Source organism: Mytilus californianus, unplaced genomic scaffold (genome assembly GCF_021869535.1).
Source record: "Mytilus californianus isolate M0D057914Y unplaced genomic scaffold, xbMytCali1.0.p SCAF_9, whole genome shotgun sequence".
NCBI lineage: Eukaryota > Metazoa > Mollusca > Bivalvia > Mytilida > Mytilidae > Mytilus > Mytilus californianus.
This window is the reverse complement of record NW_026262745.1, coordinates 93,424,599-93,485,546: the sequence shown is the minus strand read 5'-3', so window position 1 is coordinate 93,485,546 and position 60,948 is coordinate 93,424,599. Positions and strand designations below refer to the sequence as shown.

Below are 60,948 nucleotides of genomic sequence, written 5' to 3'. Positions count from 1 at the left end.
GTCTGGTATTAAATTAGAAAAGTATAATTGATGAGTTTTTCATTACGAACATACCCATCCCTTTTCGTCCAATGGAACACCATTTTTTTCCTTCTATTTGGCTTTGCATGCACTTTAAAATGCTGTACATAAATGATTTGTAGATTAATTATGATAGCGTACTCTTAATAACTGCCTTAACGAAGAGTACAATCCCCTAGGAAAACAGCAAAGGAAAAACAATCATGGGTACACGAGTTTGTCTAATCATTATAAATGACAACAAGAGAATAGAATTACTAAAGCATTTAAAAATTTAGTTTTGAATATTGCAAACGTTATATATGTTACATATATGGTACATTTACGGAAAGGAATAAATAAAAAGGTGAAAAGGTGAAGGTAAAATAATGCTTAATCATTGGATTATACCAGATAATATAATTGTTAATATATACAGCAAAGGAAAAAACAATACAGTTATTTTATACATTAATTATTAAAAAAGAACGAAAACATCTGATGTTTGAACGATTTTAATTTTAATATTCATATTGAAAAAAAAATGATTTATGTAGGTTTTCTTAGTAAAGGAATTTGAGATATAATAGTATTAAATTTCATCGAAGAAGACAAATAATCTTCAGCTGTAAACAATGTATCATTTTTTTGCTTACAAAACTATCTCCATTCTATTTTATTCGATCATTACATATGGTTTACATCCCTATTATTAACCATGTTTATACTTTAAAGTGAACTCATACTAGGGTTTGATTTATTCCAAGGGAAAAGGATGAATGTCTAGACAATACTTGGTGATGTTTTATGAACATTTAAAACCATCAGCTACATCTTGGGCTTGACATATTCATATAACATGACCAAGTATTGTATAACCTTTAAATAAATCTTTTTTTCTATGAAACAAAAAAAAAAGGGAACATGAACAATTAACCAAAAAACGCAACTTGGCAAACAAAATGATTTCTTTACAATCAGGCGACTTTTTTCATGAGGATTTTAAAAGGATACATAAAAGCTTAAATTACCTTATATTAAATTTTTTACCCTTTTCATTTATTTATGTCCATTTGATTTGTTTTAAGAAATAACTGAAAAGAACTTTTAAAATATGATAAATACCTTTGGATTATAAGTTATAAATGTGATTTCTTTCTATACTCGTATTATCATATACAACACACAAACCTTATTGTCTAACATATTGTGTAATTTCGGCTGAAAGTGTATGCTAATATCTAAATGATTTTTTAATTCTTATTTTAATCGTTGCGGTCTTGTCTCATTGACGTCAATCAAACATATTTTGTACAACCTATTAATTTTGTTAAACAAATAAAACTACAATTTTAAGTTAAAATTGTTTTACTTAAGAATGAATCTAATCTTGTTCGCATGCTACCTTGCATGATCTATCATTGAACTTTAATTTGAGTTACACAAAGGGAGTGACAAGTTGAGCAAGTGAAAATTTTCTGATTTAACTGCAAAACAGTATCAAAAAACTATTATGATAGAAAGCAACTAATGAAACCTCCTGAAATAAAGGCTCCTAGCTTGGAACAGCCATATAATTGTAACATGTTGACTGATTGTGGAGTAGCATGGTAGGTGATGCATGCAAAGACATTTACCCTGTCGACGGACCCGGTCTCTCTTCTTTTTTTGCTTTTTGAGTTCATACGATTCCCTATTTATTTGTTCAGAAGGGTCCTTAAGTTGATATATGTTAATGCTATGATTGTGTACTGTTTGACTCTCTGTGGCGCGAACAGTCATAGATGAAGACTTTATAATTTCATTTTTAATTTGTGCAATACCATAACACATTTTTGTGGCTGCTTTATACTTTTTCTCTTGATGCCTCTTACTTTTCGATCATGGAAGACATTCTCAATTCTATTTAATTTTTTGTTGTTGTATATTGTTATGCTCGATCTTTACGCATATTAAGTCTTGATATTTGTTTGTTATACCTTCTGAAATGAAACCATTGAAGATTCACTGTGTTTTCTTAACCCACAAAACATTTTTTTTTTGCTCATGAATTAATTTAGTGTTAACAAAAAACCGCTTTTTTCAAACGTATTATTTTTAACATTAAAACATGTAATCATTTTTACATATAAATAAAACTTATATAGGGAATTTCTTTAAAATCAAAATAAATTATTCGAGCCCTGGAGATAATGCTACTAGTTTTATCGGTACATATTCATAAAATGAACAATTAAGAATGCATTTATAATCAGTTATATCTGAATACTTAACCATCACAGGGGCTTTTCTGGCTCCAAATAAGAAGGCGCCATAAAAATCGCCAGCTGGTATACTTTGTTGCCAGTTTTGAAAACTTGGAGCCAACTAGCTTCTTGATTTCCTCTACCTAAATTGAAATCATTTTCAATTTCAATTTAACTTTCTTTCTTATGCACTGTACATCATTTAACATGATAGACTAAGGAAGTTATAGCATAGGGTTTATATACATGAAAAAAGGTGTACTTTTCTATTCTTTGTCAGTATTTCATAAGGATACGTATACAATAAAACTATAACAATAAAGATTAAAACAAAGCAGCTGTTGTTCCACAAAACAGCGTATTGCATGTTTTTATTTGAATGTTTATGTCTCCAAACAGTGACTAATGGGACTTATATAATGACTATTGATCAATGTTCCAGTCCTTATACTTAGCTTATGGTATGTATATGCTACATAATTATGATAATAGAGAAAATGTTTTTAAATCAAAAAATAAAGAATAGAAAAAAAATCGGCAATTAAATGACGACAAGAGAATAATGTGTGTTTAGATATACAGAACTGTGAAAATTTGTATAAACAATAAAGAATACAGAAAATTATGACCTAATGACCCTACCCATCCTGCTATCAAGAGCCTCTTTAATTTGCTCATAACTCAAAAGACATCCTAAACCTATAAATTAAGTCAGAAGTATGTAAACATATCTTGAGTACGTATCTCAATACTAAGCAAAATTAAAATTGAGTTATCTTTCTTTATTCCGGTGTTCTCCTTCTTCAGAGGATTATACACAGTGTGCAATAGAAGTTAATACGATCACCAATAGCGGCCGGTTTTGTTGTTTTTGTATCAAAAATGAAGGGCAGGCAAAGACAAATTACGTATGAATTTACACTTTTTTACGGAATACAAGTAATACAATGTTTTTAAACAAGTTTATTATAGATTTCGTCTTTCTGTCAATTACGTTTTCTTCATGAATCTATGGTAAACGTTGCAAATTGTGTTGACGTCTTCGAATGTAATGAAAAATGCCGACTGACCGATCTATTCGAATGAATTAATGTTGGTGATCATAAATGGCCCATCCGATAAACAGATTACCTGTAACAACAGATAATGACACATGTTGTAGGTGTTGATTAGTTTCGGTTCGTAAACAGTCATAAACTTGTCGCCAGGTGAAATTTTCTACAATTTATTTTTTGGCTTTTACTATTGATTTAAATCAAGATCGATAATATTCCGTTACAGTCAAAAAATGAAAATTTTAGCATAGGAAAATGTTGGCTCCAAAAATATCGCCAGCAGCCGTATTTTGTCGCAAGATGAAAAAAAAATCGCAATTTGCGACATTGGCGACGCCTAGCGCGGTCCCTGCATCATAAGTTGAGCAGTTGTCATATCTACTAATATCTCAATTTGAAATATTTATCAGGAAATTAAAAAAAAAAACATGTCTTTAAAATGATCCCACCATCTGTTGGTTTCGCAACATACTGCAATCATAAAGTAATTTGTAAATACTAATTAGGAAAATCAGGATATCCTTATTTCAAACAACTTTGATTTTAATGTAAAGTTTTATCGACATAACTCATGGTTTAAATAGATAGATGTTAAATCCTTACCTAGTTTGTTTCATCAACAAACTGTTATCCTGAATTTTAATATGACGACGTATATATCGTGAACCAATATAATCACAGTATATCTACTTTTAGCGCAAGCGTATAAATACACAAAACTGGCTGTTCCGAGTTACGCCCAACTTATTTTTACTACACTGTATCCTCAATTTGCGACATCAAAACCAACAGTTTACGTAGGCCAAGATTCAGATACAATATAGTTATCTCTATTCTAATGCAATATAAACAAATCAGTCCATTTCAATTTATTTTTCGGTGTAAACTTTCATAAAACGAAAATTCCGCGAAATGATGTTATCGTCTTTGCATGGCAACTAAACAAGGTGTCATAGGTATGCTTCTCGCATCAAATGTAAACACCGGGCGTTCACAATATAAGATTTAATTCGATAGACTTAATGAATTAAAAATAAAATAGTGTGCATTCTAAATCTTTGCAAATAACAACTTTGAATTGTGTTGTTGAATTGTTATTGTGGCACATCTAGCATTTGATTTTTTTATTGATAAAAAAATCCTTGTCAATGAAAGCATCAACAATCTCCATTTCATTACCAGCCCAACCAACTAATGCAATCCAGCAATGCATTCTGATTGTTCATGTTGTGGATGCCTTCTAATTCATTTAAGTATATATGTTTTTATCTGTACCATCACTGATGAATATCTATGTTGCTTATGTTTTGAGTAAGAACGCTTATCATAAATAAAACTGATATCAATATTATCCAGATTGATTATAACAATTATCAATTTAATATGGCACATTGTATTGGCTTACACAGTATACAATGTTGTTTTAAAACATAAGCATGCATGTTTCTATGTTGTGATGTTACACTATTGTTTCAGATAAGGGTGAAGGTTGGTTACCATTAAAACTTTCAACCCGCTGCAATTGTTTGCACCTGTCCTAAGTCAGGAATCTGATGTTCAGTAGTTGTCGTTTGTTGATGTGGTTCATAAGTGTATCTCGTTTCTCGTTTTTTATATAGATTAGACCGTTGGTTTTCCGTTTTAATGGTTTAACACTAGTAATTTTTGGAACCTTTATAGCTTGCTGTTCGGTGTGAGCCAAGGCTCCGTGTTGAAGACCGTACTTTGACCTATAATGGTTTACTTTTATAATTTTGACTTGGATAGAGAGTCGTCTCATTGGCACTCATACCACATCTTCTTATATCTATGTGTTTTGGTTGCTAATTTCAGATATTAGACTCCTTTCAACCTTTTAAATGACTATTTGTAATTAAACACCTTTATGTAAATACGACAAATATAATCTCTATACCTAAACAAGTTGTCTTATTGTTATGATTATAAATAATTGTATATATATACCTTCTATATAAATATAAAAAAAAGTAGATGTAATTGAGATAAATATCCACCAGTGAAAAAGTAAAATAACGAAAATATCGAAATCCAAATGAAATTCAAAACGGAAAAAGTCCTTTATAATATCGCAAATCAAAATCTCAAACACATCAAACGAAAGGAAAACAACTGTCATATCCATGACTTGGTACAGACATTTCATATTGTAGAAAACGGTGAATTAAACCGTGGAAAAAAGGCTGACAAATTTCAAATCGAGCATTAAATTAAAACAAGAAAATTGACTAATAAACGAAATGGACGCCATTCTTACATGTATTTCGGAAACATACAAATCAACCAAAATGATTAAAAAAAAAAAACAACAAAAGACTAACAAAGGCTAGAGATTCCAGGACTTACAGAAAAATGCAGCGGAGTTGAACATATTTTTTGAGATCCTAATTCTTACCCTATACTTCTAGACAATGTGCAGTAAACACACACACAGCAACACGCACAGTTAAACTCAGTTTAGAAGAAGTCTGAGTCAGATGTTAGAATAGGTAACAGAAAAAAATAAGCAAAATGGCAATGATCAATATATATTTACAAAGGTCTACTAGCAGTTATTCACATGCCAGCTCTTGACTTCAATTAAACGATTCAAAAGATTATTTATTCATCTTATGTAAAATCAACTCCAATCCCTCCTGTTAGTTGTAAAGTATCATGCTGTTATAAATAACATGTACAGAAAATCTTCTCAACCTAATATTTGTATCGATGAAAGAATTTGGTAAAGTTTTTAAGTGCTTTGTTTAACGAAATCCTTGACGTAATTATAACATACCAGTGATACAAACATTACTTTCATTGAAATCTATAACGTCATTACAGACACGTGCGTGGCGAAGAATAAAGACGTACAATCATCGTTAGATAAGGCCAAAGGAAGATCACCGTCAAAAAAGTATAAACAATAAATGGAAATGTAAAACTGTCCCTTCCGTCGTTAATATTTATATAAAGTTTCCTGTGTGCAACTGAAATATCTAAATCTAAGAAAGGACGGTTATTTAACGCACAAAATAGCATAAAGGTAACACAAAATGTAGCTGACTTTATCAATTATTTGGAATTTGGGCGGATCTTTACTAAATGTGGTTAATGATGGGACAGTTAACAAGGTTTTGGCTACTGGATCAAAATTATTGTCGCATTAACTTGTTACGTCTAATTTGGTTGTTCATTAATATTTGTCAATATAACGGAACTATAAACAACTATCATACACGTGGGAGGTTTAGCTTGCAATATAACCAAGGGTAATCCACCATTTTTTTAAATGCATGTTCAATGTCAGGAATATGACAGTTGTTTTCCATTCATTCCGTTGGTTGATAAAGTCAAATGTTTGATTTTGTCAGTTTTTATGGACTTCACCTTTTTGGGTTTGCCTTGGAGTTCGTGTTTCTTTTATTATACTTTTTCAATGTTCTACTCTCTGTGGAGAGCATGGTTTTGAATGTAAAATTAATAATAATTTTATTCTTAAGAACTGAAATGATGCGTCAACGTCAATGTTACATTTTGTTTTTCGGTTGTTACAAACAAAAACGATTTTCGAGTTTTTGAATTTTTTCCTAATTCTAGAAATGGGCGTATGACATGTATGAGGTAACACTTAATTAATTTCTAAATTATTTTCAAAATGTGATATTCGAATATCCTCAATATTGATTCGTGAAGACCGAGTTAAATTATTGTATGTAGTTTAATATAAGACAATTCGCAGTTTCAAGGGGAATCATTTCATTTTTAATTTTGTTGTCTTTGATAATTTTGAACGGTTTGATTGGTTGAAATTTCTGAATCTAATATTGTGTTTGTGCTTTCTTAGGTTGTTGGTAGATGTTAAGACGTTCGCTTAAAAATGCCCATCCCGTTTGTCCTTCATATTAAAAACTACACGTTGATTGGTTAAATTTACTAGATAAATGAGGTTTTGGGTTTTCAAGTTATGTCACAGGGAATGAGCGAAAAGGCTCTTTTATTCACTGATTGCCATACAGTAGTATTCGAAAATAATCCAGAGTAGATTTGCCATTTGCTGGTATTGCACGGGAATATTTGTTGATACCCACTTGCTTTTTGTTAAATAATCGTTGTGGAGAGACATTGCCTACTTTGTCATAATTTAGAAAACCGCTGACTTGAGAAGGCGAATTTCGATTGACTGTAGTTGCATTTATGTTTGGAATACGGTTTCTTAAGCCTGCGGATATTCGTGAAGCTGTGGTATATCTTTTTCATTTATTTGTATTGTCACTTCTTTTTATTTTCGTCGTTAGTTGCTTTAAGTCTTTAATATAAGAATGTCTCAAAATGATTTGATAAGTCACATTTCAGGTCATTGTTGACTTATACATTTATATTCGTTAGTTGAAACGTTTATTGATCAACGTCTATTAGCTGTGGTTGTATCGAAAATATCAAAATCAACCTGTTATTGGTTCACAGGTATATAAGGATATGCTCCATGTTTCGAATTAAAAAATAATAACAAAACAGAATGGCCCTTATCAAACCTCACATAGATCACTACTCCACTTCTTTTATTTGATTCAATCAAAACATAATGTACTGGCTTCTCCGTATATCAAGATGAATATTGATTCGTGATATTATAAGTATATCAATTCAATAACATTAACGATACCTGCATAACATCGATGTGCATCCTGTTACACTCAAATTAACTACACGAACCTTTGTAGATATGAGGCTTATCAACATAGCTTCTTAACAAAGCAAGAATTGTAACATTACAGACCCAAAGTACTACACTCATTAAATTACAACTACTTCATAGTTTAAACCAATTATATATTTTAAATTAAGTGTTATCGTGTTCAAAAATGAGCATGTTAAGGATTTTTATGTAACTATTTGAACGGAAATTCATCAAGTGTAATTTTTCTGGTTTCGTTGTACCTTTGCGTAAACATACCATATGTTTGTATTAAAGACAACATGATCCATTAACTGACAACCATTTATAAAGAGTAATTTTTAGACTTAAAACTCAAATTTGACATCAGCGGTCTTCTCGGTACCAGAATCTATGACAAACGAGACGATTTTAATTTTGAAATTATCAATTTCCTCCACCTTAGTAGCAATATACCAACTGCACCTGCATATGGGATAGACCTTTCCCAACTCATTCAGTATTCAAGATATTGCAGCTGCAACTCAGACTTTGTAAAACGTCATCAGTGTCTAAGCAAAAAAGTTGATGTACCATGTCAGGAATATGACAGTTGTTTTCCATTCGTTTGATGTGTTTCAGCTTTTGATTTTGCCAATTGTAAAGGGCTTTCCGTTCGATATTTTTGTTGTTTGATTTTTTATTTAGGTCAAGTGTTCTTAAACATATTAAATGAGTATCCTTATCAAACGTTTTCCTTGAAGCGTGCGAGGAAATGTTTTTGAAGTTAGTATTTCAAATATAATTTTACGGTCTTTATATTTTTTATGTATTGTTTTTTTTTCTTCAGAAATAACATTAAATGTCCCTTCCTTGGTATTTTACTGTATTTGTATTATCTTATACATTTTACTTGATTGATTACGACAGTTACTGTTTAATAAATTAAATTTGAATGTTTTTCTATTTATTGTAGCTTTGGTGGGTAAGTATAGATTTTTCATTTTTCTTTCTTTAGATATTCGTTGTAAAGTTATATCAGTGTTAATATGGTATCCGATTGTAACAAGGTCTTAACAAACATTATTTTGACATGATTATTTGGACCATAATGTTGAAACTCAGAACGAGTTACAGTGTCATCTCTTAATACTGTTCGTTCAATCGATACATGTACTACTATCAAACATAAAAATAGATGATCAAAATATAATCGTGTAACACAAAGACAACTATAATGGTCTATGTTTAAAATGAATTTAACAATTTGTTTTCAAATTTATTAGAATTACTAACAAAGGTCTACTAGTCATTGTACATGCTGTACATGGTCAGATATGAATGATTTGAAGATATGAAGTCTTCGGGAGACAAAACGCGCGTCTGGTATTAAATTAGAATATTATAATTGGTGAGTTTTTCATTACGAACATAACCACCCCTTTTCGTCCAATGGAACACCATTTTTTTTTGGCTTTGCATGCACTTTAAAATGCTGTACATAAATGATTTGTAGTTTAATTTTGATAGCGTACTCTTAATAACTGCCTTAACGAAGAGTACAATCCCCTAGGAAAACAGCAAAGGAAAATCAATCATGGGTACACGAGTTTGTCTAATCATTATAAATGACAACAAGAGCATAGAATTACTAAAGCATTTAAAAATTTAGTTTTGAATATTGCAAACGTTATATATGGTACATTTACGGAAGGGAATCAATGAAAAGGTGAAAAGGTGAAGGTAAAATAATGCTTAATCATTGGATTATACCAGACCCTAGAGTCAATGCTATTTTGTTTTAAGATACAATAACTGTTAATATATACAGCAAAGGAAAAAACAATACATTTATTTTATACATTAATTATTAAAAAAAAAACGCAAACATCTGATGTTTGAACTTATGTCCATTTGATTTGTTTTAAGAAATAACTGAAAAGAACTTTTAAAATATGATAAATACCTTTGGATTAAAAGTTATAAATGTGATTTCTTTCTATACTCGCATTATCATATACAACACACAAACCTTATTGTCTAACATTTGTGTAGGGTTTCTTAGTAAAGGAATTTGAGATATAATAGTATTAAATTTCATCGAAGAAGACAAATAATCTTCAGCTGTAAACAATGTATCATTTTTTTGCTTACAAAACTATCTCCGTTCTATTTTATTCGATCATTACATATGGTTTACATCCCTATTATTAACCATGTTTATACTTTAAAGTGAACTCATACTAGGATTTGATTTATTCCAAGGGAAAAGGATGAATGTCTAATGCCACTCAAATGCACGAATATGTCATAAATTGGCCAGACAATACTTGGTGATGTTTTATGAACATTTAAAACCATCAGCTACATCTTGGGCTTGACATATTCATATAACATGACCAAGTATTGTATAACCTTTAAATAAATCTTTTTTTCTATGAAACAAAAAAAAAGGGGGAACATGAACAATCAACCAAAAAAACGCAACTTGGCAAACAAAATGATTTCTTTACAATCAGGCGACTTTTTTCATGAGGATTTTGAAAGGATACATAAAAGCTTACCTTTATAAATAATGGATATTGATTGGTATCTATTCATTTACTATAAGGATACAACGATAAATGTGTAGAAGAAACTATAAAATTCCCTTTTATTCAATTTATTACCTGTTCATTTACTTATGTCCATTTGATTTGTTTTAAGAAATAACTGAAAAGAACTTTTAAAATATGATAAATACCTTTGGATTAAAAGTTTTAAATGTGATTTCTTTCTATACTCGCATTATCATACACAACACACAAACCTTATTGTCTAACATATTGTGTAATTTCGGCTGAAAGTGTATATTAATATCTAAATGATTTTTTAATTCTTATTTTAATCGTTGCGGTCTTGTCTCATTGACGTCAATCAAACATATTTTGTACAACCTATTAATTTTGTTAAACAAATAAAACTACAATTTTAAGTTAAAATTGTTTTACTTAAGAATGAATATAATCTTGTTCGCATGCTACCTTGCATGATCTATCATTGGACTTTAATTTGAGTTACACAACGGGAGTGACAAGTTGAGCAAGTGAAAATTTTCTGATTTAACTGCAAAACAGTATCGAAAAACTATTATGATAGAAAGCAACTAATGAAACCTCCTGAAATAAAGGGTCCTAGCTTGGAACAGCCATATAATTGTAACATGTTGACTGATTGTGGAGTAGCATGGTAGGTGATGCATGCATAGACATTTACCCTGTCGACGGACCCGGACTCTCTTCTTTTTTTGCTTTTTGAGTTCATACGATTCCCTATTTATTTGTTCAGAAGGGTCCTTAGGTTGATATATGTTAATGCTATGATTGTGTACTGTTTGACTCTCTGTGGCGCGAACAATCATAGATGAAGACTTTATATTTCATTTTTAATTTGTGTAATACCATAACACATTTTTGTGCCTGCTTTATACTTTTTCTCTTGATGCCTCTTACTTTTCGATCATGGAAGACATTCTCAATTCTATTTAATTTTTTGTTGTTGTATATTGTTATGCTCGATCTTCACGCATATTAAGTCTTGATATTTGTTTGTTATACCTTCTGAAATGAAACCATTGAAGATTCACTGTATTTTCTTTACCCACAAAAGATTTTTTTTTTGGCTCATGAATTAATTTAGTGTTAACAAAAAACCGTTTTTTTCAAACGTTTTATTTTTAATACTAAAACATGTAATAATTTTTACATATAAATAAAACTTATATAGGGAATTTCTATAAAATCAAAATAAATTATTCGAGCCCTGGAGATAATGCTACTAGTTTTATCGGTACATATTCATAAAATGAACAATTAAGAATGCATTTATAATCAGTTATATCTGCATACTTAACCATCACAGGGGATTTTCTGGCTCCAAATAAGATGGCGCCATAAAAATCGCCAGCTGGTATACTTTGTTGCCAGTTTTGAAAACTTGGAGCCAACTATCGTCTTGATTTCCTCTACCTAAATTGAAATCATTTTCAATTTCAATTTAACTTTCTTTCTTATGCACTGTACATCATTTAACATGATAGACTAAGGAAGTTAAAGCATAGGGTTTATATACATGAAAAAAGGTGTACTTTTCTATTCTTTGTCAGTATTTCATAAGGATACGTATACAATAAAACTATAACAATAAAGATAAAAACAAAGCAGCTGTTGTTCCACAAAACAGCGTATTGCATGTTTTTATTTGAATGTTTATGTCTTCAAACAGTGACTACTGGGACTTAAATAATGACTATTGATCAATGTTCCAGTCCTTATACTTAGCTTATGGTCTGTATATGCTTCATAATTATGATAATAGAGAAAATGTTTTTAAATAAAAAAAAAAAAAAGAATAAAAAAAAAACAAATATTAAATGACTACTAGAAAATAATGTGTGTTTAGATATACAGAACAGTAAAATATTTGTATCAAAAATAAAGAATACAGAAAATGATGACCCAAGGACCTAACCCATCCTGCTACCAAGACCCTCTTAAATTTGCCCATAACTCAATAGACCTCCTAAACCTATAAATTATGTCAGAAGTATGTAGACATATCTTGAATTAAAATTGAGTTATCTTCCTTTATTCCGGTGTACTCATTCTTCAGAGGATTATATACAGTGCGCAATAGAATTAAATACGATCAACAATAGCGACCGGTTTTGTTTTTTTCATAATAAACGTCGTTGACACCTCGCTATCGCTCGGGATAAAATAATCAATTATAAATGCCCAACCCATGGTTAAATGAAATCAAATCTACGGCTGCCATGAATTATTTCTAAATTCAATGCACGACAAGCGTGTATCAGAATAAAGTTATAACTGTGTTTAATGCGAAGCTTGGCTACGTGAAATGTTAACCTGGTGACGAAAGTTTTAAGTAGACCAAGCCTCAAGCGTAAATCCATACTACGCGATACAATGGTCCCTTTTGTTGCATCTAAAAAGTATGACATCATATATCAGCGTAAGAATGGTTGAAAAAAAAAGATTTGTACGTGAAAATTGTAAATATTTTGATTATTATCAAAGAAGACACTTATCAGTAAATTCTGGAATTGAAACTGGTGGACTCTGTTAGGTACACACGTTGAATGAGAATTTAACGAAGATTGTCATTCAATCAGAATCATCGATGCAACATCATTGCATTTGAATAAACGGTATACATTTATTTCACAATATAAGATTTATTCGATAGACTTAATCGGTGTGTGTTCGTTTTTAGATAAAAATAATATCTTAATCTTTGCAAGCAAATAACACTTTAAATTGTGTTGTTGCATTGTTATTGTGGCTCATCCAGCATTTGATTTTTTTATTGAACCTTGTCAATGAAAACATCAACAATCTCCATTTCGTTACTTGCACAACCAACTAATGCAATCCAACAATGCATTCTGATTGATCATGTTGTGGATGCCTTCTAATTCATTTAAGTATATATGTTTTTATCTATACCATCACTGATGAATAGCTATGTTGCTTGTGTTTCGAGTAACGATGCGCACATAAATAAAACCAATAACAATATTATTCAGATTGATTCTAACAATTATCAATTTAATATGGCAACAATCTACGTTACATGTGTTCATATTGTCGTAAAAGTTTTTTTAAACGTTACGCGTATTTTTGGGCTTAAACAGTATACAATGTTGTTTTAAAGTATAAGCATGCATGTATTTTGGTTTCTAATTTCAGATATTAGACTGCTCTTAACCATTTAATGACTATTTGTAATTAAAAACCTTTACGTAAATAGGACAAATATAATCTCTATACCTAAACAAGTTGTCTTATTGTTATGAATATAAATAATTGTATATATATACATGCTATATAAATATAAAAAAGTAGATGTGAATGAGATAAATATCCACCAGTGAAAAAGTAAAATAACAAAAATATCGAAATCCAAATGAAATTCTAAACGGAAAGTCCTTTATAATATCGCAAATCAAAAGCTCAAACACATCAAACGAATGGAAAACAACTGTCATATTCATGAAAAAGTCAAATGTTTGATTTTGTCAGTTTTTATGGACTTCTCCTTTTTGGATTTGCCTTGGAGTTCGTGTTTCGTTTATTTTACTTTTTCAATGTTCTACTCTCTGTGGAGAGCATGGTTTTAAATGTAAAATAATTAATAATTTTATTCTTAAGAACTTAAATGATGCATCAACGTCAATGTTACATTTTATTTCAACTATGTCGGCTGTTACAAACACAAACAATTTTCGAGTCTTTGAATTATTTCCTAGTTCTAGAAATGGACGTATGAGGTAACACTTTATTAATTTCTAAATTATTTTCAAAATGTGATATTCGAATATCCTCTATATTGCTTCGTGAAGACCGAGTTAAATTATTGTATGTAGTTTAATATAAGTTCGCAGTTTCAAGGGGAATCATTTAATTTTTAATTTTATTGTCTTTTGATAATTTTGAACGGGTTGATTGGTTGGAATTTCTAAACCTAATATTGGGTTTGTGCTTTCTTAGGTTGTTGGTGGATGTTAAGACGTTCGCTTAAAAATGCCCATCCCGTTAGTTCTATATATCAAAAACCACACGTTGATTGATTAAATTCACTAGATAAATGAGGTTTTGGGTTTTCAAGTTATGTCACAGGGAATGAGCAAAAAGGCTCTTTTATTCACTGATTGCCTTACAGTAGTATTCGAAAATAATCGAGAGTAGATTTGCCATTTGCTGGCATTGCACGGGAATATTTGTTGATACCCACTTGCTTTTTGTTAAATAATCTTTCTGCAGAGACATTGCCTCCTTTGTCATAATTTAGAAAACCGCTGACTTAAGAAGGCGAATTCCGATTGGCTGTAGTTTAATTTATGTTTGGAATACGGTTTGTTAAGTCTGAGGATATTCGTGAAGATGTGGTATATCTTTTTCATTTATTTGTATTGTCAATTCTTTTTATTTTCGTGATTTGTTGCTTTTAGTCTTTAATATCAGAATGTCACATTTCAGGTCATTGTTGACTTATATATTTTTTATTCGTTAGTTGAAATGTATGGTGAACAACGTCTAACGGTGAGCCATGGTTGTATATAAAATATCAAAATTCAATCTGTTATTGGTTCACAGGTTTATAAGGAAATGCTCCGTGTTCCGTTTAGAAAATAATATCAAAACACACGGCCCTTATCAAACCTCACTGTTGATGTAAGTGACTAGAAGTCCAAACGAAACTTTTACCTTAGATCACTACTCCACTTCTTTTATTTGCTTTAGATATTTTTGCTATATAGCTAAAGCCGTAATGCAGCCATTCAATAAAACAAATCATTCACTGGCATCTCTGTATGCCAGGATGAATGTTGGTTCGTGGTAATATATGAATACACATGGAATAAATAAAGGCAACAGTAGTATATCGTAGTTCAAACACTAACGGTACCAGCATAACATCGATGTGCCTTAACTATACAAACCTGATGAAGTTCTTCTTATCAACATAGTTACTTTAAATCTATTATATCTTTTAAATAAAAGTGTAATCGTGTCAAACATTAGGATGTTAAGGATTATTATTTAAAAATTTGAACAAAAGGTCATTAAGTGTAAGCTTTCTACTTTCGTTGTACCTTCTTGTTAACAATAACGTATGATCTTTCGTTATTTCAGTTTGACACCGTCTCATACCATTTTCGGATAAACTTTCCTGTTAAATACATATCTTATGTTTGTATCAAAGACAACATGATCCAGTAACTTGCAACCATTATTAAAAGGTCATTTTATTTTAGTCAAGTGTTCTTGATGACATTTAATGAGTATCGTTATCAAACGTTTTCCTTGAAGCATGCGAGGAAATTTTGTCGAATATAGTATTCCAAATATACTTTGCCGTTCTTAACATGCTTAGTTTATATCAGTATTTTTTTAGAAATAACATTACATTTTTCTTTTAATGGTATTTTACTGTATTTGCATTATCTCATACATTTTACTTGATTGATTACGACAGTTACTGTTTAATAAATTTAATGTGAATGTCTTTCTGTTTATTGTAGCAGTAACTAAGTATATATTTCCATTTTTCTTTGTTAAGACATTCGTTGTATGATTATATCTGAGTCAATCTTGTATCTGATCGTAACTAGGTCTGAACAAAAACATTATTTTCACATGATGTTTTGGACCATAATGTTCAAACTCCGAAAGGTTTACAGTGTCCCTTATTAATACTGTTCATGTTATAATCAAAAACTAATCGATACATGTACTACTGAGAAACATCGGGGCCATAAAGTATAATCCTTGTATGTCATTCCATCATTCCTTCATTCAACAACGAACTATATATAGACTTTGTTCCTAAACCCCTTCACATATAGAGCTAATTTTTAGTTTGTTAGTCTATTGTGATGAGTTACAGATCAAGTTTACATTTGGTTCCGCTCCACTGATTTTTGCCGAAATCACGGGATTTTAACTTCAAAAAAATCGTAAAAATAACAGTTATAAAGACTTTTTTCTAAAGTCTTTCACATATTGAGCTTGCAACCGTTTTTGCAGACAGGACTGTAAGTGTGTTTCCAAAACATCTAGGTATTGTTTTGGTTTCATATTTTTCTTTGTCATCTGCATTTTAATGCGTTACAAGGCAGGGGTACCAAAATGGAGTTGGATTACCTATCCAAGGAACCTTTATAAATCTACGCAGGGTTAACGTGTACACGATAGTTTATTTAATCATGTTGATGGTTATGTCTTGTGCACTATTTACTGTATTTGGACAATGTTTGATAATTAATTGCTTTGCCTATGAGAATTTTCTTTTTATTTAACCTACGATTGCCAATGCGGTCACAACTTTCTTGGATAACAACAATGACCTTTGCATCATGTTTCCGTCCGCATATCAAAAGTCGATTACACAGATTACTGTATTGCCAGAAATCACCTTTAAATCATAGCCAACAAATGACAAACATCAATGATAAATTTAGCAAGATTTATTATACAATTTTATTAAAAATATTATACAAAATGAAATGTCAACTTAACTGTAAAAATGTCCGATCCTAGTCTTTATCCGGAATTCTTCTCCTAACTGTTTCGGAATCCAAACGGAATATTATCTTCAATAAGTTCACAAACTAGTATGATATTGTTTGTAAATAAAAGTGTCAATCCAACAACTACAAAGAACTTCTAAGAATACGTATATATCAATGTCTCTATAAGTCTAAGTTTGGTGTATGAATATATGGTTACTACGGAAACTTCTAGAACATTCTAGAAGTTTAAAAAATGCATCGTAGATTATGATCATTCTTGAATCATTATGCAAGTCAAATAGAAAGTGCTCATAATTCCATCAATATCAATGTTTGATCAAGTGATTTCTAAACATTTTTTGTAAGCAACTATAAATGGTGAACAACCCAATTATGTAAACATCTTATTGGCCAACACACAACAAATTAGGTCAAAAACAATAACTTGATAATTACAATATCATAACACTAACAAATTTCAGACAAGGCAATACACATCACGCTTAACTGCATCAAATGTTAGATTGACAAAAACAAAAACAATAACAAACAACGAGAGTGCTTAATATAAAGATGAGACAATGTGGTATAATTGGCAATTGGACAACTATTCGCCAGATACCAAATTAAGTAAATGCACGCAACTATAGGTCAATGAGCAAATCCCATACTGTTTAGTAAGAATAAAGGTCCGACATAACAAAATCTAACACAATTCAAAAGAGCAAAACCAAGGGTTCACTTTACGTTAGAGAGTTACAGCTTTACATTTAACCAGTATATGTTGTTAACGTGATGTGAGTTTAACCCTTTGTTTAAACTACAGACAATCATAGTTGCTAAGGTGGTGCAATTTTACATTATACATTAATCAGTCACTTTTATATTGAGTCTGTTGATATTTGCCTGACGATAAAACTTCATTTTTAACATGTTGTCAGGAATCATGTTTGTTAAATGATTTCATCACAGATTAATGTCATTCCATAGTTACCTTAATTAAAAAGACCATTAGATTGAATTCATATGACAGTGAATGATAATTAGTATTAAGTAGCCAAATTAGTTTTGTTCCCATCACGGTAGGAATGGTAAATGGATGTATCATGTGAATGAAATACATATCCATACTAGATAAAATAAAGGCAATCAAATATTTGAAACCTTGGAGTACATATGTAAACCAAACTTTTCATGATAAGCAACTTTCAAAATGTCAAAGGTTCTTGATTTAGGTCAGTATCAAACATTGCATTTAATTATGAGAAGTATGTATTTTATAATACTGCATTGACATAAAATGTTAAGTTAATCTGTCCAAATCAATATAATCACCCTGGTATAAGTTTTGAAAATGGTTTGTTGTTTATCAATCTTTTTTCACGTATATTGTTGTAAATGAATGATATTTCATTTTGAGACAAACTGAAGAAATGGAGCAAAAACTACACGATGTATTTGTGACATACGTCTTTAATGATGGGAAACAATTGAATGCAAAGGGTGTAGAGTATGGAATAGGACTATTTATAAATTAAAATTGAAGATACAAAATTAGACAGTATATTAATTACAAAAATCACCAATCAAAGGACATATTAATTGAACGTATATAAAGGTATATGCTTTAAGGTTGTGTTGAAAGCAGAGAAGTAACACTGAGATTGAGAACAGCAGTAAAAACGCGATTCATTAACTATGTTATGTATGTAAAGATTATATGTTCGGACATGGCAAACATATTCCTGTTTGCCGTCAGATGAATGCTCTCATACTGTTTTTATTGATAGATAACCTCCCATGGGATAAAACATATTTTGCCTCGTTATTATATTTCAAAAAGGAAGAATGATGTTCTTTAATAGACCTACAATCCCAATACATATTTTTTTTCTTTCTAGAAAATTTATATCACTAACTGCTGTTAACATGTTTTGTAGAGTTATTAAGTGTCTTAATGTTTATGTATTTTATTTAGTTGGTTTTAAATTTGTGGAATTTCATTGTTGATCCTGTATCACGTGACATGTTTTCTTATATGATCGGTTTCATATTTGTTTAATATTCTAAGGAATTCCTACACTTATGCATTAATAACGGGGTAAGCCAAACCGCGTCGCGGGGATATATTTCAAAACAGAATAATGATGTTCTTTACAGGCATACATTATAAAAAAAATGTTTTTTGATCTGGAGTATTTATATCACTTTCTATTAGGATATATATATACATCAACATTGTTTTGGGGAGTTATTTATGTCTTACCTTTAAAATATTTTATTGGGTTGGTTTTTAAATATCTCGATTTTCATTGTTGATCCTGTTTCTCGTGACATGTGTTCTTATACATGTTATATGATCGGTTTCATATCTTTTAATATTATAAGGATTTTCTACACTTATATAGAAATAAGAAGATGTGGTATGAGTGCTAATTACACAACTCTTCATCCAAGTCACAATTTGTAAAAAGTAGAAAACTATAGGTAAAGTACGGTCTTAGCTCACACCGAACAGCAAGCTATAAAGGGCCCCAACATGACTTGTGTAAAACAATTCAAACAGGAAAACCAACGTTTTAATCTATATAAAAAACAAAAAACGAGAAACACTTATGAACCACATCAACAAACGACAACCACTGACCAGGCTCCTGACCTTAGCACAAATGCAGCGGGTGTAAACGTTTTAACAGGCGTCAACCTTCACCACAACCTTAAACAGTAGTGTAACATTACAACATAAAAAGACACATATGCATTTATAACCTAAGTCGTATTTGTAGAACTTATCTGAGTTTTTGGTTGCTTATGCTCTTTAACTTTGTGTTAAAATGACTCTTGTAAAATTGTTATTTGAGCACCACTGATCATGCGTAGCAAACTAACGAAGCATGTCTGGTATCTTTATAGTGAGTCCTTATATTATAACGTTTTACCATGATATTCCAGGTGTAAATTCAAATACTCATTGAGATATCAAATCTTCATTGTCAATAATTTAGTCGGTTGTACTATTTCTAAGTCTATGTTTTGGAATTGAAGTACTGGTACATTTGTATTAGATAAGCACTGACGTAGTGTATATGTTCATCTGACAAAACCAACACAATCTGAGTTTGGCTTTTGTCTATTGTACATTTCTCGTTTCATCAGCACTTTGTTTTAAATTTTAAACTACAGCATTGCCGAAGATATATGTAACTTAAATTCACAATACGATCGCTGCAAAGTTTACATAAATTACAGGAGTGTTTATAATTCATAAAAAATATCGTGTTGCGTGACTTTTATTCTCATTTAATTAAACTTACATATTTGATTTCATTTATCAAATTATGTAAATATAACAATAAAACAATATATAACAACAGCTGTATATTATTTACTGTTGTACAACAAACAAAGCCGAAAACATATACACGTGTTTGGGATTAAATTGAGGCGTTAGTGATGGATACACCAGAAAAATAGTATCAAACTGTTATTTTTTTTCCTTTTTTATAAGTTGGCTAAAAAAAAGTATTTTGGACAATAACAATTTGAACATGGTATGATTTCTTCTCATGTGATCGGGATTGATTTAGAAATGTAAATATTTCGCAAACCGTCGTATAGTTAGCAACTTCTGTGTGACTTTGCTCGCATGGCAGGATAATGACGGATCTTTTCGCCGTTTTTTATTTTAAATTTACAATAACTTATCGGCACCACTTTTCTCGTCCTTTTTCTCACACAAACTGTCAATCTACGTTTCATTTCCCGCGATAACGTTCTACAGTTCGACATTTCTCTTCGATGGACAATGTGCGATTGCGCAGTGATGACTGCCTAATTAATGGCCATTACGTGATATGGATATGGGTCTTGACGTCGAACTTTTGTCTGGTGGACAAAAAATTATTTCAGGTGTAAAACTGTAAAAAATCTTCAAAATGCTAGATGGAAAGTAAACAGCGATAGTTTAATCAATACTGAATTAACTTTTTGAACAAAACACGACAAAAAATAATTATAATGAAAATCGTATCTACTATCCGTTAAAATGTTAATCTAGTGCATCTGGTGCAAAACGTCATCTAGTGCAGTAAAGTTTGCTACCGTTAAGGTTGTTAGGACAAGATTTAAAGAAAATATAATGAAAAAAATCTCCGAAGTAATAGGAACTCAGGCTACTTAAGCTTTAAGTTAATAGTATATACACTGCGAAATATCAGAAAATATTTCCATGTTTTCATTATGTAATGTATCAGAAATCCAACCATCAATTAGTCAGTTAAAACAGTAGAAAGTTTTTTAATGAACAGTGACATGCATCTGATTGTACATGGTTATAATTAGGTCCTTCTTTCAAAGTTTTAGTTAATAACAAGAAGTAGATAGATGACCAAAAGTTGTTTATTTTAAATCGAGTTCTTCTCCTAATTTAAGCTTACCTATTTCTGCTTGATTTTTTAAAATCTTAAAATCAAAGATTGATTAGTCTTCCTTTTTTTGTTTTGATTTAATTCCTAAATTATTTACTCATTAAGTATCACTCTGTACAATTACTTTAAGTTATTCTATGGTCTTTTACAGGCGACAGTTTCTGTAAGTATTGTTATGTTATGGCAATGATTACTAATAAGTATTTACATTACAGGTTATGATTTGGAGCTTTTTTAATGCTAATGTTCTTTCTTCAAACGACGTATTTATTTAAGGACATTACAACAACTTATGTTTTATATTAGTCAATAATATACTTTATGCGTACTAACTGTTATTACTATTTTGAAATATTAGACGTTGAAACAAACAAGAAAATAAGTTGTTATAACGAACCTACTCTGTTTGATTTAACTTCTTTAGAAAAACAGCAATTGCAGCCTGTTAAATAAAGGCAACAGAGTGGTCTAAGTAGTTACTACTGTAATCACTAGCCAGTCAACACTGAGGTTGTGAGTTCGAACCCCGCTTGTGCGGGTGCACTCGACTCCAATCTTAATTGACTAGGATTGTCAGTTTTCCTATCGAAGGTCGGTGGTTTTCTCCGGGCACTCCGGCTTCCTCCACCAATAAAAACTGGACGCCACGACATAGCCAAAAAGCGGTGCTTAAAAGTGGCGTTTAAAAACTAAAAATCAATCAATCAATCAATAAAGGCAACAGTGGTTCGTCGATCTAAAAATTGCTTAAATCATTTAAAAGCCAAATCAATTGAAGGAATTGTAGATAAAAATTTCCTTCTTTATTTTGCCTAAAACTTAATCAGTGAATAAACACACAATACTAAATTGAGGAAACACAGAATTTTGAAAATAAAATCGTCGATCAAAACTGAGATAGACAACTAATGACCTATTGTAGAAGATATACCTTATATACAACCTTTGATATACTTTTCTTAAATTCATTGCTTACTATTATATTTGCTTAAAAATTAAACTGAACTGCCTTTGAAAACTGATGATGTTCTCTTCAGAAGAGGTTTTTCTTCAAACCGTCAGATAGAGATATACTTGTATATGACCAATGGCATATTCGAAATATTGAATAATATTTTACGTACAAAAAAGAGGGACGAAAGATACCAGAGGGACATTCAAACTCATAGATCGAAAACAAACTTAAAACGCCATGGCCAAACATAAAAAGACAAACAGACAAATAATAGTACAGATGACAAAACACAGAAAACCAAGGACAAAATTTATACTGACATTTCACATATATATTAGTATCAGTACAGTATAGTTATCATAGTTATTGTAAATCATTTTACCTTTTCAGTGATTGTAAGAAATGTGGGTAAGTGTTGTTGCTTCTCAGTTCTTTTTTTGAAGATGAAGGTAAAATGATATTCAAATTTGTCTTAAAAACTAATTAAAAATATAAGTAAATTTATGAGTTAAAAAGTTAAACAAACATACTGAACACCTAGACAAATTCAAAAAGGGGAAGTCTATAAAAACTGACAAAATTAAACCATCCATCAACGGAACAGGTGAAAAACAACACTGTTTCTGACTTGGTACAGGCATTTTTTTACAGAAAATGATGTGTTAAATCTGGGTTTATAGATAATTAAAGTCGTGATATATCAATCTATTAAAACATTTTGATCTAGAAATTCTATCAACATAAATGTTGTTTGTTTAACAGTGTAATGCCAAAGCAATGGAAAACAAGAAGCATTACATTAAATTACTACGTGCACATAGAAATCATAAACGCTCGTCTGGTATTGTTCAGAAATTGAAATAGATTAAATGGGGTAAAGTAAAGGACAAATATAAGCATTTCAACTGCAATATGAAAAGAAACCCATAACACATATTCGAAAACCAATTTGAAAAAATTGAAACACCAGTAACGATCGTCTGTTCAAATGATTGTGCTTAGTTGTCCTTAGGCTAGTATTATTATCTACAGCAAAAACAAAAAGTGTTCTGGTGGAAACGAAAGCAAAGTTTGTGAAACAAATACGCGGTTCGACCGTTAACATATATGCGTGTTCTTTTTTTAATTTGGGGTGACTCCAAACAACACTGATATTCTTTCTTCCTTCTTTTAGAATAACAGAAGCATGTTACTTTGTTGGATAAATGTAATTAATAATGATCATGAATACCTTTATGTACTTCAATAGTAAGAAAAGTAAACGTTATGTACATAATAAAAATTGGAGAGTGAACCGTTATATACTGAAGTATTTCCACTTATATTTACATTCATAATAAACAGGGGAGGGCGAACTGTTATATACTTAATGATTACCACCTATAAGTTCACCCATAATACACATCGGAGGGAGAACCACTATAAACTAATTCATATACGCCTGTGTTTTAATTTGGGGTGACTCCAAACAACCCTGATATTCTTTTTTCCTTCTTTTAGAATAACAGGAGCATGTTACTTTGTTGGATAACTGTAATAAAGAATGACCATAAACACCTTTATTTCCACCCATAATAATAAACATAAACGTCATACAATTGAGAATGAAAATAGGGAATGGGTCATAGAGACAATAACCCGACCAAAGTGCAAAACGCAGCCGAAAGCCCTCAAATGGGTCTTTAACACAGCGAGAAAATTCCTCACCCGGAGGCGGGCTTTATCTTGCCCCTAAACAAAATGTGTACTAGTGAAAATGGACGTCACACTAAACTCCAAAACATATGATTGAACTACAATTAAAATACATACAAGACTAACAAAGGTCAGAGGCTCCTGACTTGGGACAGGCGCAAAAATGCGGCGGGGTTAAATATGTTTTGTGAGATCTCAATACACAGCAATACGCACAGTAAAACTCAGTTCAATAGAAGTCCGAGAATAGGTAACGAAAGAAACTAAGCAAAATGACAATGATGCATAAATCAACAAAGGATTACTAGCAGTCTCTCTCGCTAAGGGTTTAGTATCATACAATCATAAACTATATGAGAAGAACATAATCCGTATCATGCCAACAACTGGTTTTAGAATAAATGTGTTTATTTTCGATGCAAAGACCCTATGAGTGAATCAATATTGATACGAAAATATGCCATCTTTAATGACCTGACAACAGTATTGTAACTATATCCCTTCTGGTCCGAGAACACAGTTATTTCGTAGTGCATTTCTTTCAGACAATAAATGTAAATTTAAAAAATCCCACCTGCGCTTTCTCAATAATATTTTTACAGTGTGTTGTACTACTTTTGGGACAAATTATATCAAAATTATAGAAAACTTCATCGGCTCTAACTCAAAATATGGACAACTTTATGTTAAGGGGGTGTTGAAATCTTTTGACAGCTTCCGAAGTGCTTATTTTAAAACTTTTTCAGCTGGACCAAATCACTACTTTACTTTAAAATTCATGACCCAGATTTGTTTACAGTGTAATTTTATCCCCCTACTTGCTATTTCAGGCATAAAACATGGAGAAATAAATTTGGAAGGGGTATAAAAAGACTGGCAAGTAACAAACTGTTCACACTAAGGACTATATTTGTAACTGTGTACTCGGACCTTCTGAATAAGTCTGTTTAAAGGTTTGGTTAAGTTTTGAGGTAAATGCCGACATTTTTGTGTTTTGTAGAGATATTACCTTTAAAGATTGGATGTGAAATACCCAAACCTTTAAGATGTCTGCATGTTGATTTATATTTACGAATGATTTCATTGTATCTATGATAACATTTAATAACTGTTTTGACTAGTTTGCTGATTTTAGTCATAAATTGTAACTCAAAACAATACAGAAACAGGTCCGCAATAAGTGATGCAGAGTTAGTCCCCATTGGAATGTACATAATAGACATTTTAGGGTGAACCGTTATATGCTAAAGTATTTCCACCTATATTTCCACTCATAACAAACAGGGGAGAGCAAACTTTTAAATACTTAATAATTACCACCTATAGGTTAACCCATAATACACATTGGAGTGCGATCCACTATAAACTTATTCATTAGAACCTATATTTAGATCCATAGTAAACATGGGAGGGCAAAAATTTATAATTTTAAATTATATTTACACCCCTAATGAACTTGGGAAGGCAAACTGTTATGTGCCGACTTATAAGCCCCTCTTTTAACACCGATAATAGACAGGAAAGGGCTTACTATCATAAATTGTTGTATTGCCATCTATTTTGACACCAATGATAAACAGGGGGAGTGTAAACCGTCATAAACAGATTGATAATTATCTATATTTACACCTGTAACAAACATGGGAGGGCAAACCGATAAATACTGATGCATTCCCACCTATATGTACACCCATAATAAACAGGAGAGGGCAAACCGTTATATACTTTTCTATTACCACCTATAGTTAAACCCATAATAAATAGGGGATGGCTCACCATTATGTACTGGTTTATAAACATCTATATGTTCATCAATAATAAACATTGGATTACAAACCATTAAATACTGATTATACCTATACAATCTATTAGTTATATTGAGACTCTGACCTTTACTCTTAACCTCAAATATCTATTAGTAATAATGTGGTAAAGTACTTTTTAAACTTTTAACCTCATATGTATCTATACGTAATTTTGAGATAAAGAACAAATACAAGCTTTTTTGTTCGTGTCTATGTTATACTTTTAGTATGTTTGTTTGAATATCTAAGTCAGTTGTGATGTATTTCTGTAATGTATGCATAGACAGTTTTTAATTAGTTTTAATAACCCCGTTCATTAATTATAGAAATTAGAAGATGAGTGCCAATGAGACTACTCTCCGTCCAAGTCACAATGTGTAAAAAGTAAACTATTATGGTCAAAGTAAGGCCTGCCACACGGAGCCGTGGCTCATACCGAACAGCAACCTATAAAGGGCCCCAAAAATGACTAGTGTAAAACCATTCAACCAGTAAAACCAACGGTCTAATCTATATAACAAACGAGAAACAAACGAGAAACGAAAAACACTACATATCTATTTGAGATGCCCAAACAATTTAGACACCTAAGAGTTCCATATTTGTATTTATTCTTTCTTTTTATTTATTTTAGAAAAGATCGTATCCATCAAATGGTTGAAGAACTGTAATGCAGAACGACCATTACGAGTATTTTACCAACTAGAAGTTAACACAACTAACATGTTGTTTGTTATAGACTCTTCAATGTTTGTATTAGGCTTTCGATTATTAAATACTCGGGCCTCAGGAATCACTGATGAGGCGTTGAATGTCGAGATTCACATATGGAGCAGTAAATTTAGAACTGTAAATGTTTTATTTTCATTGATGTTTATGATATTGTTATCCTGATTCAGATCTGAAAGATATATTATAATATTTGTTATGCTTTTTAACCGTTTCTTCAATTAAATATCTTTTGTAATTTTATTATCTTATCATCAGTCAACTACTTTATAGACATTATAGAAATAATAGGATCACATCGGAGTAAACAGCAATTTCACATCAACTGAGCGTACAAAATCCCCTTTTTAAGTCAAAACTTGAAAAGAGTATGTACCAAATGTCAATTATTCAATTACTTAAATTTCTAAATGAGCATTACTTTTAGATGTATTTTGCTTAGTTTTGCTGTACGATTGTTCCCTAGACGTACACCAAACGTCTCATGTTATTCATAAGGACACATACTTGAAGATTTTATAAGATAATATGATTTGTAAAAGAGTAACAGAGAAGTGGTATGTTTGACAAAGGTATTTGTTTGTTGTTATAATTGTTCCTTTTTTTCATTTGAAGAGGAATTCTGCTTTGCTTTTTTATCCTCGTGTGTCAATTCCCAAAATATTTAATCGATTTCGTTAAGGATGTATTTTGCTTAGTTTTGCTGTACGATTGTCACCTAATCGATTTCGTTAAGGATGTATTCCTCTGATGTTTTAGTCTCGTTGAAATCTCAATCGGTAATTATTTTTAAAACATGTGATACAAGTGAAAATATCTATGAATTTAAAAAAAAATCAAACTAAACTCTGTGAAAAAACTGTGTACTTACAATAAGTCTTTGAGGAATGATATTTTCAAATTTTATAACCATTCCGGTCAGTGTCATCAGCCAAAACGTAGATAAAATGGGATTGAAGTACAAAGAAATGATTTACAAAAATATGTACATCCAATATATTTTTTTTTCTTTTCAAACTTCCTAGATGTTTTCATTTTCTTCTACAATCATTCATAACAAAGATGTTGAAATAATATTCTTTTTGTTACAAAATAAAGAAGAGAACAATCACAAATTAACATAATTGACAGCATGGTCAATTTGACACGAAAAAACGAAAAAGCAACCACATTTTATAAACTTTCTAATATTAACACCAACCTATAGTTTGTTTTTTTTAAGTTAAATTAAATTTGTTTAAGTTGGTCCATTTCATCTTAAGTGTAAGTATAAAAAAGGTTTAATTGAGAAACTTTGATTTGTTTATGATAATAGCCCAAAAATAGGTAAATATTGCTGAAAAATTGGAAAATCATTAAAAATGTGTACTTGCAAATGGCCGTAAAGAAAAAAAAAATAATTCTAGAAATGTTTGGCTCCTCAGAGGTGTACGTCCTTTATATACGATTTTGAAGTTTTCTGTTGTACAAATATTTTGTTTGTATCAACTAATCAATATCAAAGTACTCTTAAATACTCCTGTTTTCTCTTGGTCCATGTTTACTATATAGAACAAGACATTAAAATAAAACATGACATATACCGTAGGGTAATTATGAGACATGCAGTATATAATTAATATGCTCGTATTTAAGTTGACTGTGGAGACAAGTGTATACTAAATTGATAATGAATAAGGTTTATGACCTACCTATTTTACTATCGAGCGACATAAATGTTTTGTCTAATTATCTTGATTATAAAAAAATGATATACACTTTCGTTCTGTGTTTGTTAATAGATATTTTGATGTTTGGGTTTTGGTGGGTATTCCTCATTTTGCGTTGTTTATAACACGTATTATTGTTATGTAAATAGATTTGCAATTTATGTAGATATGTTCGTTATGTTAGCTACGAAAAAAACGAATTTTGCTTTTTGTCTTTAATGATTTTAAATCTTACAACCACATGTATAAAGCAAGCGAATAAACTGTGAATCAAAACACATAAATGAGAGGCAACGATAGTGTATCGATGGTCAAATATGATTAGTCTGTCAACAAAAATCTACATAAGTAAATCCCAAAACCTTAGGGAATTATAAAATTCAAAACTAGCGAAACCGGATGTAAGTAGCTATAGGTTATTAATGAACACATCCTTTACCCGAAGAAAGTCCCAGGCAGGGCAAACTGTACAGCTATTTAAACCCAAGATAAATTACGGCGTTCAATCTTATAAATCGATTAAAAGAGAGAAATCACGGTGAGAAACAGAAACTTAGGGAATCGCATGAACTCCAAATAGGGCAAAGGCGGTAGCGTCATCAGGGTAAGCGTCTCTTTTTCTGCATGCAGTCACAATCGGTAACATAACAAAATTGTATATATTACTGATCAGAGAACTATACTGGTAATCAAACATATTAGACCACGACAACATATTGCTAGTGAGTTGAAACGCCAACACATTGTATATCTTGTTATATAGTGTCGATTTCAATTGTTCTTTTTCATAATTTTGCCTGAGCAGATGTCTGCATCGCTGTTAATAAAGTCCATATAGTGTCAACATGCACGTGCGTAACCTATTTACAAAGATATGTGAACGCCATGCGATGAAGCAGAGGTTTTGTTACTGCTTAAAAATTGGTAAATGAAAACTTGGATAATTGAAGTCATAATGTTTTTATAGATTCTAGTCTGAAGTCATCCATTTGTGTCAATATCGAGCAATAGATCAAGCTATTAAGCAATAATCCAATTAACATCTTTTTCGGTGGCTTTCTTAAATTTCAAGTACACTGAGGTATATGAGATGTTAACATTTATAGAATTGTAGAGATTTGAGTGACAAATCATCATCAATCATTTTGAAAGTGAAATTTGAAAAATTTGAAAGATTCACTTTTAAAAGGTTTCGTATGGATTCTTCTTCATTTGAGTACACAAATAAGTCTGCCAGTAGAAGTGCATAATTAATACTCATTGGCATACCGACTGTCTGCTGAAATATCAATCCATAAAACTAAACATAGTTGATGTCAATCAAATATTTCAGCATTTTCAGGGACAGGCTTAACCGTATCTGTGGTATCTTTTGTTTCGATTGGATAGATCTTCAGCATAGTCACTAAACATAGATTATTTCAATGACAAAACATCATCTAGGTGGTCTCAAAACATTAAATATTTTAATGAGGAGACATCGTCTACATAATCTCTAAACCATGAATATTTTAATTAAAAGACATTATTTATATAATCTCAAAACATTTAATATTTTAATGAGGAGACATCATCTATATGGTCTCTAAACATTGAATATTTTAATTAAAAGACATAATCTATATAGTCTCGAAACATTGACTATTTTAGTAAAGAGACATCTTCTATAAAGTCTCCAAAAATATAATCTCTAAATATTGAACATTTTAATGAAACACAATATCTATGCAGTCTCTAAACAGTTAATATTTTAATGAAAAGACATAATCTATATAGTCTCTAAGCATTAAATATTTTAATTAAAAGACATAATTCGTATTCTCTCTAAACATTGAATATTTTATCGAGAAGACCCAATCTGTGTTACACATATGGTGAATCAACTACGCAGACCAAACCCTTAATTTTGTCACACATATGGTGAAGCAACTACGCAGACCAAACCCTTGGTTTTGTCACACATATGATGAAGCAACTACACTGACCAAACCCTTGGCTGTGTCACACATATGGTGAATCAACTACGCAGACGAAACCCTTGGTTTTGTCACACATATATGGTGTAAAAACTACACATAACAAACCCCTGGCTGTCTCACCCAAACGATGAAATAACTACACAGAACAAACCCAGGCTGTGTCAAACATCTAAGGTCTAAACTGTTTCACCAATCGGAAATTCCCCTATTATATAATATAAAAACGCATTTTTGATAGAAATATTACTAAAGATATTTCTTGTCCATATTGAATGATTTTTTTTTCATTCAATTCAGAATTATAAGATTTAATTAAGATTAATATTTTTAAGAAAATCGCTGATTAAAGACAAAATAAGAATTTCTGCACAATAATTTCACATTGCTATATAGGAGAAAAATATTTCATAATAACAATGAAAACTATACACACATATGAGCTTTACATTAAAAATTTCGTCAAAGTCGAACCTCAAGCAAGTTTTCAAGTTTTCAAATTAATATTAATTTGCTTAAATCATATTGTTACCTTCTTTTAAAGCGCTTTTAGAAATCGGGAGTATAAAACACTTGCAAAATGGTAAAGTTGATGTCTTCCTTTTGTTCTGAACGCAATCACTAGTTTGTTGACTGTTACAGAACATGTGTTTCATAAATCTGTCCACTTTCCTCGTATGTGAGATCACAAAATTAGTACTTACATGTGCCATATGTGGAGCAGATTATGCTCACCCTTCCAGTGCACTTGCAATCACCTCCGAGTTTTTGGTAGAGTTCCTGAAGCCCAATCTTCAGTTTTTTATGATATGTTTTTTTGTCATTTTTATTTTTTTACCAGGACGTTGTCAACCACTCATGAGTTTGAATATCCCTTTTGTATCTTTGTGAACTGTGATTGAACATGCTCTATCTAAACGTAACAATTGAATTTGCTGGGGTTAGCGTTATACTAAAAGTGCTCTGTATGTCACTTGCAAAAGTAAGAAAACAAAGTGCACTTGATTATTATATCATCTTAATAACGCGGTAAAGTATTCTTTTATTTGTCTATGTAAATTATTACTTTTATTGTTTAGTCTATTTTTGGCAGTATCCCTTTGAAATTGCTCGGTACTTGTACATCCCGTCATTGTGTTGTTGTTCTATGGTACATTGTTGTATTCTTGTCTTTCGTTTTCAGTAATGTGCTTTGTCTATATGCCTTTTTGTTTGTCTTTGTTGACATATTTGCTTGCTTGTGTAGTGATTAAGATTATAACACAATGATGACTGCTGTACCCCTATTTTTGGCATTTTTACCTATTATGTCCGTTTGTTTTGTTCACACATCATTATCAATATATTGGAATTTTATGCGACTGTCATACAAGTGAGATGTTTATCTAGCTATAAAACCAGGTTTAATCCACCATTTTCTGCATAAGAAAATGCCTGTACCAAGTCAGGAATATGACAGTTGTTATTCATTCGTGTGATGTGTTTGAGCTTTTGATTTTACCATTTGCTCAGGGATTTTTCGATCAGAATTTTCTTCTAAGCTCGGTTTCTTTGTTATTTTATTTTTTTCGCACATGCTCTTGTGTCACAACGACTAATCGAAGACACTTATAATGTAGTATGCCATGCGCGTGTTTCATCTACATTAAGACTTATCAGTATCGAATTCAACCGATTAAAAAGCACGCCAGAAATATCAAATTGAAAGCATCGTATTTTGAATGATGTTTTCCAATCAGTATTGTCGACACAGTTGTGAATCAGAAATCCAAATGTCCGTTAACATACAAAGCATATGATAGTATCACTCTTAACGTAAAGATTGACTTTGCTGGGGATAGCGTACACTTTAATTGCTCAGTGTGTCTTTATCAACAGTCAAGGTTTGAACGGCGTTTGCTAAACAGGTTGACACATTTTGATAATTTTTAAGTTCAATCAAACCAAATTGTTTTTTTCTAACCAACTCGAAACGTAATATTTGTTTAAATGTTCATTAAGTAAAAGGTGTGAGTAGTGCTATTATATCATCAATTGGTATTTTCTATGCATTAAATTTTTCTTTTATATCTATCTCAAATGGTTTATTCAAAAATTACGAAAATAAAAAAAAAGTTCAAATCGTTGCAACATAGAACGGCGAGTGTTTTCTTATTCCATTAAACAGGTCTAGTTTGTATTTAAATGACACAGTTTCTATGATATCTCTTGGGTGGTATAGGAGTTCACTATGTACTCTGTTATTGTAAACCTTTAAACCATCATACATATACCATATTTTCCAAAATTTTAGAATCCAAATAAATCACCAATCTTATCAAAATGTTTTACACTTGTAATCAGGTCTCACAAAACAACCTGGTTTCTAAAAAAATGTATATATATAAATTGAAAACCTGTGTGAATGATTGACCAAAGTCCGTTTTCAGAGATTAGAAAGCTGTGAAATTTCTATCCTGTCTTCAAGATAAATATGTTGTTGTTCCTGCGGACAGAGCTTAAAATAATATTGTCTTTGTATGTTAATCGTACTATTAGTTTTAAATGAGCACTCAGGTAATCCCACATGCAAAAACATATCATTAGACAAGGATGAAATATTGGCGAATCAAAAGTCCTTCAAGGCTTAAAATGAACATTAAATTTAACAGCAAAATTCCGTACAAACAAAGGTACATGTACATTGCCGGCTCAATTGCATGTTCTACAAAGGAATTGTCCATTAGATTGACAAAAATTATTTCGTCTGTGAAAGAGGGTCTTCAGAAATACTGTGAAACTGTTTACGCACGTAGTGGTACTATATGTGAATTTTAAAAATCTCAAAAGAACTTCTGGATAATTAAAAATGTTTATCTGAAATTAATTTATAAAAAATTGGATTTTTCAACACTGTATACTACCATACACCCTGTTAAATTGAAAAATCGTCTAAAAGAAATAATCCAAAATGCTTTTCAATATGAAAATGGTACTTTACGCTATAAATGTATTACTTAAGGATACCATACGGCATATTTTGTTAATAGTGGAGAAAAGGGTAAAACATGCTATACAGAGTAACAAGCGATCAGTATGCTGGAGTTTCTTATTGACAACATAGTTGTTGAATTTGGATGTAGATTTTTCAACAAATTGTTGGCATTCCTATGGGAACGAACTGTGCACCTCTCCTTGCCGACCTTTTCGTAATTTCATATGAGTCGGAGTTCCTTCAGATACTTGTCAAAAACAAGAAGATCATTTCATTTCACATTCATATATATTGATGATGTTCTTTCCATTATCAATCAACACTTTCTTGATTGGGTTCCATTAATTTATCCTACAGAACAAGCAATTAAAGAAACAACAGACACGGCTTCCTCCGCCTCATTTTTAGACTGATACCTCAAATTTTACTTAGGCGGTCATCTCAGTAGTACCAGAATCTGTCACAAACGAGACGATTTTAATTTTAAAAGTATCGATTTCCCCCACCTTAATAGCAATATACAAACTTCACCTGCATATGGAATATACATTACAGACTTTATAAAACGTCAACAGTGCCTGAACAAACAGAAAGTTGATGAACTAGGGTTATGTCAAAGAACGTCTCGTCCTTTTTCTAAAGAAGTTCATTGGCAGATGCCGAACTTGTTGGTAAATATATTCCGTTTCAACTTCACAAATAATACAAATAATACATGATTGTTTTGAAGTATAGATTATAGGTACTGACGTTGTTTGTCATCTTAATTACGTGTTATAGTGTTCTTTTATTTGTCTTTGTAAATTATTAACATTTACTGTTTAGTCCATTTTTTGTAATATTCTTTTGGCGGTGATCGGTACTTATGCATCCCGCAAATGTGTTATTGTGCTGTGGTCATTTATTGTATTCTTGTCTTTCATTTTTGCTGATGTGTTTTGTCAACATGCCATTTTGTTTTTCTTTGTTGACATATTATTTTGTTTTATAGTGATGAAGATTATAACACAATATTGACTGCTCAACGCCGATAATTTCACATCTAAAGTAAATCTGATATTTCATTCCTCTGACGTCATATAAAAATGAATGTTGTCAAAAAGTAAAATCACAAAAATACTGAACTCCGAGGAAAATTCAAAAAGAAAAGTCCCCAATCAAATGGCAAAATCAAAAGCTCAAACACATCGAACGAATGGATAACAACTGTCATATTCCTGACTTGGAACAGGCATTTTCTTATGTAGAAAATGGTGGATTGAACCTGGTACGTTATCGAAGACTTTGCATCAAAACAATTGGGAATGCATAGACATAGATATAGTTCCATTCATTATCTGTTTTGTTTCTTTTAAAAAGTTAATTGAAAAAGTCCATGGTCAATGCCAGAAAAACATACCTTACCTTATTGGAGAGTTATAAAATATGATGACATAATTTCACAGTCACAATAAGGTACATTTTACAATCCAAAGAGGAGTAATTAATACTAAAAAACTACTTTTAACTTATATTTTGTCTTCCATTTTATAAACACCTTCCAGTAACACACTCACATTGTGAAATGTGAATTACTTGCTTGTTACTTTCGACTACGGTAGTAAAAAAATATATGTCGCTAAAATAAAAGAAATGTAATTTAAATAAAAAACACAGTAAAGAAACCAAATAGTGGTGTGATTTATTTCTTGGTCACTATGATATTGTATAGACACTGATATTCCGATAACTATTGTTTATAAACAGGTTTATTGAGTTTTCAAATTTTTTATCTAAGTCAACTTTTTTTTGTTAATCAATTTATTATTTAATCTTTTTGAAAGGTTTACATATTGAAATATCTAAATAGATCGACATGTGTATGCTGTTGACACCTGTCGAGTAATTATTGATTAAAAGTTTCCTGTTACATAATCCTCTCAACAGATACACACATCGATCTATATGCATAGTTCCCTGTTACATAATTGATAAACAATTGTATTACCTGTTACATATATCTTTAATTTTCCGGGGCAATGTATCGCATGATACATTTTGATATAAGATAACAGTTTAACGCTATATAGACGAGAAGAGCAGAGAAAACTTTCCTAAGCGACAATTTGGATGACTTAACAAATTTACATATAGAATTATCGCCAGAAAAGTTTACTACCCGGGTAAGAATAGCTCAACTTCATTTTATAATTATACTTTCGTTATCTGTAATTTTTTTTTCAGCCGATATTCCATTAATCCATAATTGATTAGAATTAGATAAGAATAAAATTAAATTAGACAGCAATCACATTACATTGCAATGAATTACAAACCAGACTACATGTTCCAGTGAAATGAATTGTAACGGCTTATATATTTGTTTGTTTTTATCGTGATTAAGATTATAACACAATGTTGACTGCTGTACCCCTATTTTTTACATTTTTACCTATTATGTATGTTTGGTTTGTTCACACATCGTTGTCAATATAATTGAATTGTATGCAACTGTCAAACAAGTGAGAGGTTTAGCTAGCTATAAAACCAGATGTCAGTACCAAGTCAGAAATATGACAGTTGTTATCCATTCGTTTGATGTGTTTGAGCTTCTGATTTTGCTATTGTTTATGGACTTTCCGTTTAGAATTTTCCTCGGAGTTCGGTATTTTTGTTATTTTTGTTTTTAATCCATAATTAGTATGCATTACTTTTTTCTTTTTTCTTTATAGGAAGTATTGGATAAAAAGTAGGTTGTACAAATTTATTAATTCAACTATTTGTAACGGCACAAGAAATGACTCCCATGACAATCATTAAACATGTGAAAAAAAAGTCTTGAAAGGAAATGCATACCAATCTCACTTGGAAATATAAAGTTACATGTAATAATGATCAAAATGATAGTAACATAAATAATATTTGTAAATACAATAAACGGTAGAATTTGTTATAATGTCACATTGAATCAAACGAAAATCTAGGTACGATCCGGAAGATAATATCCTGTCCGTACGATTTAAATTTACCGTGTCATATAACTACTTGAAAACAAAATAAACATAAAATGGCGCAGGCAGCTTTCAAAACTTGTGAAATTTGTGTTTCAAGTCCTGGACATAACTACTGTGAACAGTGTGACCAGTTGTTTTGTGATGGATGTAAAATATCTCATTTACGGACAAAAATGAGCAAAAAGCATACATTTCTTAGTGGCCCAAATATAAACCCCGAAGGTAAACAATATTGTTACGAGCATGATGAAAACTTTATATATTACTGCATAGAATGTGATACCCCAATATGTAAAATATGTGTAATTGAAAATCACAAAAAGCATGATTTTTCTGAAATCAAAACATTAACTGATATATACAAAGCTGAAATCGAAAGAGAGATTAATATGAAGTTGAACAAACTAAAAACAAATATAATGGCGATCGACCAAGGAACAAATGCATATGCATGTGATGTCACTGCAGTCATACATTCCATAAGAGAACATGGCAAACTGTTAAAGAAGCTAATTGATACAAAAGTTGAAGACCTCATCAGATTAGTGAAAGAGAAACACGCAACAAAACTTAAATCCTTACAGTCAATTGGCAATAAATTTAAAACTGCTTTTGATAAGGCTGATGAACAGCACAAGATATATCGAGACACAACACAGATAACAGAAACATCTAAATTGCTTCTTAAACTGAAACAGATAAAGTTACAAATCGTTGAAGTAGAAGTAAAGCAGCTTCCTTGCATGCCGTCGGTAAACTATGTTAAAAACAGGGCACTAGGGGGTGAAATAGAAAAACTGGTTGGAGACTTAACATTCGGGTGAGTTTGTTTCTAATTATTGGATATCCTTGTCCAGATGTCATCAACTTTGAGTATATAGACACATTGCGCGTGTTGCGCATCAAATTATAAGACTGGTATATTTGATGAGTTTTAATCGACCCCTGTAATGTACCTCCATTATCATAAGGTGTTAGCCTTGACTAGAACTAATCAATACTAAATATATGTTATCAGTCTAATGTTATGTATGGAATTTCCCTTTTCTATTTTTATCTTTAGAAACTGCTGAACTAGTTTGTAGAATATATTTGTATTGGATTATAAGTCTTTATGTTAGTACTGCACGGATATTTCTTTGACGGTATTACACGAGGGGTTCTATAGTCATATATAAGTCCGATACTTGTATAGTATGTATCGAGGTGTCCCCATACATGTAGTATATTATTTACATTATATGATATAAATTTAGTCTAGAATAGCTAAGTGTGTTTTTGTTTGAAGATGCTTATTATGGTTTTTTTTTTTTGTCATCTTTATTAAATGTTGCAACGCAAGGAAAATAATAAGTTACTGCGAGCAAACCATTAAAAAAAGAAGATGTGTTATGAGTGCCAATGAAACAACTCTCCACCCAAGTAACAATGTGTAAAAGTTAATAATTATAGGTCAAAAGTCCGGCCTTGAACACGGGGCCTTGGTTCAATCCGAACAGCAAGCTATAAACGGCCCTAAAATGACTAGTGTAAAACAATTCAAACTGGAAAACAAACGGTCTAATCTATATAAAAAACAAGAAACGGGAAACTAGAAACACTTATGAACCACATCAACAACAAAAACCACTGAACAACAGGCCCCTGACTTAGGACAGATGCAAACCAATGCAGCGGGTTTAAACGTTTTAACAGGTGCCAACCTTCACCCTAACCTGGAACAGTAATGTAACATTACAACATAGAAGTACACGCTATAAAATATCGAGCCTACATTCTGACTTGTTTCTTATTTAGACATGTAGATATATTGAAAATGTTTTTAATTTGGACGAATTTATGAGGTAGCATTTAACTGCTGTTATCTTAATGGAAGTTTCGAAAATACTTTGCATTTATACTTTTTTGAACTCACCTAATGCCATATTATTCATAAACATTATAATGTGGATACACACCTGGAATTATCGATAGAAAAGTATTGAGATAATAAAATTTGTTTTTTCAGAGAAACTGTAAAAAGAGAAGAAACTCCGAAACAACAAGAAAATATTAGGTAGACATTTATTTTAAACAATAAAGGTTTATGTCTGCATATAAGCATTTCTAAGTCCGAAACTTGAATCGATTGAATTGAGATGTATATTGTATGTCCTATGTTAATAGTTTCACTCAATTTATAGTGTTTTAATCTGTAATTAGGCAGATTATCCAAACAAAAAGATAAATATATGCATGAAAATCAAATTTTGAAATTTCCTTCAATAAAATTTAGTGAACAAACTAGTTTCTCTAATATATATATATATTTGGCAGAGAAAACTTAAAACATTCATATACACTATATACAATATACCTGTCAGTAATGAGAAAAAGGAAACATTTTTTAAAAATTTTGTAACATGTAATTGACAGTAATCGGAAAGTAAATAATTACTTTAGATAAACAAAAATATTAATAATCGATAATCAATTGAATAGCGAAATTATTTCAAGTGATTGATTATTAATTGATAACTTATGTCAGTAATCCTGCCCATTCCTGATTAGAGTTTAGAGCATTACGTTCACAATACTTTCAGGTTCTTCTAAAGAGTTCACATGTTTAACATACATGATAAAAAACATAACGTATTACATTTGAATGTTCCTTTGGTATTTTCTGCCTTTTTTTAAAATTAAAATTACTAAATTGAGTGGTCATATGATAAACTACTCATTGTTTTCAATAACAGTCAAGTTGAACACAAAATTTCAAAAATAATTTCTCAGTTCTGGGTAAATGTTTAATGCCCGAATGACCACAAAAGGTAGACGATTAGAGTAAGTGCAACATTTGTAACTCCCATTACTAGTATATGCTAATTAGATTATACTAGTCTTAACCTGGGACTATTATACTAACGGGACTGGAAACTGATCGATCTGTTGAGATTTCATTACCCCGATAGCGGATTATTGATTTTTTGTTTTGATTGACAGCTTATCGTGTCACGTAGTAAATTAGCATTCGGTACATGAATGTAAACAATAGATTTCGGCAAACAAGTCAACATATATGTAATACTGTTAAAATTGGTGAATTGAAATAAAAAAAAAAATTATTAAATAAATTAGTTTAAATGCAAAAAATATATATTGTTACGAAAAATTATTAATAAGTAGTCAATATATTAGTGTTGAAAACAAACCAGATATAGTCGAAATGCCGGCGCTTTACTTGACCGCTAAGAAAACAACGTGTATGAGGTTAACAGATCATAATTAATCCTGATAAAAACAATAAGTGAGCAATAAAAACAATGTTTACAATTTCAGTTCATAATTAATTCATATAACAAAAGTTACCCGGGTCTCCTAAAGATATAGTCACATTGTTTTGAACTTTTGTGAACTTCGTGTTTACACCAAAATTTCAATCTGGCTGTGAATGGGCCTACTTTTGTAGCTCTAATTATGGAACCTAGTGTACATATTTTCACGAAGTCATATGCTAATGCCACCAGAAGACCATTATTAAGCAAAATTAATCCTGATTACAATAAAAAAATTGTACACATAAAAAGGAGTAGGTAATTTTATAGGAACAGTATAATTTATTTGAGCCGCGCATGCGGGTTCCGGTTGTAATGAGAAAGAAATTTATATTCCACTTTTTATTTTAAAAAGTGACAATAAAAATAGGCAAATCCAAACTATAACCTATAAATATGATTTTACAACAAACCGAACTTGCGTATCTCTTTTCAATCAACAGTTATAAGAAATGTTATGAATCATACACTTTTTCCACATCGTCCCCACGCTATTTTCAGCCTGAAAATTTGAATCTTTATGTTTCATTTTTTACACTTAAGACGGGATTTGGTGATTAATAACAACTGTCAAAGATCGGATACCTTTTATCATTATAGTAATCATGTTTATATTAAGGATTATCATTTCGAATAACTATAAAATAAAAAAAACAAATTACCGAAATTATAAGATCAAGGCACGCTGTCACTGTCAAAACAATATGGCGTATCGATAAATAGCGTAGGTTAAGTCTCGTTCTAACGACCGTGATGTTGATATTATTACACTGATTGGTGTATCGGTTTCCAGTCCCGTTAGTATAATAGTCCCAGTCTTAACATTGAAATAAAATACACTACAAAAATGAATTATCCAAGTTACAAATGAGGGTGTGTATACTGGTTTATGTCTGTCCGTCGTTCTGTCCATCCGTCTCGTACATTGTAGGATTCGTTTTCTTATGAAATACAATTCTTTCTGAAATTTGGTGTCAAGTTTCATTTGAGCAAGTGTAATCAACGAACACTATAGCGGGAAAACATAAGTTCACGATAGCATCAACTTATTTCAGTTAATTGAGAATAATAAGGGATATATCCTTCGTGTTTTGTTTTTTCCCCACTTTTCCATCACGAGTTTTTTTTTTCCGTTATGGAATAACTGTTTCACAGATGATATCGGTTATGTTCCTTATGTCGTAATTACAATCCACTTCCTTTTTCACCACTAATGTAACCTACCGAATTAGACTATTTACCGGATTTGTAATAACATGAGCAACACGATGGGTGCCACGTGTGGAGCAGGATCGGCTTACCCTTCCGGAGCACCTGAGATCACCCCCAGTTTTTGGTGGGGTTCGTGTTGCTTAGTCTTTAGTTTTCTATGTTGTGTCTTGTGTACTTTTATTTGTCTGTTTGTCTTTTTAATGTTTAGCCATGGCATTGTCAGTGTATTTTCGATCTATGAGTTTGACTGTCACTCTGGTATCTTTCGTCCCTCTTTTCCGTCATGGCGAAGAGGACAAAGTACTGCTTTCATCAACTAGTGATATCAAAAAGTCATACTTGTTTCCCATTTACACTTATCTCAGTATATCTTGTGTGAATTGTTGTAATTGTTCTTCAACTCATGAAAGAAAAGTCCTACCTGCAGATACAAAACAAAGACAATTAACGGCGTTTTTATAGTTATTCTTCACTTTAAAGCCAAAGCAAGTCTTTCAACGTTGTGTACTGAACTACTATTTAAATACCCTGGCACTGATTTAAGCACAATTGTTTCCATGGTATCTGTGCATTGACGAACTACAACTTTTTTCGTTTGAATTGTTTGGAATTTGTCATGTTGGAGCCTTTTATAGTGCTTGCTATGCAGAATGAGCTTTGCTTATGGTTAATAGCTGTATTCTATAAAACGTAAACTACAAAAACATTCTTGATCCTGCTTTATTGAATAGGAGAAATGTGTTGCAAAGTTAGGTTGAGATCTAATTGATATTTTAATCATCATGTCCTACGTTACTTGTAAATGTTCTAATTTAGCTACTGTCAGCCGTAAATTATAGTTTTTTTTTCTACTGATAGATTGCGGATCTGTACTTTTGACTGGTTGGACGTATAACGCTACAAATAAGTTTCAAATATATTTCGGAAATCATTGCTTCTGGAAGAACTTACGTCTCAGATTTAGATATAAGTAGCTGTTGAGGTTTATCAACATTTGTACATAATCAAAATTAGTAAGATTGAAAATGATAGGATGTAATGAATCTATTAAATATATTTCTGTCAATGCCTTTTCCTTTTTGTGTGTCGCATTTGAACACTGCTATTATATATAAGTCAAATAGTCATTCTAATGAATAGTAAATACTTTTATTGTTACGCATACAAGAACTGCTGAAAGAATTTATGAAATACAAATATATTCCCCAGTTTCAAGAAGATTTTCATGTAGTATTACAATCCCCTACTGGAAAAGGTTTAAGAAGAAATCATAAAAGCTGATAGGAATGTTGTTGATTACAAACTCAAATGTTAATTTGTTATTTAGTACTTTGTTAAATATTACAAAATATTTTACTATAACATTATTTATACTTAACATATTATGCAAAACAGTACCCATGACTCTGGAATGATGCACTGGAGAATTACTTCATATAATGTCATTGTTATCAACATGAAATAGTAGTTACGTTATTTTTTTTTTTTTTTTTAACAGGTTTGTTGATTCTCCAGGGGGAGGGATGAAGATTTGTCCAGTGTGTTCCAGTGTTTTTTCAGCAGATGTCAGTGACAACAATTTTGAGGAGCATGTTCTTGGTCATGTTGGTCGAATATGTCCGTTTTGTTTCAATTTGCTGGAAAGTTGTACTGACGAAGATTTCTAACGAAACGACATGTCAACCAACATCTAGATCAGACAAAAACAGTTGTAACCCAAAAGGATCAGTAGAATTCAACTAATTTTGTAAAGACTAATTTGATAATATGACTTCTTTTTTCATGTTAATAGTGAAATTTGAAATTTTTCATATTTTCGATTGTGACAATTATTAGTATATCTTTCTTTTATGTTCACGTTATTATCCAGTTTTACAGTTTATACTGATTGTTAATCTATAGTTATATTATTTTGTCATCAAATGATATGTGAAGTAAAAGTCATGTTTATTGTTTTTAGCACAAAAAAACAAAGTCCAATAATTTTTACTGTCCGATAAGCTCATACACATTGTTAAATTAACATTGAGTTATAGTTCGGCCGAATTACCATTCTGCATTAGATTGCAGACATGGTGTCAAATACTTTTAAAAGTAATTTATTACGTTCAAGTACAATTACAAAATTTCCAATTAAATTACACCAATGTAATTAATTACTTTTCAATTACTTGACAAATGTAATTATTACTTCATTTACTTTTGAAAGGAAAATTTAGATAAAATATTGAAAACATGCATTTATTCTATGATATTTACATAAGTAGCATGCATTGCTTTATTGTAATAAAAAATGAAATCTACAGCGATTGTTTTCATATTCAGTCAGTATCAAAGAAAAGTCAAAGTTAGATATCAGGTGTGCTACGGGAATAAAGAAAAAACATACATAAATCTGAAGTGCACATAATACTTTGTCTATCAGGAGTTCTTAGAGGTCTGGTTTAATTTAATGCTCAAAATGACAAAAAGCCTTATTCAATATTCTGAAAATATTAAATTTTGTTATAATTACCTATAAATTTTATATTCTAACAAAAAGAGAGCCCTCATTTTAATATTTTGAAATGATTTTGTATTTTGATCACAATTTATTAGAGCCATTTTTTCCAAAGAAACGATTAAGAAAGCCTGAATTTAAAAAAAAATATACTTTAGTTTTAATCACAATTAACTGATTTAAAGAAATTCATGTACCTAGGGGTATATTTACATGTACAAAAAAATGTATCTCTCTCTAATCCGCTTACAACCTGTATAACATGCAAACATAACTGTTGTAAAAACAGTCATTATATAGTTTATAATAAAACAAATAATTATACCAGATGAGACATATAAAAATATAAATAAGACTGCAAACGTGAAGGCTTTTATTACTTTAGAGGTTTGGTTTGAATGCAGAGATACTGAACATTTTTTACTTACTTTCTGCATGTTTTTGCAAGATGAAGACGTAAGTTAAGTTTACCTTTTAATATGGCTTTGCTTGTGTTCAAAAGTAAACAATTCACAGCAGTAAAAAGTATCATGTAAATAGAGCTTTAATCTTTGTTGTCTGTTTTTGTTGTTGTACCCTATATATATATATATATTCTTCTAATTCTTATCCGATTTATCCTTCTCCAGTCTTGTAGATTACTTTTAATTAATCAACGTGTGGTTCGTTTGATCTCAGGTCTTCATTGGTCAAAATTCGATTATGACGTCAAATTTTCTTGCTTTCCTCTGAATTTCCTACTGTGACGTCAAGAAAAAAGCCGACCTTGTCTGATGACTTCACATAGAAAGAAATTTTTTTTTGCAGATCGTTCAAAAAGAAGGAATAAGATTTTCTGTAAATCGTATAAAAAATGATATGAGAAATAGATTTCCCCACAAAATGTCGTGCAATACGATATGTATCCACTCTCGGCGAACCTTGCGTTTTAAATTTGAAAGTTTGACTGTCTCGAGTGAATAAATATCGTATCGCACATGATGCAGTAGCAGAATCTATATATAAATATGACTCTTCTATGATGAGCTACCCGAATAAATAATATAGAGTATATTTGTCTTGGTGTTTTGTATGACACTGTTGGCAAGCTTAACATATTGCGTTAAAAGGGAGACAAAATATATCAAAGGTATATTCAAACTCAGAAGTCGTAAACAAACTGTCAATGTAATTTCAAAAAGGAAAAAAGACAAAAACACAAACAACAGTATACAAAACATATAGAAGCATAGAAAACTAAAGACTAGGCAACACGAATCACCTCCAAAAACCGGGGTTGATCCCAAATGCATCAGATGGTAAGTCAGCTCCAGGTCTACATCTTGCATCCTTCGTGTTGATCATGTAAGTACACACCCGGTGATAAGTCGATTTATGTAGGTCACATTCGGGGAAAATGGACTGGATTATGGTTCCGACAATTGGATAATATCCATCGTCATCTCTTCAACAGACATTCTACCTTCAACCAAATCGTGATGCCGTCCGTAAAATATCCAAAAGTATGATTTCAACTTCACCACTTGGAACTTTTGGTTTAAAAAACTTCCATTCAAGCAGCGACCCTCTATCAAGGAAATTATAACAGGAAATGCAAGTTATGGAACATCGTTTCAACTGGGAGATATAAACTGCTTATGCAGACGCAGTTGGAATGTTGCTACGTAGACTCGAAAAGTTTACAATATGAATCGTCTCGTTTGTCGTAAAGTTTTATCCTCAACAGACACTCACTGTCAGTTTCTTAATGTTAGTCTAGATTTGAGACGGTCATAACTGTCACTGTTGTATCCTTTTGTCAAGTTTTATTGGATAGATGCGTTCAACAAAGTCACCAGACTTTGACTAATTTAGTGTAAGGACTTAATGTATACAGTAGAACGTGAATTTAAAGAATAATGTTAGTTTCTTCATAATAAGCACCTGTATGAAGTCAGCCTCATATGAATAAAATAACAAGTAGGAAGAAGAGGAGCACAGTGTTTGTCTGGTGTTATAGGTGGAAGACAATAAGGAAGCCGGACACCCGTAGAGACCCACTGACCTTTGATGTAAAATAACAATATGGAAGCTTATAGATGTTTGTCTAATATTCTTTTTCTTTTTTTGTTCTTTTTTGTCATGGCGTTGTCAGCATATGTATTTTCCGCCTCTCTTTTAATTGATAGAAGTCCAGGAAACGTAGATTGTAACAGGTCATAATATTAGTAGCACATCATATATCTTGAAAGAAGTTATGTTCTCCTCATGTATTTTATGACGGTATAATACTAAACCCCTAACAAGAGGGATTGTGCCTGGTATTCATATGATGAAGACATAATCTTTTAATCAATTTAATTGAGGTCTGGAGCTGGCATTTCAGTAACTGCTAGTAGCACTACTGGACGAAAAAACAACTGTCCATACCAGTAACAGTTGTTGTACGACTGTCTTAGTCTGTGGAAGACTGAAGATGACTGTCAAAGAAACTGATACAGTTGATTAATGACTGTCCCAACACTTTTATGGGTTGTGAAAATCAAAAAATGTTATCAACAGTCATTTAAGGACTGTTGCAGTGGTTTACGGGGTTGTCACAGTCAAATACTATTTATTACAGTCTTTCCAAAAGTTGTGGCAGTTGTATAATGTTTGTCCCAACCTTTTAATAGTTGGGACAGTTGAAATTTGTGTGTGTCAACTTTTCAGACGTTGATGCAGTCAAAAAATGTTTGTTACAACGTTTTTAGAGTTGGGACAGTTGTAAAATGTTTGTTACAACTTTTTAAAGGTTGTTACAGTCATCAAATGTTTATTACAAATTTTAAAAGGTTGAGACAGTCGTTAAATGTTCAAAACAAACATTTCATAGGTTGTTGCAGTCGACAAATATTTTAGCTTCACGGTAGCAACTCAGTGTAAAAAAAAAAAATACGTTTCACCCGGCTTTCAAGATTTGATATAGTTGTGAAATAGCCCATAATTTATACTATTATCATCTATTGTGCGCTTGTTGACTTGTTTTGTCTTTTTGTATTTATCTATTTTGCGATCGTTGTTTGTCTTTTGTCGTTGTCCGTTTATTGTCATAGCATTGTCCTTTCATTTTTGACATGTGCGTTTGACTTTCCTTTAGATATCTTTACTTTTTATAATTTCTATTCAGATTCGTTCATAACTGGTTTTACATACCAGAAGCCTTCGTTTAAAAATGGAGTTTTAATATTATTGCAGAAGATGCTAATGAATTCATTCAAATTTATATTTGAAAAAGTTTTGATAAATTCTGAGGAATAGAAGATGTACCGTCGGTGTACCTGAAGTAAATATAAAGAATATGACTAAGTTACCAATACACCTTATCGCTATTTGTCCGCCATTACTGGACATCACACAAGTTCCCTTAAAATTTTGACGTCATAATAGAAAATGTCTGACGCCACAATGGAAAAGTGATTGTTGTATGACGTCAAAAGTTCGAGCGGGACAGATTCTCGGGTCAAGCGGGAATAGCGATAAGGTGTATATTGTACAGCATAATAAAACAGTTTTAATTTGAATTACTATCCATGAGGGATATTTCCGATGATAAAAAAAATATTTAATTAAATCTGTCAAGTTTCATTAAAAACGGAAAACAATCTTCACCGTGAACGATTTACCCTCTTTATTTTCTTGTCGGCAAACTGGAACTGCAGGTCGGCAAACTATATTTTACACAGGAAACTACAGATGTTAGACCACATGTACAATACAAGCTGAGCTGGAAATTACAATCGGTGAGTAGAAATGAACAATATTTTAAAGCATGTCTATCGAATAATCATGGATCCGAGATTTTGAAGGGAAAATGTGCACATTTATTCTTCCTACAGACAGGCTATGCATGAATCGACGAACTATATCACCACACTCGTGCATAGTTGCATGTTCCAAGGCAAAGTTAAGATTTGGGCTTGGAAAAGTTGTGCATCGTTGAAATTCATGTATGACACCATTCCACCTCCCCCTTTTATCATGTGTATGTCATTTAATCCCTTATTTACTGTGCATAGACGTATTTACACTTGTATGCAAATTTGTCCGCCATTACGTAAAATCACACAGGTTCCCGTAAACTTTGACATCATAATTCAAAACATTTGACGTCACAATTAAAAAGTGATTGTTGTCTGACGTCAAAAGGTGATTCGGAGTAGATCTAAGGTCATTCGGAGGCAAAATATAGCTAAATACCAAAAGTGTAAATACGTTTATACATCACCCCAAGGGTGACAAGGTCAAGGGAATAAAAAAAGGTTACTCTTGATCTTCATCGTCTAACTGTTAAACTCTAACATGTGGGGCATTAGTTAACTTTTGCTGTGCGGGATAACCTTTTACAGGACATATACATCATATACATATTGTATGTTAATGTATTGTTAACTCTGGGGTCTTAAATTTGCATGAAATACTTGTCACTGGACTTTTTATAACCAACAATCAACCAATCTTTACATGTACATATCCATATAATTGTGTTACTAATGCTGGATTACAAGTATTTCCCTGGTTTTGCTTTATCAGCTGATAGTTTTCGTTCTATTAAGAATGCATTGTGACGTCACAATTTGAATTTTTATTTCTTGAAAAAACATGCAAACATGTAGTACAAATTAATATGACAGTGTACGAAAACATATGATCTGACCATAAAATTTTATGAAAGTTATTAATTTTAGTGACTTATTTAGCAAGTATGCATTTTCATTCAATTTTTAAATAATTTCCAAATCATGGACAACAAAACATGAATATATTTGATAATATAAGGCATTGAAAGTGAATATGTATTAGATGGTTCAAAACAACATTAATCATCAAAATAAAACAATATTATTAAATTAATGTTCCTGAAACCATGCACAGAGTCATAACAGTTACCATTTTAACACAGTTGATTAAACAAAATGTTCTTATTCAATTAGTAATTGTTTCATCATGTACTTAAGGATTCATATTGAACAAGGGTTGTAGAGGTTGTTGCATCTTTTCTCAAAATGAATAATTACAGTGAATAAAATATCTATAAATATTTCATCATGTTAATTGCTACATGTACATAGTTTTAAGTTAAAAAGAAATAAAAAACATATTAAACGAGCAAAGTTAGCATCATAATTATATTCTTTTCAGATTTAACATGTAATATTAAATCACTATACATTTGTAAATACTTTGAACCTAAACTGTATATTTTCATGTGGAATTTTTATATAAATTGTGCCCTGTAGCATGGTTAGTCAAAATCCATTTATGCCATAAATGTTATCCAGTAGTAACATTCAAGGGTCTTTTTATTTATTCCACAATTAAAATGATTAAAGGACTTTCTATTCATGAGTCAAATTTGTGTGTTAAATTGTGTTTTGTTTACTTTATTGTTGCCTTACTGTTGGGTTGATGCATCATTGATATATAATTATATCCCACATCTCCTTTCATCAGGTGCATTCACATCTGACTGCAGATTTTTTGCCTTTTCTACATAATTATTTTATGTTTAACATTCAATATGTGGGGAAAACATAACAAAAAAATCTATTTGTAAGCATATTTTTTTTTATCTAAACATGGTATAAACTTTTTTAAAGTATTTTATGAAGCTCAAAATATTTTTTATAGATATTGTATTATCAAGTAAGTTGTCATAAAATTTACTGTGTTAACTGCATTGTATGTCAAATGTATGTCTAATAATTTAGTTTAGAAATACCTTTTATTCAAATTCAAAATAAATAATTAAAATATATGTATTTACTGAACATGAATCCATGACCATGCAAATGTGACATTAAAATAGGTAATAATCAGGATGTTAACACTGGATAGGAAATAATCAGGAATTCTTATATACATGCTATAGCTAATATACAGATTAAGACACACAATAGTTTATTGCCTTTGGGAGGAATTTTAAACTGTCGTGGGTATATATTGAAGATGATTTTATTATGATGTTCACAAATTATAATTGTCCTCTTCCATTGTCTTCAAAATTTTGATAAATTTTTCAAAATAAATTATAATTTAAGAAAAATATGAAACAGCAGGATATAATATTATTTTGAATACAAAAAATGCATATTTTAAAAGTTATCTGAGTATTGATTTATCAAAATAAAATTGGGTAAATAACTAAAATAAAATACAGAAAGTGTTGTCTGAGCTGCAAAGCATTATTCAATACAAGCTGTAATAAGTAAAAAGTATACCGGGTAACACAAAAGATGTAAAATTAAACTCAAGGATTTAAAACATTAACAGGGACTATGTCCATGATGTCTGAATTTAAAGAATTGATGAAATAACATATGGTGTGAGCCTCAATAAGACAGTAACCCATCAATGAAAGTACACAGTCACACATAAAAAATCATTAATGTAGGAAAAAAGACAACACCATATATATATAGAATTTAGACCCCTAAAAATATTTATTCTTCTTGTTTAAAATGTGGACTTAAAAATATAATTGTATAAGTCCTAGAAATTTTTTGTCTATCAAATGAGGATTGCTAGTTTTCATCTAGGTAAATACAGTTATTGTAATTGACTTTCTTCTAAGTACCGTACAATGTATATAGTATTATGTTAGTTAAAATTTTACAGTACTTTAGTCTCAATGTATATTTTTTTTTTGTAGATTCATATTGGCTTGAGCATGATTCCCACTTAGAATATGAAGCCTGCTACATGTGCACTTTGATGCATAGGAAATATAGATGTCACTGAGTCACTCTTATAGCTGCAAATTGTGAAACAGTGGATTAATTCATTATTTTGTGCTAGTTATTTATTGTTTTTGGAAATAATGAATAGCACTTGCAGCATTATTCCATGATGATGATGACTTGTTATGTTAGGATTGAATTGGACTAGAAAAAAATTGTGCATTGTACAAATAGGAAACTTACAAATTGCATTAAAGGAGGACCACAGTACTGGATGACTAAATAACTTGGATAATCATGATAATTATGCATTTGGTATATCAATCATTGTCAATAATGAATTTGGAATAACATGATTTCATAGTTTCAGTGCATATTAATAGTGCAATCATACATTGTATCTGAATTCCATGAATACCTTGGATAATTATTCATTTGAAATAGCCATTTGGAATAATGAAAATTCATAGTTTCAGTGAATATTAATAATAATAGTGCATCATATCTGAATTCATGAATACTTTAGTGGATAATCAGTCATTTTAATATGATAACAGTTTTGATAATGTGAATTTCTAGTTTCAGTGAAATTTACAAAACAGTGCATGTATATCGCATCTGAAGTTTATGTTGGCATTGCAATTGTTAACTACCAACAGGGTGTGTAAAAAGACCTTAACCACCCATGAGGGTCTCTCGTAGTCCGTCACAATTGTTTAGTGTCAAATGACTGCTTGCTGTACTTTAAGTCTGAATTAGAATTAAATAAAAATCTAAATTAGTGCCCAAGCATATTAAACAAATCAACCATGTACTTCAAAGTATAATTTTATTGTCCCGCCTGCAACAAAAGTTGAAGTATGCAAGAAATATGTATTACAATCTGGCAGCAGCTACAGCGTAACCTATTTGTATAAAGCTTCACTAGGTACATTTTAAAAGCTTAAAGACCTGGATACTTCTTTATGTTATGAACTTATAATGAAGTTTCTGTTAGTAACCTGTCCGTTGCACTTTACCTTGTTTTCATGGTTCACTGACTGAAAAAAAATATTACTGTTTGAACAGTCATACAGTGAAACACTCTCTTACATGTATAACATGTATAATCATGATAATGAGTAATTGGATAAATTTATATGGTATATATATATATATATAGGTATCTTGAAAGGTCTACATGTCTCATTGTCTGTCAGGCAGGGTTAACCTGACCTTGACTTCATTTCATGGATCAGTGATTAAGGTTATTTCAGTTACTTTGTCAAGTTTGTTTTTCAGATACTTCAAGCAGTAGGAATGGTAGGTCAACTATATTTGGTGTATGAAATGATTGTAAGGTGAATATATCTGACTGCAAGACTTGCATCAGACTTTGACCTCAATGAAAATGTCATGGTTCATTGAACAATGTTTAGTTTTTGTGGTTTGGTCTATTTCCCAATGTTTCTCAGATGCTTTAAACTACATGTACATGTACATGCATGACATGTACATTGTATAGGATCACTATTTTTGGCGTATTGGATATTTTCGTAAGTTGTACAAGTTTGATTCGGATGTTTTAAATCTGACCATTATTGACCTCATTTTCATGTTTCATTGGGCAATGTTTAGTTTTCATGGTTTGGATGTTAAGTCTATTTCACAGATACATTTGTACTATAAACCACTATGGGTATGAAATGTCAGTTTGTAGGGTGTACATCATCTGTCTGGCATGGTTAATTTGACCATGACTTCATTTTCAAAGGTAATTGATAATGGGAAGTTTATGTGATACTTGTACATGTAGTAAAACCTTCATACATGTATTAAATTTTTTACATTCAACATAAATTCAATTTTACATGTAGGCAAAGCAGACATGACATTTCAGCGTGTGCACAGTCACTCTTGTTACATCACCATTGATCATGTCTACCATGTTGATTATAGCTGCTTTTTGTTAACAAAAGTCGGACAACTATTAACAATTGTTATAATTCATTTGGTAATATTGTAGTCTTGTATAACCATGATAACATGTATAATGTCATGAATGTACAATAACCAGAATAAGGAGATGTGGTATGATTTTCAATGAGACATCCATCAACCGTAGACCAAGTGATGTAATTATTAGTAACTGCACATCCTTCAACAATGAGCAAAATCAGTACCACATAATCATGATAATGAAAAACCTATAACAGGCCTAGCCATATTGGATGATGTAACACAATGTAAACAAGTTTAGATGAGAAACCCAAGTTTGATTTATATACAAAAGCAACAAACAATCAGTTGGCGATAAAATTGGGTCAGTTAATAGATATAAGAAGATGTGGTATGATTGCCATTGAGACAACTTTCCATCCAAGTCAAAAATTTTGAAAAAGTAAACCATTATAGGTCAAAGTACAGTCTTCAACACAGAGCCTTGGCTCACACCGAACAGCATGCTATATAGGGCCTCGAAATTACAGTTAAGCATGTTTAGAATTTGAAAAAATAGTTCCTGGATGATCATTTCTGATGTCTCCCATTTTTAACATGTTTACAGACCCATTGAAACATGAGTGATGACAAATGTATTATGGTTTACCAAAGGCTTATAGGTGATCCAATATTAACAGGTTTCTGCCCTTATTCATGTTCTTCTACAAATCCATTCTATCTGCTTTTAAATAAATGCCTTCTAAATATATATCCCAAGATGTTAAGCAACATTTTCAATATACACAATAAGCATGATAAGCATTACAAAGGCATACATGTATTATGCACTATTAGTGAGCTGTTTGTTATAATTTAATTATAATATTTATGTGTGGAAGCATATTTTGGGGTTTTTAATTTGCTATGATTTTAAAAACTTCTAGCAAAAGAAAAAAACCAACCTGAAATGAAAAAAAATATACAAAAAGTGGTTTCAAGAAAGGGATGAGAATTGGAATTTTTTTTTGTGGCTGTACAATTAGAATTAATGTATCGACTATTTTTGTACATTATACATATATATATATAGCATGGTGTGAAAAGCCTATGTAATACAGACATCACAAATAGACTAAAACATATGATAATAAACTAGTGAAATTGAGTAAACTGCTACTATATGACATCAACCCAACAACAACTAAATAACAATCTAGAGGTCAACATATATCTATACCTCTAAACACGTGAAAACTTTACGACAGATTCATCCATTGGAGAACAAGTGATCATTGATGGTGATACACGGCTGAAATCGTAATTGCTAAAAATATCGACACAACAATGTTAAATAGAACTGCAATTTTTTTAATAAGATCATTATTTAATAAATAAAATGATGTGGTACTTTGTTTACAAACTAGACAATTTTTCACTGAAAACCCAATGACATACATTTGTAGAAGTTAGCAACTGAATTGGCAAATTTGATAAGGTCAGAATATTAATTTCCAACATATAGGCAGCCAGATTATATATTTTCACTCATACCAGGACCAGAATACTTATTTTCAGTCCATCCTTCTATTAAAGTGAGTCAAAAAAAATTGTATGATTTAATTAATCAATGATTTTTTTTTCTAAGGGGCGCCCAAATAAGTTCTGCTGGTAATACGTATGTACTGTATTCATCACTGATTGAAGATGAATATAATTAGAATAATGGACCCATTTGCCTAATTTATAAATGTGACCATTTTGAAATTTCCATTACATCTAGTAAAATTGTTATTTTTCTTTACTGGTTGAATAATATATCAATATTGGACAAGCATTTATATGATTAAATAAACTGAATTTAAAAAATGGAAATTGGAAAATATTTTGGATAAACATTAGCATGGTTAGTACACATCTGATCAACTGAAACCACAAAAGAGAATCTGATGTCAGTCTGTAGAATTTAACCGGAGTCTAAAGAATACAACAAGTTCTAAACCGTTATGTGAATAAATAAAAGAAGATTTGATTTCCTTGTCTGAAACAATGCGAGTTTTCTTGTTTTGAACATTTCAACTTTCACTGGCGCTAGTTATTTGTCGGTCTTGTACAGTACGTCCATCTATTTATAAATACTTTCGGTAAATTGGTTGAGGAAAATCCGATGAAAATATGAATGATCTCGAGTGATAATATTTTAACCTCAATCAATCATGAATGAATTCCGAAGTGCTATTTATCAAGGACATTTTAACTTCAAATAGACCACTCGTTACAATATACAGTACAAAGTCGAGTCAATTTGAACTATTCAAAAATAAAATACAGTAAAATAAATTAAATTTAGATAGATTTAAGAGTATTTTTGTTTTTCCATAGCTGCAAAAGATGCGTTAAATGTTCATCATAGCCTTGATTTTTTTTTATATGTATAGAAATCAAAATGGTTAGTACGGCAATATTTATAATTTTGCAAGAAAAAAAATGTAGCCCCAAATAAAAGCTCAAAATAAGTGTGTGAAATAAGCCCTCAGGAAAAAATAAGCAGTTAAATATGGGGATAAGTTTGACAAGTGTGTATATTCGGAGTTCCCCGCTAGGTTTACAGTATATCATGTATATTGACCGTTATTATGAAGTAATGAAATTCGTAAAACTACGGATATTGAAGACAACCTTGTAATGCATGAATGATTTCACACCTAACTAATTTAAAAAAATTAAAAAGTTTTTATTTTGATAATATTGAAAATTGTCAACTGTTAATACAGTTAAAGATACATTTGGTTACGAATATATTTGGTAAACTTTTTCGATTTATCTGTAAGTAGTTTTAAATGCGAATAAAACCGTCCAGTGTGAAATTGCAGGTATCTAGTGCTGGTTCCGATTTTGTTCGACGAGATGAGAGGGAGTGTTAAATAATTATATAAATTTAGCACATCCACAAAATAAGCGGGGAATACCAAAATGTTCAGCGGCAAATATTTCAAAATACTATTTTTTTTAAAAATCAATTTCTATCTAAAATTAATGTATTAAATGGGTGTGATAGTTGTGTCTCTTTGTCACAACCTTATATTGCACACGGTAAAATTGTTTTACAAATAATTTAACCTATCCCTGACTGTCAGAAATTTTGTATCCGTGACTTTAAAGTCTTAATGACGATCAATGTTTGGAAGTTGCTACACTTATAAATTAGCTATGACTATGTAATGGTTGTAGCAATCATATTTTTACTGTTACAACCTTTTCAGCGTTTAAACAGTTTATTTATGACTGTTTCAACGTTTTCTGTGTTGGGACAGTTATGAAATAACTGTTACAACTTTTAAATGGTTGCAGCAGTCTTATTATGACTGTGACAACCTTTAAGGCGTTTAATCAGTTTATTTATGACTGTTGCAACGTTTTTCGAGTTGGGACAGTTGTAAATCAACTGTTACAACTTTGAAATAGTTGTATCAGTCCTTTAATGACTGTGACAGTTATTTCTAGCGTTGTTACAGTCGATTTATGTTATAGACAAACACTTTTAAAGTTGGGACAGTTACAAAATAACTGCAGCAGTGAAATTTAACAACTGTTACAACTTTAACAAACATTATCAGTCTTAGAACGACTGTTACTGGTATGGACAGTTGTTTTTTCGTCCAGTAGTGTAGTCTGTTGTTATTTATGTGTTATTGTCATTTTGTTTATTTTCTTTTGTTTCCTATTCTGACATCGGACTCGGACTTCTCTTATACTGAGTTTAACTGTACGTACTGTTGTGCGTTTGCTTTTTCTACATTGGCTAGAGGTATAGGGGAGGGTTGAGATCTCAAAAAAACATGTTTAACCCCGCCGCATTTTTGCGCCTGTCCTAAGTCAGGAGCCTCTGGCTTTTGTTAGTCTTGTATCATTTTTAATTTTAGTTTCCTGTGTATAATTTGGAGTTTAGTATGACGTCCATTATCACTGAACTAGTATATATATTTGTTTAGGGGCCAGCTGAAGGAAGCCTTCGGGTGCTGGAGTTTCTCGCTGCATTGAAGACCAATTGGTGGCCTTCGGCTGTTGTCTGCTCTATGGTCGGGTTGTTGTCTCTTTGACACATTCCCCATTTCCATTCTCAATTTTAATCATACATATAAGCAATAGAAACACTGCCTTTCATTTCAGGCTAAAAGGAAACTGAAAAAGTACTTACTTTGTAATAAACGACGAAAAGAAACTATTTCACTTCTTACCTCCAGTGTTTTAAATACTGATCATTTTATAAAAATTTATTTGTAAAATACATTAAATGGAAAACAGCATTTACAAACAAATATTAAACAGTACTACGTCATTTGGTCTTTGAGAGAGAGTTGCCTAATGGCAATCATACAACATATTTGTGTTTTTCAACAGACTACAACAACCACCAACGAATGACTCTTTACAGAAAATAGACATATATTGAATAAGGAACAACACATTGTCAAAATAGTCTCACTTTGTACAGGCACAATATGTGGTTTGGGTTAAAAAAAAAATCACTTTAAATCACTTCTAAACAAAAACTTTCTTAACTTAGCTATAAAAATGATTCCTTTTAAACCTGCACAGTCCAGCTGAATACCAAGTATCCCTTTCTTGAACGAGGAAATAAAAAATGACACATGATTTGAAAAATCAAGGTCAAAATGGGTTTGTTTCTACATGAAACTTGATAACGTTACCACAGCTGAAGTATTCATACAACAATGATACTTGATATTTTTATACTACAATGTGATTCCTACTGGAGTATTCGAAAGGTATTTACTTGTGTTTTTTATTGGATGGGTTTATGCTGAAGAATATGGAATGCACATCGTTTTTTCTTCTTCTCATGTGTCAAGTTCCAATGCACTGAAAGGACGTTTGGATTCGTTATGAAGATATTTTGTTCATACCAAAAATATAATTGCAAAGTACTTTCAAATACTTATGTTGTCACTTGGTGCCGTAAAATATACTTTGATAAATACATTTTCATTGAAAAGAGTATATCAAGTGATGTACGCGTCAAAAAGTATAACAAAACTACCGGTCTCCAAGGTAAATTCAAAATATTTTTTGATTTTACGCACTTCAAAACATTATGTGCAAATTTGAAATAGTTCTCAAAAACTTTATTTTCTTGTACCAACACCGGGCCTTACTGCTCCTACTCCGTTCATATGCGAGCAATAATTGATACAAATACAGCCTTTGAAAAGTTTATCATATATGAATACCTTAGATTTGTTCATGATTTTTATCATAACCTGTTTGAAGAGCAACAAGATTATTCCATAAGTAAAATGCACATCGGGTAAGATTGAATGGCATGGAGAGTGATGTTGTATTATGTTTTGTTATTGTTGTTTGTCGTTTCGTCGTTTTTATCTTTGGCAATGGTGTTGTCTGTTTTTATTGGACTTCGCTACTTGGACTTATCTTAATCTTTGATATTTGTATATGTAAACGAAAAAGGTATATTTAAGGAATGACTGTAATATTTTTTCTGTCTATGAAGAAATAACAAAAAAAATGTGGTGCATACTGAATATCGCGTAGCGGGTTATTTAAAAGTGTGCACCACATTTTTGAGGTTATTTCGAATAGACAGAAAAAATATAACAGTTATTCCTTATACAGTGTTATAATTTAATTCGAAATTCCATTTTTAAGGAGTAAAACGTTGTTGACGTCACGGTCACATGATAAAATTATGTCTATGAGCTGACAGAAGACGTGTTACATCCAAAATTAAATTATTTCTTTTTAACAGAAAAAGAATAATGAAAGTTTGAAAAAATACAAAAATGTATAATACTATAAGAATAAAAGAAAGTTAGAAAATTTTTTTTTTTTAAATAATTATAGTTTGTTCTGTATGTTGGTTGAAAATGTGCAATACTAGATTTGAATTGAATTGTTTTAATATTTTTTGTAAACTCGACTGAGTGAGAAATTCTATATTGAATCTTGTAGACTTTTAAATTTTGGAATATTTTGTTTTCAGTGCTGTGCATCTTCTTGATTGATTTGGTTTACTGTTTTCATTTCAAGCTGAGGAGTCTAATGTAGCATGGTAATGGAAACTGCGTCCCGGTTCTGCACATGCTCATTTGCATTCTCGACAATTTTGTAATGAATGAACTATTTTTTTTTTATTTTTTTTTTTAGTGTTTTTGCACTCTATTATATAATTCTTCTGTCAGTACGTGTTCGTTAAAATATCTGTTAACTTGCAAAGATTTTACTTTCAGGACAGTAATTATTTCAGAGTAAGTACCTATATTTAAAAACAAATGCACGAAAAATATACAACCTTCTAATTACAATAAATGCAAAATACCTGACAGTGTAAAGACTTATTTTTATTGTTTATCAATAATGAATAATAATCCCATCGATTATTATACCAAGCATAACTGTATAAAATTGCAAACATGTTATATAGTTCTGATGAGACAAATGTCCACTAAATCTAAGAACAAGAATATATAGAACTATAGGTTGCCGTATGGTTTGCGGCTAGATACATCATTTTAAATGTACATAAGAAAAAATATTTATCGAATCATGAAGTGGAAATGATGCACATATCTAATGAAGAAATGTAAGTAAAGCCATGCAATCAAGCGACCTTTAGAAATAGTTTTCAGAACACGATACATGGTGTTTGATTTCAAGGTATGCGTTACTTTTACATATAAAGGAGAACATGTAACTAATTTTCTTTTAGAATTGTGGAAAAGTTAAGATATTTCAATCTTTTATCCAGATATTACATAAAATATGTGCCCATTTTCGTATCATTTTACTAATTTCATGTGTTTTTTTTTCAGACAGAAGCCTCGGTATGTATTTATGTTAAGATGTTAGAGTACAAAACTTGAATACAAAGCAGAGGGTGGAAAAAATTACAAAACACCTTTCAAACAAAAAGTTATCCTGAAATTATCATCCTTATGCAAACATTTGACATTTTTTTACATGTAAAACCTCATGTCAAACTTTATCAAAACGTCTGATATATCCGTGCATTCTACATTGGTGTCTGGAATTACTATCATAAGGTATATATCTTGTTACTAAACGTTTGCATTGTAAAACCATACAAATGTTATAGTGCTGAAGAAAACGAAAACATTGTATTATGTGTTTTTAGTAGTCTCTACACATTTTATGTTTAGTTTTTTTATCCTAAGGTCAATGTCGTACGCACCATGAAATTGATAAAGTGTTATTTTGATTTATCGAGTCCCATGTATAGTAACATAAACAAATTAACTTATGTAAAACCTCTGTTTCGTGCAACACCTGCTGTTTATTTCCTGACTATGAGTTGCCTTTAGTCCCTTGTTCAAAGTCCTTTTGGGGATTCATTATATCTATATTAAACTGTTTTTGGTATTATTATCTGAGCTAAATTCGCTAAACTACAGTTTACTAATAAGGGTTAGGTTGCTATCAAATTTAGCGATAATTCAACTAAAGTTTGAATTCCAAATTTCTTCAAAGTTAAAACTTCACCTGTCATTTCTGAAACCTTCAACAAACCTATTGTATCAAAGATGTTTAACCACAAGAGTCAACAGTCAATTTTAACCCCCAACGTTGGAAAATCCTAATTTCCCGATTTCTCTCGTTCATCGTCCTCATCTAACGACAATCCTTCTGATCATAATATAATCGGGCATATTGGCACCGTAAAGAATAAATAACTAAAATAGAAGTTGTTAGATATAGGCCAGACTGTCTAGTTTCAAGCATATCAATTTGAAGAACAACTGATATTGCTGATGGATACAGTTGAGGATAATGCTAAATAATGGGTACACATACTTCACTACAATCGTTATCACGATCGATGTATAGGCGGATAGGCTAAATATTCGACTTAACATATTTCTGAAGTTTATAGTACCTTTTTTACTACTGTAAAAGATGTCTTTCTTTAATATTGTGATGAGGCATCTTGAACCAGTAGCGTCAATCATATGTGGATTTTTTTAAAACTATTTCTAGGATTAACTCCAGAAATTCAAACCTATACCTTTTAATATTGCAATATCACATCTTTTTATTACTATTGCCTCTAGTTTTCTTTAGGAAATTGACAAATTAGAGTCAGTAAAACACTTACCTATACAACAAATTAGACGTTCTTAAGTTCAAATATGTTTTTCTGATTTCTGTGTCGCAACACTAAATCAGCAACTGCATATGAAGTAAACACGTCCATATGTTTGCGAGTTGTTATATCGCGATTTCAATGCATTAACTTTTTCGCTGGTGTTGAATTCGCACATCCAACAATGTGTAGGCCTTTCACGTTATTTCTTTTAAATGTACAAACTATACGAGAGGTGGATATTTTTTCGTCTTTTCGTGATCGCGAAAAAAGAAGTAGATGAAGTATTACATACTTTACTTTTCCTTTCATGAATTCCTCGACGAAAGGTTACATATTGAAACCCCAATCATCCTCATATTACTTATATGTCGGTTATAGAAAAGGTAATAAGCAGCACACATTGAACATTAAATCAGATAATTTGCTTCTTATTAGACCTCGTGCATTTATCTGCTTTCAAATCTTGTAAAAAGAATGATTCATAAACAATACCATTAATTATGATTAAATAATTCTGATTTATCAAAACAAGCAGTCGCTACTTACCGTCGAAGACCATGGAAAAACAAGCATGAGATAAGCAATAATAAGCAGAAATGAAAGAGTACGCGTCCATACTAATCAAAAGGTAGACAAAGTGAACGATACTTAAAAATGGTTTCACATTTTGCTTGCATTCGTATTAAAAATAACAAATTAATTTCCACATATTGTCGAATATTATTGATGTATCTTATTATGTTATTAGGTAAGACTTATTAATTGTATCAGAAAATGTATTGAGAAAGTGAATAACATTTATTTAAGCTTAACATATCATAAAGGCCAACTGTAGATATATTTTTCAGTTGAACTTATGAAAAGAGGCTT

At 31.0% G+C, this 60,948-nt stretch overlaps 2 long non-coding RNA genes across 3 annotated transcripts; both read left to right on the top strand.

Moving 5' to 3' along the window:
* Positions 1–2,313: 2,313 nt before the first annotated feature.
* On the top strand, positions 2,314–13,829 carry LOC127714370 (uncharacterized). The gene is made up of 2 exons (XR_007987707.1): positions 2,314–2,502; positions 12,076–13,829. It is a non-coding gene; the product is annotated as an uncharacterized LOC127714370 (long non-coding RNA).
* A 7,628-nt stretch (positions 13,830–21,457) lies between these two features.
* Positions 21,458–26,885, top strand: LOC127714368 (uncharacterized). Of its 2 annotated transcripts, none has more exons than XR_007987704.1 (2): positions 21,458–22,821; positions 26,548–26,885. It is a non-coding gene; the product is annotated as an uncharacterized LOC127714368 (long non-coding RNA). The 2 variants fall into 2 exon arrangements; XR_007987705.1 differs by lacking the exon at positions 21,458–22,821 and adding an exon at positions 22,828–25,079.
* Positions 26,886–60,948: the final 34,063 nt, after the last annotated feature.